At 44.3% G+C, this 71,587-nt stretch overlaps 4 protein-coding genes across 4 annotated transcripts in view; 1 reads left to right on the top strand and 3 right to left on the bottom strand.

Annotated features, from left to right (window-relative positions):
- Positions 1–7,674, bottom strand: part of NDUFA9 (NADH:ubiquinone oxidoreductase subunit A9) — a 20,765-nt gene extending 13,091 nt beyond the window's left edge. The window contains exons 1-5 of the mRNA XM_083365903.1: positions 7,542–7,674; positions 4,385–4,549; positions 3,078–3,175; positions 1,853–1,944; positions 449–590 (exon numbers count right to left, since the gene is read on the bottom strand). Coding sequence (XP_083222029.1) covers positions 449–590; positions 1,853–1,944; positions 3,078–3,175; positions 4,385–4,549; positions 7,542–7,596 — 552 coding nt within the window. The 5' untranslated portion in view covers positions 7,597–7,674. The remainder of the gene's footprint in view (positions 1–448; positions 591–1,852; positions 1,945–3,077; positions 3,176–4,384; positions 4,550–7,541) is intronic.
- Positions 7,675–14,904: 7,230 nt separating this feature from the next.
- On the top strand, positions 14,905–21,476 carry AKAP3 (A-kinase anchoring protein 3; the record flags this gene model as incomplete). Its single annotated transcript, XM_083366192.1, has 3 exons — positions 14,905–15,012; positions 17,805–19,913; positions 21,321–21,476. 3 exons carry the CDS (start codon positions 14,905–14,907, stop codon positions 21,474–21,476), a joined length of 2,373 nt encoding a protein of 790 aa, XP_083222318.1.
- Positions 21,477–23,904: 2,428 nt separating this feature from the next.
- On the bottom strand, positions 23,905–57,703 carry DYRK4 (dual specificity tyrosine phosphorylation regulated kinase 4; the record flags this gene model as incomplete). Its single annotated transcript, XM_083366616.1, has 18 exons — positions 23,905–24,383; positions 26,960–27,123; positions 30,657–30,786; positions 31,687–31,747; positions 32,298–32,470; positions 35,308–35,395; positions 36,612–36,750; positions 37,057–37,197; positions 39,115–39,251; positions 40,651–40,814; positions 44,144–44,267; positions 45,918–46,064; positions 47,446–47,529; positions 50,415–50,537; positions 52,576–52,667; positions 53,966–54,050; positions 54,946–55,048; positions 57,390–57,703. The coding sequence occupies 18 exons, from the start codon at positions 57,701–57,703 to the stop codon at positions 24,130–24,132; spliced, it is 2,523 nt and encodes an 840-aa protein (XP_083222742.1). The 3' UTR covers positions 23,905–24,129.
- Positions 57,704–62,924: 5,221 nt separating this feature from the next.
- On the bottom strand, positions 62,925–70,565 carry RAD51AP1 (RAD51 associated protein 1). Its single transcript, XM_083365096.1, has 7 exons — positions 70,534–70,565; positions 70,389–70,444; positions 70,260–70,308; positions 68,251–68,351; positions 67,370–67,468; positions 66,491–66,607; positions 62,925–64,365 (listed from the first exon to the last, which is right to left on the bottom strand). Exons 1-7 carry the CDS (start codon positions 70,542–70,544, stop codon positions 64,238–64,240), a joined length of 561 nt encoding a protein of 186 aa, XP_083221222.1. The 5' UTR covers positions 70,545–70,565; the 3' UTR covers positions 62,925–64,237.
- Positions 70,566–71,587: the final 1,022 nt, after the last annotated feature.

Below are 71,587 nucleotides of genomic sequence, written 5' to 3'. Positions count from 1 at the left end.
TAATAATAATAATAATAATAATAATAATAATAATAATAATAATGATGATGATGATGATGTTGTTGTTGTTGTTGGAAGGGACCTTGATGGTCTTCTAGTCCAATTCTAATTAGAATTCGAATATAGAATAGAATATAGAAAAGTTGGAAGGGACCTTGGAGGTCATCTAGTTTAACCCCCCTGCTCAGGCAGGAAATCCTACACCATTCCAGACAAATCATTGTCCAGTCTCTTCTTAAAAACCTCCAGTGACGGAGCACCCACAACTTCTGGAGGCAAGGAGTTCCACTGGTTAATTTTTCTCACTGTCAGGAAGTCTCTCCTTAATTCCAGGCTGCTGCTTCTCCTGCCTTCAGGTGCTTTGGAGAAGAGCTTGACTCCCTCTTATAATACAATTACAAAGCAGCCGGATCTCAAGATAAAAGGGAAACATCGCTGAATGGCTCACCTTAGTCCTGAGGTATTTTGAAGGGCTTTTGCTGTCTGAGTTTAAATGAGAAAAATGGATCAATTTTTCCACTCCAGCCTGTTTTGAGAGGCGAGCGATATCTCTGGGGAAGGAAACAAATACGTCTTCGAAGTTGAAGTTCCTAAAACGAGACCGAAACCAAGAATTAGTATCACTCGTGTTCATGGGGAAAGTGTTGTTGTTTCCCCCCCCCCCACGCACAATAACCAGGACAGTGTTGCACAGAACAACATTGATTTATGTATTATGGGTAGTCCTCAGCGTACAACAGCTCATTTAGTGACTGTTAGAAGTTACAACGGTACCGGGGGGAAAAAAGAGACAAAGGGCCGTTTTTTCACACTTACGGTCCCCCCGGGGTCACGTGATTTGCATTTGGACCCTTGGCAACGGGTTCGTGTTTATGACGGTCGCGGCGTGCCGGGGTCCCCTTTTGCGACCTTCTGACAAGCAAAGGGAAGGGGGAAGCCGGATTTGCTTAATGACCGGGTTACTGGCTTAACAACTGCAGGGACTCACTTAACAGCCATGCCAAGTTGTATGTAGCATGTTTTAAATGTGTGTTATATATGTGTACACTTTGAGAGGAAGCAACTAAGTTTCATTTTTAATGTGTGCCATTGTGCCCACAGGGAAAAAAAATGACAATAAAGATTATCTATCTATCTATCTATCTATCTATCTATCTATCTATCTATCTATCTATCTATCTATCTATGCTATTGCTATATCATCTATCTTCTATCTATCAACTATCATCTATCAACTATCAAGTATCTCCATCTCTATTACCTATCTATATCTATCTACCGGTATATGTATTTATTTATCTCTATCATTTATCTATTATCTATCAATCATTTATCTATTATCTATCATCTATCTCATCTATATCAATCATTTATCTATTATCTATCAATCATTTATCTATTATCTATCACATCTATCTCAATCATCTATTATCTATCATCTATCTATCTCATCTCTATCATTTATCTATTATCTATCATCTATCATCTATCTCATATCTATCTATCTATCTATCTATCTATCTATCTATCTATCTATCTATCTATCTATCTATCATCTATCTATCTAAGAAAGGTCATAAATCGGGGGGAAATTCACTTAAGAGGCGTCTGGCTTAGCAACAGAGATTTCAGGCTGAGTTGTGTCATAAATGGAGGACCACCTGCGTTAAGATTTATTTCTCTCCTTCATTTTGTCCAACTCGTGGCAGGACAGGCACATAAGCTCTTGCCTTTTTTCCCCACAACAACCCTGTGAGGTGGGCTGAGCTGGAAGAGACTACCAATAAGGTCTCCCTGGCACCATGATGGCCCATCCTCAATTTATTTCAGCCCGGGGGGGGGGGAAATTCACCTGGTCTCCCAGTCTCTTCCGACCAGGTTGATTACCACATGGCTATTTTCCACAGCTCTCCAGGTGGAATCTTTGTCGCGGGCATCCCATTCCTGGAGACCACAAAAACACCAAGTAAATTCAATGATGTCCGCGCACCTTTCACAGAGTAGGCCCAGTAGTTTGCGGCCCATGTAATAGCAGTAACACTTACAGCAACTGCACTTAGACTTATATACCGCTTCACAGTGGTTCACAACCCTCTCTAAGCCGTTTACAGAGTCAGTCTGTTGCCCCTCCAAGAATCCGGGTCCTCATTTTACCGACACCAGAATATGGAAGGCTAAGTCAACCTTGAGCTGGACAGGATCGAACTCCCGGCAGTGGGCAGAGTTTGCCTGCAATGCTGCATTCTAACCACTGAGCGGCCAGAGACAGCAATAGCAATACCGCTTAGACTTATATACCGCTTCACGGCCCTCTCTAAGCAGGTTACACAATCAGCCTGTTGCCCGCAACAATCTGGGTCCTCATTTTACCGACCCTGGAAGTATGGAAGGCTGAGTCAACCTTGAGCTGGACAGGATCGAACTCCCGGCAGTGGGCAGAGTTTGCCTGCAATGCTGCATTCTAACCACTGAGCGGCCACAGAGAGCAATAGCAATACCGCTTAGACTTATATACCGCTTCACGGCCCTCTCTAAGCGGGTTACACAGTCAGCCTCTTGCCCCCAACAATCTGGGTCCTCATTTTACCGACCCTGGAAGTATGGAAGGCTGAGTCAACCTTGAGCCAGTCAGGATCGAACTTCCGGCAAAGGGCAGTAAGTTAGCCTGCAATAGCTGCATTCTAAGCACTAAGCCACCAGGGCTCTTAACGCTTTTGTCTAACAGGAGAACATACAGGTAGTCCTCGATTTACAATTAGTTCATTTAGTGACCATTCAAAGTTACAACATCACCGCAACTGCCAGACGCCCTTACCAACCTTGTTACCAACTCAACAACGGCAGTGATTCGGTTAACTGCGGTTAAGAAAGGTCGTAAAACAGGGCAAAACTCACTGAACAAATTTTGGGCTCAATTGTGGTCGTAGGTCGAGGACTGCCTGTTATAACCCTCTTCCTGGCACCAACCAAGCTGTTAAGATTAAGAATCCCAGGAAAGGCAACGTCTAGGGTTAAAATACTTTCGCTTGTATTTTTCCGCCTTCGTCAGGATTTGAGGCTGACTCACACTCCCCTACCAGAAAGATAAGTTGTCCCAGGTCCCCCATGGGCCGAAGGTAGAGGAGATCGTACTCGTCACAGCGATACGGGATGACGACTTGGGAACCGATACGGCCTAGAAGAAGAAGAAGAAGAAGAAGAAGAAGAAGAAGAAGAAGAAGAAAGTTTCTTTGGAATGGGTTAATTGCAGGATATGAAACATTAGCGTTGAGCCGTAAACGCTTTTTGCATGTCAGATTGCAAAAGTGGTTTTGCATCCAGGCATTATCTTCCTCTGGGTTTCCAGAAGCCCCGTGGTGCAGAGAGAGTTTGATCTACAGGGAAGGCGCCAGGCTAGAAAGTGGGAGAGCGTGAGTTCTAGTCCCACCTTAGGCATGAAGGACAGCTGGCTGACCTAGAGCTAGTCACACACTCTCAGGATTGTTGTTTGGGGGGGGAGAAGGAGGAGGGAGAAGCGTTGTGTATGTCCGCTGCCTTATTTGTTAAAATAACAAGCAATAGCGCTTAGACTTATATGCCGCTTCACAGTGCTTTACAGCCCTCTCTAAGCAGGTTACAAAGTCAGCCTGTTGCCCCCAACAATCCAGGTCCTCATTTTACCGGCCTTGGAAGGATGGAAGGCTGATTCAACCTTGAGCCGGTCAGGATCGAACTGCTGGCAGTGGGCAGTGAGTTAGTCTGCAATGCTACATTCTAGCCACTGCACCATCATGGCGCCCTCTCTCTCTCTCTCCATCTATCCCTCCCTCTTTCTCTCTTCTTTCTTTCTTTTCTTTCATCTATCACAAAAGCAATAGCACTTAAACTTGTATACCGCTTTTAGGGTAGGTAGCATCTGGCTTGTGTCAAGGAAGAGAGCAATAAACATAAAAGGTCCTAAGTTCCTTTTTCCCACGAGAGGGATGATACGAGGTAAATGATGGGGGACTGACCAAATGGGGTTAAGGGGGGGTTGAACCGGGAACTCTTTATAAGGGTTTAGTTTGCAGAACAATATTAAGTCCTGTCTTGTATTCCTACAACCAAGCATGTCATAGTAAAGATTCCTTTTGGACTAAGATTTGGCTCCAAGAGTTTTGTCTTCCTAAGACGTGGTTTGGGGTGGGTCCTGACACACACACATACACACACACACACATATGTAAATTTTATGAAAAGCCCTTCTGATTGCTCATTTACAAAGGAATTTCATGATACTGCCAGAGGATAAACTTGTAGCATTTACCTTCATGATTGAACGGTGTATTGGATTGGTAAATCAGATAAGCATTAATAAACAACAACATTAATTTATTAAATGAAATCTGTCCTTGTCATATATTACCTAGGTAATTAACAATATATCGGCCCAAAAATCCTGTGGCCCCAAAGACTGTGGCAACGATACCACTGACTGACGAACGTCCGCTGCGTCCATGAGGCATCACCGAATAGTGGATTGAGCGATCTTGTTGAAGAAGCGACAACACGCCTGCAGAAATGCCATAGCCTAAAACACAAGGACATTGAGCACACATATGAATATTTACTCATCTCCCAAGATTTCAACTCAACTCAAAATTTCCATCGCTCAGCGAGACAGTGGTTGGGTTTTGCCCTGTTTTACGACCTTGCCACGGTTCTTAAGTGAGTCTCTGCAGCTGTTAAGCTAATAACACGGTTGTGAAAGGAACCTGGCTTCCCCCGTTGACTATGTTTGTCGCAAAAGGCGATCACATGACGCCGGGGCATTGCAGCCGTCATAAATATGAGTCAGTTGCTAAGTGTCTTGAATTTTGGTCACGTGGCTTGCTGTGAAGACTATCGTGTTTTCCCCAAAATAAGGCCCAACCAGAAAATAAACCTTAGCATGAATTTTCAGGATGCTCGTAAAATCAGCCCCACCCCAAAAATAAACCCCAGTTAAGATTGTCAGTCGTGCCGTATTTCCCCGAATATAAGCCCTAACCGGAAAATAAGACACAACGCGTCTTTTGGAGCAAAAATGAATATAACATCCGGTCTTATTTTTGTGGGGAAACACGGTACCTGTAATAACTCATTGCTATACGAGTTGCATGGCAGAGAAAGGAGAATAAATTTTCCCTAACGTATTTCCCCCCAAAATAAGCCCTAACTGGGAAGTAAGGCTTAATGCGTCTTTTGGAGCAAAAATTAATATAAGACCTGAGAGTTCTCTGGACTGCAGTGAAATCAAAACAACTACACAGGGTTCAAAGAAAAAAATCAATATAGAAAACAATTTCCTCCCGATACAGCTACCCAACAAGAAAAAATAAAATCTGCTTATGGTTTTAAGAGAAGAAAGGGATGACAGAGATTGAGGTGGCTGGATGGAGTCACCGAAGCGGTAGGCGTGAGCTTAAATGGACTCCAGACGATGGTAGAGGACAGGAAGGCCTGGAGGAATGTTGTCCATGGGGTCACAAGGGGTCGGACACAACTTCGCAACTAACAACATGGTTTTAAGAATATTGGCTCAACACTATTCTGGACTGTCAAAACCAACAGGACAGGGGTCTTCAAACTTGGCCCTTTTATGACTTGTGGACTTCAGCGTGTGCCTGGCTGAGGAATTCTGGGAGTTGAAGTCCACAAGTCATAAAAGGGCCAAGTTTGAAGACCCCTGAACTAGGATAATAAAAGAAAACCATTATGCAATTCAACCATTTCTTGCCTATTGACCCCCGGCTCCTGTCGCTACAGAAAGAGATTGACACAAAATAGTCACTTCAGGCAGGAAATTGCATTTTGTCCTTGCACCTAATCTGGGTTATATATAGCTAGTCCTCAACATACAACAGCTCATTTAGTGACCGTTCAAAGTTACAACGGTACCGGGAAAAGCGACTTATGCCCATTTTTCACACTTGCAGCATCCCCCACGATCACCTGATCAAAATTCAGATGTTTGGCAACTAGCTCATATTTATGGCGGTCGTGGCGTCCCCGCCCGGGCTGACGTGATCCCCTTTTGCGACCTTCTGACAAGGAAAGTCAATGGGGGAAGCCAGATTCACTTAACCACCGTGTTACTAACCGAACAACTGCAGCGATTCACTTAACCACTGCGGCAAGGAAGGTCGCAAAACGAGGCAATATTCACTTAACACCTGTCTTACTTAACCACGGAAGTTTTGGACTGAATTCTGGTTGTAAGGACAGGTTGTCCTCCACTTACCAGTTCGTCTAGTGCAGGGGTCGGCAACCTTGGCTCTTTTATGACTCGCGGACTTCAACTCCCAGAATTCCCGAGCCAGCATAGCTGGCTCGGGAATTCTGGGAGTTGAAGTCCGCGAGTCATAAAAGAGCCAAGGTTGCCGACCCCTGGTCTAGTGATTGCTCGAACTTACAACGGCCCTGAAAAAAGGGACTTACGACCGTTTTCCCCACACTTAACGACCGTTGCCGCCTCCCTGAGGTCACATGATCAAAATTCCCACGCTTGGCCACTGACTGACTCGTATTTACGACGGTTTCCCCCCCACCCCGGGGAGGGGGGGGTCACATGATCCCCCTTTGCGACCTTCTGACAAGCATAGTCAATGGGGGGGGGAAGCCAGATCCGCTTAACGACCGTTGTTCCTTAACGAACAACTGCGGCGATTCACTTCACAGCTACGGCGAGAAAAGTCGTAAAATGGATCGTGGCGCTTAACAACAGAAATGTTTTTTTTTTGGGGGGGGGGAAGCTAAGCTTGTAAGCCGCCCTGAGTCTTCGGAGAAGGGCGGGATATAAATGGAATAAATAAAATAAAATAAAATAAAATAAAATAAAATAAAATAATAAAATAAAATAATAAAATAAAATAAATAAAATAAAATAAAATAAATAAAATAAAATAAAATAAAAAAAATAAAATAATAAAATAAAATAAAATAAAATAAAATAAAAAAATAAAAAAATAAAATAAAATAATAAAATAAAATAAATAAAATAAAAAAAATAAATAAAATAAAAAAAATAAAATAAAATAATAAAATAAAATAAAATAAATAAAATAAAATAAAATAAATAAAATAAATAAAATAATAAAATAAAATAAATAAAATAAAATAAATAAAATAAAATAAAAAAATAAAATAAAATAAATAAAATAATAAAATAAAATAAAATAAAATAAAATAAATAAAATAAATAAAATAAAATAAAATAAAAAATAAATAAATAAATCGGCTGGGGTCGTAAGTCGAGGACTAGCTGGTCCCGGGCCCTCCCGGCGGCTTTTCGGCCCGACAGGGAAGGAGAAGGGGCGGCTTCCGAGCGCCTCCCTCCCGAGGAGGCCACGCGCGGCTCTGGGAGCCCACGGAGAGCCGCCTTCTCGCGTGAAAAATAAACCCCCCCCTCCCGGCGTCCTCCCGGTGACCTTCCCAGCCGGCGTCGCCGGGCCTGCGGCGAATCCCCGCCGCTCCCTTGCCCGGGCTGAGCTCCAGGAGGGGCGGCCGGACGCCCCTCGGACGCCGCCCCGGCCCGGACTTACGCTTCCCGGGGACGAAAAGCGCCGCGCGAGGAAGGACGCGCACGAAAGCCGCCATCTTGCCCGGCTTTTGTGGCCAGCCCCGCCCCCCGCGCTACGGCGGCCTCCGAAGACCAAACGGCGGGCGGCGACGTCCCTCCGCAGAGCGCGCTCCGGGGGGGGGCGAAAGGGGGTGGGCGGGGCCTAGGAGTTCAAGGGATGCGACTGACAGCTCAGTTCCCACCTAAAATAGGATACGAGGATAGAATAGAATAGAAAAGAATAGAACGGAACGGAACAGATCAGAACAGAACAGAACAGAATAGAAATACAGGATAGGATAGGATAGGATAGGATAGGATAGGATAGGATAGGATAGGATAGGATAGGATAGGATAGGATAGGATAGGATAGGAAAATGGAATGGAATGGAATAGGATAAAATAGAATAGAATAGAATGGAATGGAACGGAACGGAACGGAACAGATCAGAACAGAACAGAACAGAATAGAAATACAGGATAGGATAGGATAGGATAGGATAGGATAGGATAGGATAGGATAGGATAGGATAGGATAATAGAATAGAATAGAATAGAATAGAATAGAATAGAATAGAATAGAATAGAATAGAATAGAATAGAATAGAATAGAATGGAACGGAACGGAACGGAACGGAACGGAACAGAACAGAACAGAACAGAATAGAAATACAGGATAGGATAGGATAGGATAGGATAGGATAGGATAGGATAGGATAGGAAAATGGAATGGAATGGAATAGGATAGAATAGAATAGAATGGAATGGAACGGAACGGAACAGATCAGAACAGAACAGAACAGAACAGAATAGAAATACAGGATAGGATAGGATAGGATAGGATAATAGAATAGAATAGAATAGAATAGAATAGAATAGAATAGAATAGAATAGAATAGAATAGAATAGAATAGAATAGAATAGAATAGAATAGAATGGAACGGAACGGAACGGAACGGAACGGAACAGAACAGAACAGAATAGAAATACAGGATAGGATAGGATAGGATAGGATAGGATAGGATAGGATACGATAGGATACGATAGGATAGGATAGGAAAATGGAATGCAATGGAATAGGATAGAATAGAATAGAATGGAATGGAATGGAACGGAACAGAACGGAACAGATCAGAACAGAACAGAATAGAAATACAGAATAAGATAGGATAGGATAGGATAGGATAGGATAGGATAGGATAGGATAGGATAGGATAGGATAGGATAATAGAATAGAATAGAATAGAATAGAATAGAATAGAATAGAATAGAATAGAATAGAATAGAATATAGGAATGAAGAATAGAATAGAATAGAATAGAATAGAATAGAATAGAATAGAATAGAATAGAATATATGGAATGGAATGGAACAGAACAGAACAGAATAGAAATACAGAATAGGATAGGATAGGATAGGATAGGAAAGGAAAGGAAAGGAAAATTGAATGGATTGGATTGGAATGGAATGGAATGGAATGGAATAGAATAACAAGAGTTGGAAGGGACCTTGGAGGTCTTTTAGTCCATCCTCCTGCTCAGGCAGGAAACTCTAGACCATTTCAGACAAAAAGATGCGGGAGTGGAGGCCAAGTTCGAAAGGCAATCAAAAAGTGACTTACAACTCTTCGGTTTTTAAGTGAATCACTGCAGTCCTTAAGTGACTCATGCAATTGTGTAGCGCGTCTGGCTTCTCCCATTGGTTTTATTGATCAATAACCTACTGGGAAAGTCACAAAAGTGGTGATAGGGCAGGGCAACCGTCATCAATACATGCCAGTTGCCAACCGCCAGAATTTTGCTCATGTGACTGTGGGAATGCTGCAAAAGTCATAAGTGTGAAAAATCATCCTATTACTTTGTTTTTCAGTGCCATTGTAACTTCAAATGGTCACTAAATGAAGAATTGTAATTCAAGGACTTACCTGTATTAAGAAAGATGCAAATTCTGCTGGGAAGGAGATGATAAATGGATAAATTTGCTCCTTGTGGAATGTCATTTAGAATCAGTGTCATTTAGGATTTGAATGATTTAATGTTTACATCTAATTCATGTCTTGGTGTTTGATTTGTTGTATTCTGACACATCGCATATACCAAATGTATGTATCATTTGTTTCTGTACCATGTAAAAAGATTTAATCTTCTCTTTAATAAATGGTTTTTGCTTTGCCTAAATTATTTTGTAATTCATATTTTGCAACTGGCAATAAAGCTCCTTTGGAAAGGTAAAATTGTTTTCTCTCCCAGATTTATCAATTAGTTCTTCAACTCTATGCAAATTTGGGGTCCCTGTGTTTGAAGATTGATAAAACATACTTAATTGTCCTTATTAGAATCTTGGACATGAGAAAAGAGCGTTGATTCTTTTTTGACAGGTTAAAACCAAAATGTTCCATTTTAATGAGATGAATTGGAAGGCATGATTTTTACTTTCAAACAGTTTTGACTGACAGGATAGCAGTGTTCCAATATCTCAGGGGCTGCCCCAAAGAAGAGGGAGTCAAGCTCTTCTCCAAAGCACCTGAAGGCAGGACAAGAAGCAACGGATGGAAACTCATCAAGGAGAGAAGCAACCTGGAACTAAGGAGAAACTTCCTGACAGTTAGAACAACTAACCAGTGGAACAACCTGCCTCCAGAAGTGGTGAATGCTCCAACCCTGGAAGTCTTTAAGAAGAGACTGGGCAGCCATTTGTCTGAAATGGTATAGGGTTTCCTGTTTGAGCAGGGGGTTGGACTAGATGACCTCCAAGGTCCCTTCCAACTACTACTTCTTCTTCTTCTTCTTCTTCTTCTTCTTCTTCTTCTTCTTCTTCTTCTTCTTCTTCTTCTTCTTCTTCTTCTTATTATTATTATTATTATTATTATTATTATTATTATTATTATTATTATTATTATTATTATTATTATTATTATTATTATTCTTGCCCAGAAGGTGATGAATTTTCTACAAAAATTTAAAGAAGAATTGGAGGGGTTTTAAATGGAGGTGTCGGGCTGAGATTACACAAAACTCCCAACAAATTTAGGACAGGAAATTTAAAGGGATGATACTGAAAGATGTAAAGATTTGGCTAAAATGTAAGATGGAGGAATGATTTATGAAGATAAATTGACTTCTTTAATTAGAGGGCGGAAAATCTATGTTTAATGCCAACTGGAAACCCCTTAAGGACTTTTTGAGGAAAACAGAAAAAAATGAACTTATGACTTATGTTCTTGGTGACTAGAAGGGATATATTACAGAAAGAAAAGTGACATAAGTTTAGAGAAAGAGGTAAATTTATAATTGTAGTGTCCACAATTATCAAATTTATAACTGCTGTGAAGGAGTCACTCCTAAGAGTGGACAGACTAATACTATCTAGTCTACATTGAGTACGGAAATCATTCAATAGCTTGTACAATCAGCAAGACCTTTAATCTATGAAAAGCACTGCTATAAAAGCATTATTCAAGGATGCTGGAAAATATTTTTTTTTTAAAAAAACCCATTAAAAACTTCCAACAATATAGGAGCAAAAAGTCATCTACTGTACGTCTACGAATCAATAAAATAGTCATCCGTACTGGGAATTTTCTCTGTTTCCATAGATTTAATAATACGGTATCCGTAGTATTTGGAGACAGCAGAATAGAAGAATTTTTGAAAGTCACAAAAGACAAAAACCCACAAATAGAAATAGAATAACTACGCTAAACGAAAGCAAAGTTAGTACCAGTAAGAATAGGCATCTTGGATGCAATCCCAAAATATCTGGAACACACTTGAACACCGTCGGCGTTGACAAAATCCCCATCGGTCAATTGCAAAGGGCAAACTTTATTCAGAACAGCTTACATTCTGCCCACAATACTTTTAACAATTATCACACATCCATATCTGCCCTTGTCAGGTCCTCGGGAAGGACTTGACAGGTGGATAAAAATGCCAAATCCAGTTTACAAAAATCTTTAGAAGATCTGATAGCTGACAAAATTTCCATCTGTCAAATACCGTAGTTATTCAATTTCTATTTGCAGGTTTTTGTCTTTTGTGACTTTCTAAAGTTCTTGGATCTACATATGTACTGTGTTGATGCATAACAACATCCTGGGTCCTAGGGAAGAACTTGATGTGAATGAGAGTCAACACCAGCTAAAGAAAAAAAAAGAAAAAAGAAAAGAAAAACTGTGATTTAGGTTGTATATATAATAATAAATAGAATTACAGTAAATTTCAATTTTTTTATTATTTTTTAAAATTCCATTTATATCCCGCCCTTCTCCGAAGACTCAGGGTGGCTTACAAGCTTAGCAGTAGCCTTCATGTATATGTATATGCCTGCTTATCAGGGCTTTCACACACACACACCAAGCGGCATTATTACAAAGTCAGCTTAATTGCACCCAACAATCTGGGTCCTCATTTTACCTACCTGGGAAGGATGGAAGGCTGAGTCAACCTTGAGCCTGGTGGGACTCGAACCTGCACTAATGGCAGGCAGCTGGTGTTACTTAAGGAGGCATTAGCCCACTGCTCCACCAATTTTGCAAGGATAAATCTTTAGCTCTATCTTTCATCTATCAATCATATAGCTATTTATCATTTTTTGTCATCATCTATCTCTATATCTCTCCATCTATCACTCCATCTATCATCTATTATCTATCTTTATATCTCTCCATCTATCTTCTATAATCTCTCTCTAGCTCTCCATCTATCATTTATCTATTATTATCTGTATCAGTTGTCTATCTATCTATCTATCTATCTATCTATCTATCTATCTATCTATATCATCTCTTTATTGTCTATCTTTTATCTGTCTAATCTCTGTCTCTCCATCTATCTCTCTATCATGTCTATCTAATATCTATTATATATCTCTATATCTCACAATTTACTGTCTCTCCATCCATCTCTGTATCATCTATCATCTATTATCTGTCTGTCTATCTGATCTCACTGTCTTTTATCTGTCTGTCTGTCTGTCTGTCTGACTCTGTCATCTATATTGTCCATTATTTGACTATCTAATATCTATCTATCTATAATACATATATATCAGAAAGTCTTCAAAAAGTCTACTGCCCACCATTTGTAAAATAATTGATGAAGGAGCCATATCCATCGTGGATCTATTGCACAGTTCAGCCTTTGGGGTCATTAACTTGTACCAAAGGGGTGGGGAAAAAAATTGGAGAAGAGGAGGAATTAACAGTCAGGCCTGTTTTACAGGAAGAAATATCCAGTGTAGCTGGGGATTCATCTTCAAAGAAAGAAAGGAAAAACATCGCTGTCCCTAGTTTAAATCCTTGTAAAACCCAACCGTAAATGCACCCGGGGATGATCCTTAGCGCGTGTGTCGTTTCCCCCAGTCTCCTCCCAAGCCTTGGCTAACTGCTGACCCTCCTTCTGATGGTGTTGATGATTGCCATGGAAACAGCAGAGTGACCTGGGCATTGTGACACCCAGGTCCATTCTGACCAGGGGAGGATGAGAGAGGAGGCCACAGTGTGGGGAGCCTTTGAAGAACATCCTGGAAGCTTGGCCTAAAAGCCGGCTTTTGGGCAACTCTTTGTGAATCCTCACGTTGACGTTCTAAAGGTAGGCCACGTTTCTCCGTTCTGTGCTCCGCACTGGCCAACCAGACCTGTAAGCTCCAGAGATCGAACCGTCTCTACCTTAAAGAGATGGGCCAGCGAGAAAGTCTAAATCCTGAGAACTGTTCTGATCCGATGGGGGCTTTCATTGTCCTGTTATTGTAGAGGCTCTCGGTTTTAATACGTTCTTGTTTTTGGTACGCAGGGAAGGAAGGACCGTAGGCCTTCCTTACCGGCCTCCTCACCAGTAGGAAGTCATGGATATTGTTGCAGGTGAGCACATCTGTCTGACCATCAGTGAAGAGTCAGTCACAGCTGGCTCCCCACTTCCAGATTGTTTCTCCAAGTACTCTTTTTTCCTTCCCCAAGCCACCTTGTTTAATTAATTAGCTATTAATTCTTGGAGGGTCTACTGTACAGTAGTAGCAGCAGTGCTTTTTTTGGTAAAATAAAAAGGTGCCGGAACTCACAGACATCATACAACCTGCCTTGCCTACCCTACAAGGTTCCATCCCAAAAAGGTGCCAGAACTCCGTTCTGAGTGTTCTATGAGAAAAAAAAGCCCTGAGTAGCAGTATAGTAGTAGAGCAGAGTAAAATTGCACTAAATGTACACATTGAAGCAGCTAGGATTCGCTTATTTTGCTAAGCCTTAAATGGCCTTTCCTTAAATTTTTCTTGACGATGATGTTATCCATTCCATCACGTCTGACTCTTGGAGATCCTATGAACCGGTTTCTCCGCGTCTTCTGATCCTACACCGGGGGGGGGGATGTCTTCAAACTTGGCCCTTTTATGACTTGTGGACTTCAACCCCCTGAACGTGTCCAGGTTGAGAAAACCACAAAAGGCAGCTTAGTTACCTCGCATTTTGTGGCAACAGGAAAGGGAACATACCAGGAAAAGATCCTCTGTGTTAGGCAAGCTTGCCAAAAAAAATTTGAATTTCTCTGTTAATTCTGTGTCACCTTCTTTGCTCCTGCAGAAGCAGAAGATAATGTAGGAAGCCCCACTCGTGGCCGTAAAAAGCTGGTAAGTGCTTTCCCCCCCCCTTTGATATATATATATATATATATATATATATATATATATATATATATATATATATATATATATATATATATATATATATATATATTTGTGTAAATTACTAACAAAGAATTAAAGGGAAACTGAGATGCATTTCTGACTCTTTAGTCGTCCTCAAATATATATATATTTGTTGTTGTTGTTAGCTGCGAAGTCGTGTCCAACCCATCGTGACCCTATGGACAACGTTCCTCCAGGCCTTCCTGTCCTCTACCATCTTCTGGAGTCCATTTAAGCTCACGCCTTCTGCTTCAGTGACTCCATCCAGCCACCTCCTTCTCTGTCGTCCCCTTCTTCTCTTGCCCTCAATCTTTCCCAGCATGAGGCTCTTCTCCAGTGAGTCCTTCCTTCTCGTTAGGTGGCCAAAGGATTTGAGTTTCAGCTTCAGGATCTGGCCTTCTAAAGAGCAGTCAGGGTTGATCTCCTCTAGGACTGACCGGTTGGATCGCCTTGCAGTCCAAGGGACTCGCAGGAGTCTTCTCCAGCACCACAGGTCAAAGGCCTCCATTCTTTGGCGCTCGGCCTTTTTTATGGTCCAACTTGAGTTTCCCCTTCCATATTTTTTTGAGTTTGAAAAAAGAAACCTATCCAGCAGGGGGAAAAGAAGGTGTTTGATGTAATACGATCAAGGTGAAACGGCCAACCTTCACGTTAATTCCTGCTCCCCTCAGATGTCCGAGAACATTGACTGGTTACAGAGTCAGAGTGGATTGTGTAAAGTTGAGCGTTACGCACCCGGCGAGGAGAAGGAGGAGGAGAAGGAGCAACAGAACTGGACGGTAAGGAGAACTGCTGTTCTGCCAGCAGGCTTGGTGCAGTGGTGGGATTCAAATAGGTGAACAACCGGTTTCTCTGCATGGATGCCGCTTCCGGAAGTCCATTCTGAGCCTGGGCAACAAAAAATTAGCTACCAGTTCTGCCGAAGTGGGGCAAACTGGCTGAATCCCACAACTAACTGTCTGTCTGTCTGTCTGTCTGTCTGTTTGTCTGTCTGTCTGTCTGTCTGTCTGTCTGTCTGTCTGTCTGTCTGTCTGTCTGTCTATCTATCTATCTATCTATCTATCTATCTATCTATCTATCTATCTATCTATCTATCTATCTACACTGGTGGGATTCAAATAGGTGAACAACCGGTTTCTCTGCGTGGATGCTGCTTCCGGAAGTCCATTCTGGACCTGGGCAACAAAAAATTAGCTACCGGTTCTGCTGAAGTGGTGCGAACCAGCTGAATCCCAGCATTGTCAGTCTGTCTGTCTGTCTGTCTGTGTGGATGCCACTTTCTGGGCCTGGGCAACAAAAAATTAGCTACCGGTTCTGCCGAAGTGGCGCGAACCAGCTGAATCCCACCACTGTCTGTCTGTCTGTCTGTCTGTCTGTCTGTCTGTCTATCTATCTATCTACTGCTAAGCTTGTAAGCCGCCCTGAGTCTTCGGAGAAGGGCGGGATATAAATGTAATAATAATAATAATAATAATCTATCTATCTATCTATCTACAGTGGTGGGATTCAAATAGGTGAACAAGCGGTTCTCTGTGTGGATGCCGCTTCCGGAAGTTCGTTCTGGGCCTGGGCAACAAAAAATTAGCTACCAGTTCTGCCGAAGTGGTGCAAACTGGCTGAATCCCACCACTGTCTTGCTGGCACAACAAATATGGATGTCCATGAAGCCATACAAGTTTGTTCCGCTGGGTACAAATAGATTCCTCACTCATCAGGGTCTAGAGTGGATGAGACTAGATTTTTAATATCTACGGGGTCAGCCACAGTTTGCATGTTTGGGATTTGACAAGGTATCTTGGCATGTGGCATAGCACGGCAGTTTTTCTGTGCAGAAATATTTTCCTGCCTCACCAGTGGCTCTTGTTTTCCAGTGAAGACCAGAGACCTCTTTCGTGGTCCTCGGGGTGGGATGAGGAGCCTTGTGGATGATCAAAAGTCAGTCTTGCACACAAAGCCTTTAGTCCCATCAGGAATGTCCCTGCAGCCTTCAGCATGAAACTGTCCAACATTCATAATGGCGATACAGAGAGGAGACTTGAGGAAAGGTGTAGTTTTGACCCGTTAATCAACCTGCAATCTCATTTTCCTGAGCGTGGCAAAGGAAGGTGTGAGACTGCGCACTGACTCCACAAATCTAACCATCGTTTATTGGGTGGCCTTTGGAAGACAGCAAACGGTGGCCAGGGGCATGACTTGCACAAGCCAAGGCAGGACGCTGCTTTGCTCTCTCCCAAAATCCATTGTTACAGCTTGAGTCTTTCAAAACTCATCCTCTTCAAGCCTGCGGCATATAATGGACGCCATCCGGGACGTGTTGCAGGTTTTTCAGGGGAAGAGAAAACAGAATGGCAGCGGGGCGGAGAGTGCTTGAGGATTGGGGAGTTGGGGCTGGTGTAAGAGGAGACATGTTTGCATCTGTCTAAAGGAACCAGTAAACACCAAAACATCTGCCATCCTCACATTTTGAAATAAGAAAGAGCATTACAGAAACATGACCAAAAAAGTATCTAGGACATAGCCGCCTCCTCCTCCTCCTCCTCCTCCTCCTCCTCCTCCTCCTCCTCCTCCTCCTTCTTCTCCTCCTCCTCTTCTTTCTTCTTCTCCTTCTTCTCCTCCTCCTTCTCCTCCTCCCTTTCTCCTTCTCCTCTTCCTCCTCCTTCTTCTCCTTCTTCTCTTCCTCTTCCTCCTCCTCCTCCTCTTCCTCCTCTTTCTCCTCCTTCTTCTCTTTCTCCTCCTCTTCCTTCTCCTCCTCCTCCTCCTCCTCCTCCTCCTCCTCCTCCTCCTCCTCCTCCGCCTCCTTAGGGTTAGTGTTCTTAATATTCTCAGAGCATTAGAGAGTCAGCAAAGGAATAATGAGCAGTGCTTGCATGGCCTCATCTTCACCTTCTCATTCTGCTTCATTATTCCATTCTGTTGGGTAGGAGAAACTTTTTTAGGCAGACTGTAAAGAATTGATTCAATTCCTTGTTTTCACCTAAGAGTTTGTTCGGTTCTCGATCTCGAGTTATCAAGATCTGAAGCTTCAAGTCTTGATAGCTGATTCATCTTGGGTTTAATTTCTTCTTCTCCTTTCTCCCAAACAATTGTTGATAGGAGGTATTCAAGAAGCCATTCCTTGCTCACTGCCCAAAGTACAGGAATAGTTGTGATTCCCCAATATCGCTGGTTGTACAGTATATTCAGTTTTATGTCTACTTAGGGCAGCAGTTTAAGATAGCTGCTAATTTTCCTGAGCAAAGTAACATCCATTGAGACTTTATTCAGTATAGACCAGAGGTCCCCCCAACCTTTGGGGCACCAGGGACCAGTTCCTTGGACAGAGGTTGTTCCACAGACTGCAGGGTGCGTGGTTTTGTGTGCTGCCTGCATCCCACGAATGGGGCTTTGCTTTTTTGTGAGGACCAGTTGCTGGCATGCCACGGACCAGTACCGGTCCACAGACCGGGGGTTGGGGACCCCTGGTATAGACAGTGAATGACTTCCCATCCCTCAAAGACTGGGTACCGGTTCCATAGGATGAGATGATGGGGAATAATTTGTGATGAAAAACGTCCTTTCTTCCCTTTCTGAGACTGACTCTGCTAAGCTTTTCCAGCAAAATTCCTCTGATCCTCTGAAGGTCCTGAGCAGGCTCCGGCAAGATCTGGAGAAGTCTGACCTTGGTGTGCAAGATGTGTTGAATGCCAGTAACAATGCGAGAAGGGCGAGGCAAAGAGACCCGTCTGACGGACGTCAAACCATGCCCCAGCGCAACGTCCGTTCTCCAGGACCCTACAACGCCTGTGACGAAGAGTTCAGCCTGAACGTCAGCTCCAACAGGATGTCTCCCAACTTCCACCTGAGCATGAAGGCCGGGTGTCAGAAGGAAGCCAAGGATGAAGAGAGCGATGGTTCCTCTTCCCCAAACCCAAATCCCGACCCAGATGAAGTCTCTTTTTATTGCAACAGGCTTTCCAACCTTGCCATCGCCATGGCGCGCAAGGAGATGAACGACCGATCTGAAAGTAACCCCACCTGTATACACAACACACTGTTTGCCGCCGCCGGTGACCACGGCCACAGATCCATTGGGGTGGGGACTGAGGACAGCAAGCACGTCCCCACCAGGATGTGTGAGTGCAAATATGAAGAAAGCCCCACCACCAAGAAGAAAACCACTATTTACTACAAGGAGGAAAACACAGAGGTGCCCAACAAAAGCGAGCCTCAAAGGGACGAGGGACGAGGATTCCATCATCGGAAGCGCTTTGGACCTGACGAATACAACAACTCGCTGAGCAAAGGGATCCTGGTGTACGCCAACAACGTGGTGTCAGACATGATGGTCTCTGTGATGAAGACGATGAAGGTGAAGGTCAACGATTCCAACATCGCTTGCGCCGTGTTGAAGAAGGTTTTGCTGAAGCATTCCAAGGAGGTGGTATCTGACCTGATTGACTCCTGCATGAAGAACTTGCATGATGTCACCGGGACCCTCATGACTGACTCCGACTTTGTTTCCGCCGTGAAGCGTAGCCTCTTCACGCAAGGCAGTCAAAAGGCCTCCGAGATTGTGCAAGCCATGCTGAATCGCTTGCACAACGCTCTGATTGTGCAAAAACAGGTCAGTGAGAAAGCCAAGTCCCAGAGCATGGCCTTTGCGACCATCAAAACTGCCCGGGGCACCGATACCAAGACTCAGAACATGAGGTTCTCGGCGGCAAAAACGGAAACCGCGAAAGATAAAGAAATGACATGTGCAGAAACGGTCGGCAATCACATCATCAAAGAGGGTCTCAACATGTGGCATCAGAAGCAACATCAGGATGATACAGGGTCAACCCCAATGCCTGCCAAGCCTTTGCCAACCCAAGAAATTCCAGACCTTTCTAATCTTACCACTGATTCTTGGGCAAGAGACCTGATTGTGACAGCATTGTTGCTGATACAATATCACCTGGCGCAGCAGGAGAATGGCATGAAGGATGCAGTAGAAGGGGGCCGATCCAGCAAGGCTACCGGCAGCCTGGGCTTTATGGCCCAGGATAAAGGCCTCGGCTCTTTAAAACTGTCCGACGCTTTGAAGCCGTGTGAGGATGAGCAGTTTGGAATGAACGCGGAGAACGATATGTCAAGCGTGGTCGTAATGCTGATCCAGAAGCTCATCAACGAGACCGTCAACAAATTAGGAGGAAATTCAGGGACGCTGATGGCCGATGAAGCAACCCGGTGTGCTTTCAAGGCTCCCGAAGGCCAAGGCCCAGGTGCTTCGGGACATTGCGACATAGACCGTTCTTATGAAGACGCTATAGCCGGACTGACCAAAATGATTCTGGACCAGTGCGATGTCAACAAGAAAGAAGGAGGGAACGGACCGTTCTTTGAAAAACTGATCGATACAGTGACCAAGCTGTGCCTGATGATCGCCAAATACAGCAATCCTGAGTCAGGCCTTGGAGAATTCGGAGATGGAGAGGACGTGAGCGGAGGCTTCTTTTCAAAGTGCTTGGGAAATGCGGAAAGCAGAGCAGAGTCTGGAGAAAACACGCCGACTGGGCGCAAGGTGGTTGTAACTAACCAGAGCGCTCCGGAAAACGTTCACAACAAGCAACTCCAAGCCATTCTCCAGTGGGTGGCAGCCTCTCAGCTGAACGTCCCAATGTTGTACTTCATGGATGATGATGAGGAAACCCTGAACAAGGTATAACTGGAAGCGCCGGGAAGGCGTGGGGAAATAACGTGCGATGAGAAGGCAAACTAGGATAGCATTGGGGTTCTGCTCATGTTTGAAGGAGCAGAAACACTTTTTCTGTTCCTTATTATAATTATAGATGGGTAGTCCTGGAAAGCACGCAAAGGCGAGTAGATAAATAGGTACCACTCTGGTGGGACGTTGACAGCATTCCCTGCGCCTTTGGCATATGGTCATGCCAACCACATGCCCATAGAAATGTCTTCGGAGAATGCTAACTCCTTTGGCCAAGCAATGGAGATGAGCACCATGCCCCCTGCCCTAGAGTCAGACACGACTGGACAGGGGAAAGCTTTACCGTTTTAATCCTCGACTTAGACCACAATGAGCACAAAATTTCCATTGCTAAGCACGACAGGTAGATAAATAGGTACCACTCTGGTGGGACGTTGACAGCCTTTGGCATATGGTCATGCCAACCACATGCCCATAGAAATGTCTTCGGAGAATGCTAACTCCTTTGGCCAAGCAATGGAGATGAGCACCATGCCCTAGAGCAGGGGTAGGCAACCTTGGCTCTTTTTATCACTCGTGGACTTCAACTCCCAGAATTCCTGAGCCGGCCACACTGAGGGAAAAGGGAGAGGTTTCCATGCTGAGCCATGCTGGCTCAGGAATTCTGGGAGTTGAAGTCCACCAGTCATTAAAGAAGCCAAGGTTGCTTACCCCCTGCCCTAGAGTCAGACACGACTGGACAGGGGAAAGCTTTACCGTTTTAATCCTCGACTTACGACCACAATGAGCACAAAATTTCCACTGCTAAGCACGACAGGTAAAGTGAGTTCTGCCCCCATTTTGTGACCTTTTCTGCCACAATTGTGAAAAACGGATCCCTGCCGTTGTTAAAGAGAGCGGGAGAGGAGAAAGAGAATTTCAGGAAAAAGGAAGGATGGGTCTTAGTGAGAGAAAGTACAGGCGGTCTGTACTTGACTTACAACAGCTTGTTTGGTGACCGTTCAAAGTTACAACGGCACTGGGAAAAGTGACTTACGGCCGTTTCCCAGAGTTACAACTTTTGCCGCGTCCCCCGATCGCCTGATCCAAATCTGCTGCTTGGGAACTGGTTCCTATTTATGACTGTTTGCAGCATCCCAAGGCCACGCAATCCCCTTTTGCGACTTTCTGACGAGCAAAGTCAATGGGGGAAGCCATTTAGCAACCGTGTTACTAACTGACCCGCTGCAGGGATTCACTTAAGAACGGAGCAAACGTGTGGGGTGGGGCAAAACTCACTTAGCAAGCGTCTCACCGAACAACAGAAATTTTGGGCTCAGCTGTGGTCGTAGGTTCGAGGACCGCCTCTTTGCCCGCATGACGGCTTCCCTTCTCCTTTAACCCTCTTGTCTTCTCCTGCAGCTCCAGCAACTCTCCACGGTGGCGGTGGAGAGAAACTACAGCGTGGGAGATGTCATGCAAGCAGTGCTGAAATACGAGAAGGAAAGGCAGCTGGGAGAAGCTCTGGGCAATTTTGTGCGGTTGCCAGTCCTGGATTGGCTGCTTCAGAACCTGTAAGGCCAGCCTCACTTTGGGACCGCTGGCCTCTCCTTGCCCTGTTAGTTTTCCTTGGTACAGAACTCATTGGTCAAAGATGATATGAGTTTTACTGATTCCCCCAACCCCTGCTGAGCAGTGAAATGAATAAAAGAAGGAAATACTTACATGTTGGTGGGCAGTGTTATTTCCAGGCCTTTGGGCCAAGCCCTATTGCTGCTGTTGTCGTTGTTTCTTTTATTCCTTAAACATGAACCTCAGTCAACTGAACATTCAGATTGACTAGTTGACACGGGTTGCTGCCAGCATCCTAGGTATCAACCAGGTACCTCCTTAAAATGTAAGACGTTCCGAGTAGCGCAGGTTTTTTTTTGCAGCATTGCTGGAGTTATTGCAGGAAGCTGCACTTTCTTGATGTGTTTTGCAAAGTTTTGGGACATCGTTCCCAGTGCCCCGATGACAATGGGTGTCACTGTAACACGTTTTATCCATAATTGCGCAGTTTCAATGGCCAGGTCACGATTATGGATGAAACGTGTAACAGTGATGATGATGATGATGGTGATGATGATGATGATGATAATAATAATAATAATAATAATAATAATAATAATAATAATAATAATAATAATAATAATTTAATTTGTATACTGCCCTTCTCCCGAAGGACTCAGGGCAGTGAACAGGGCAATACATAATAAAAAACAGGATACAAAAATTAAAAATTGATTAAACAACTATGCCTGTAATTAATTTTATTTATTTTATTTTTATTTTAATTCCATTTATATCCCGCCCTTCTCCGAAGACTCAGGGCGGCTTACAAACTTAGCAGTAGCCTTCATTCTATGTATATGCCTGCTTATTAGGGCTTTCACACACACCCCAAGCGGCATTATTACAAAGTCAGCTTAATTGCCCCCAACAATCTGGGTCCTCATTTTACCTACCTCGGAAGGATGGAAGGCTGAGTCAACCTTGAGCCTGGTGGGACTCGAACCTGCACTAATTGCAGGCAGCTGGTGTTACTTAAGGAGGCATTAGCCCACTGCTCCACCAAGGCCCTTACATATTAAAAATTAAAACTAATTATAAAAAACCCAACCCCATCCCGTCAGACCAGTCCAGCTTGTTCAAAAAATAAGGTTTTGAGATCGCGCCGGAAGGAGCGAAGGTCGGGGGCCATCCGGAGCTCGACCGGTAAGCGGTTCCATAGCTCCGGGGCGCTCACAGAGAAGGCTCTCCCCCTGGGGGCCACCAATCGGCATTCTTTGATCAGAGGCACCCTGAGGAGGCCCTCTCTGTGGGAGCGCACTGGACGGAGGGAATGATATTATTATTATTATTATTATTATTATTATTATTATTATTATTATTATTATTATTATTATTATTATTAAACTTTTATTCATTAAACATGAACCTCAGTCAACTGAATAAAATAATAATAATAATAATAATAATAATAATAATAATAATAATAATAATAATGATGATGATAATGATAATGATGTCACTGACCCCTAATAAAAGTTTCCTTTTGAGACGATGCCCGTTTCAAGAGCTCTGCTTTCTTGGGCGGTTAGCTGAGGTGGGTCCTCACACCGTCATCCCTATAGCAGCTCGTGTTTCTTCTTTTGGATTTGTGGCAGAAGCACCAAAAGGATTAGCCAGTGACATCACTGTTGCCTGGGGGTGGGGGATGCCCAGTTGCGGGCTCCTTCCGTGTGCCTGGCAGGAGGTGGAGTGAAGGACGGGAACTCAACCCTTCCCCTCCGCACCCTTGGGTCTCAAACACGGGCTTGTTAACCTCCTGGATGCAGACTTGCTAGCCTCCAGCCCAACATCCCGGCCACTTGAGCCACTGTGCTCTTTTCCCCGTTTCTTCTGAATGTTCATCAATCAATTAGCCTCTTTTGATAAGTCTTTTTCTGGTGTCACCACAAATTTAGTATCCATCCAACATTTTATTCTCAAGCTCTAACCCTTAACCCTAAGCTAAAATGGTCTGCTGTTGCTTTTGGGACACCCTTGTTACAGAATAACAGAGTTGGAAGGGACCTTGTAGTAGGTCATCTAGTCCAATCCCTCGCTGGAGCGAGGAGAACCTAACCCTACACCATTTCGGACAAGTGGCTGTCCAGTCCCGATCTTTTTTCTTAGCTATGTCGTAATCCTTAGCTTTATACGGGACTCTTCTTTCTGCAAGTCTCTCCTTTGCAAAATGAAACAGAAACAGCCAGGGATGTTATTTTGCTTGAAATTTGGTATAAAATAATTTGATATTATTTATCTTGAATTTGTAACATTATTTTTATTAAAACGTATTCCATTAAATCTCACAGATCTGTTAATGCGTGTGAATAGGTGAATCCAGCTCCCTGATAAATGTCCAGCTTGCTTTAATGAACGAACCACCATTCATGGCTTGAACACCCAAATTCCTCTATTTCACAGCATTTTTCATACGATCTTTTTTGGGGGTGGGGTGGGGGTGGTGATCACGATCAGTTCCTCGGGAGTCCACGATTCGACCCCGTGAGACCGTGAGGTTTACTTCCACCACGCCTTAGCAATAAAAGCGCAGAGACCACGGGGAAAGAGAGAAGCATTAAATTTCTGTTCTGGGACACGTTACAGCAAATTCTAGAGACTGTGCGGAAAGAGAATCAAATCACGGCTTGTACTTAATGGGTGGCAACGTGCTTGTATTTTTCCGCAAGCCATTCCCAGTCCTGTGGTCTCTTTTAGCGGTCTTATCCATCGGTGGTTCTGCTTCTTTTGCTGGAGTATCCCCTGACCTCTGCTTTTCTTCTTTATTGATCTCTGGGGACAAGGCGAGGGCTGAACGTTTTTGAGACGAAACAGGTAACACTTCAGGCTGATCAGATTTTGCTTCTGTGCTGGGCCGTTGCCGAACGATGTCATCTGCAGAGCGGGAAGGGGTACAACGTTATCGCCAAGCTGGAACGCGAAAACCAGGGCGCAGCAAATGTACGCGCTTCTTCGCCGCTATCCAAGCTTTCAGATCCCAGGGGAATCCCCGACTTACGACTAGAATTTGGGACCGCAACTTCTATTGCTAAGCAAGGCAGTTATTAAGGCAGCAGTGCTTAATTTTATGACTTCAGGGCTGTTAAGGGAATCATCCTGAGTATTAAAACCACCGGGTTTTTAAGCCCACGCGGCTTCCCCCATGGACCCTGCTTTCAAATCTAATAAAAATACAAACACCTCCTATGCTAGTGAATACGTGCCGGAAAGACCACATGTTGACGAGGTGGCCGTAGTGACGCTGCGGCTGTTGTGTGAGCACCACTCATAACTTTTTCCACTGCCCTCTTAACTTTGAACGGCCACTAAAATGAAGGTTTGTAAGTTGAACAATCTGTAATCCTGCTAACAAACTCATCCACGCTTACTTCGCTTCCCCAAAACGAACTTGGGGATGCCTTGCCCCAGTTATGGGCGAAAGAGAAAGGATTATTATTATTATTATTGTTGTTGTTGTTGTTGTTGCTGTTATCTGTCCAGAGTTAACTTGGATAAGATGGGTGGCCAATAAATTTTACAAATAAAGACATAAATAAATTTTCCTACTTCCGTCAGGTCACTGTAGGAATGAGGAGGGGGGAGGAGGGGAAATAGTGCATTGAAACTTGAGGTTCATATTTGCACAACTGTAAAAGAAACAGGACTTGACATAAAAGTGGCTGTATTTTATTTATTCTTTTAATAAGTTTTATTGATTTTTTTTTTGCAATAACAATCCTTAGGGCCTGGTGTACAGCGTGTTGCCTTGGTTCAAAAGATTTTTGGAAAAAAACATACAATCAATAATAGCTAATTAACCATCCATAATAATTTATTTTTGCATTTCCAGAACTAGTATATCAATTGATAATACATTTCTTTGATCTTCTCTTCTCCCAATAGTATTCTCCTAAAAGTGGCTGTATTTTATAACTTCCAGCAACCTTTGCCATAACTCACAAGCCCCTTGGAACGTTTTATTTTATTATGGTTTGTGACACATTCGGGTGGAGGTTAAGAGTGGATCTGGCATTTTTATTCCCCTATCAAGTTCTTTCCAAAGGACCTGGGACAGGCAGATGTGGATATTTCATGGGGCTAGAAGATTCGTTGCGTTATTATGTATTATTATTATTCATTAAAATAGCGTCATTTTACTGGCCCAAGCAGGCCCAAGCTAAGATCTTGACAGCAGCCAACAGAAAATAATTGTGACAAATTCCAGCCTACAGCCACCCTCTGAAAACTGTTTTTTTTTAAAAAAAATATTTTCTTTTCTCACTTTGAGTTTCTTGAGAATGTTGCCCCTTTGGATTGTTTTTTTTTTTAAAAATCTAATGAAGACTACCTGCTCTGCTTCCTGCCACCCAGCTTGACAAGAGAAGTCATAGAATCATAGAACTGTGGAGCTGGAGGGAACCAAAGGGATCATCTAGTCTAGCCCTCTGCAATGTGCAAAAACAACAACAATTAAACTACACCCCAAAGGCAGCTATCCAGCTGCTTCTTAAAAACTTTTAAAAAAACAGATTGCTGTACACGTCTTCAGGAAAAAAATTTCTGATGAAATGAGTGCTGACCAAGCTCATGTGAGGTGTAGTTTGCAAAGGGTGTGGTCCTCAGCTAACGACAATTGGGGGCAGAACTTCCATTGCTAAGCAATAGCATTTAGACTTATATAGCGCTTTGCAGTGCTTTACAGCCCTCTCTAAGCGGTTTGTAGACTCACCGTATTGCCCCCAACAATCTGGGCACTTATTTGCTGGATCTTGGATCGATGGAAGGCTGAGTCAACTTTGAGCCGGTCAGGATCGAACTCTTGACATTGGGCAGAGTTTGCCTGCAATACTGCACTTTAACCACTGCGCCGCCATGGCTTAGATAGCAATAGCACTTAGACTTATATACCATTTTACAGTGCTTTACAGCCCTGTCTAAGTGGTTTACAGAGTCAGCCAATTGCCCCCCAACAATCTGGATCCTCATTTTACTGACCTCGGAAGGACGGAAGGCCGAGTCAACCTTGAGCCCCATCAGGATCAAACTCCTGGCAGTGGGCAGAGTTAGCCTGCAATGCTGCATTCTAACCACGGCGCCACTGGGGCTCCTAAGCAAGTCACGGCAGATTTTATGACTTTGGCCACAAGTCGTTCAGCGGATCCCACACTCCTTGAGTGAATCCCGCTTCCCCTGTTGATTTTGCTGATCCCCCCCCCCCGGGAAGTGGGCAATCGTGGTATCCCGGGATGTTGTAAATGTTGTGCTAATGTTGTGTTAATTAAATTAAATTAAATTAAATTTTGAGCAGACGACTGTGGGGGCGGTTATAAGTGGGAAGAGTGGTCCTCGGTGTCCGCCCCCCCTTTTTTTAAAGCACTGTCCTAACTTCATACGGCCTAACTTCATATGGCTATAAGTTGAGGACTGCACGTAGAGCTTGAAAAAGGAAATAAGAATTAAAACTGAACAACCTCCTTTGTCTATCTGGGTATTTTGATGAGCGTATTCCTTTTTCTTCTCTTCGCTCTGCTTTGCGGCCGTCTTGGGCTTCTGCCTCAGTCTGGGCGGCCACGGTTCCTCCATCCACGCGTGGTGGATTGCTTCTTCCGGGATCATGCGCAAAGAAGGCTTCCATCTTGGCACAAAGACAGGATAAAAAGATTAATTTTAGACAAATCGCTCACAACATCCTACCTGTAGCCAAGGACGGGCATGGACGCTACATAGTTAATGCTCGACTTACGTTCACTTAGACCAGGGGTCTTCAAACTTGGCCCTTTTATGACTTGTGGACTTCAACTCCCAGAATTCCTCAGCCAGCGTGCCAAGTTTGAAGACCCCTGACTTAGACTTAGTGACTGTTCGAAGTGACCACAGCAGCAAAGGAAGGATTTAGGACCGTTTTTATCACTTATGACCATTACAGCACCTGATTGACAGTCAGATGCTCGGCTACTGACTCACATTTATGACGGTTGCAGTGTCATGTGGGCGGGGGTCCCACGATCCCTTTTTGTGACCTTCCGACAAGCAAAGTCGACAGGGGGGGGAGCCATATTCATTTAACAACCTTGTTACTGGCTTAGGATTTGCAGTGATCCACTTAACAACAGTGGCAAGCAAGGTCACATGCTTATTGGACCCGTGCCCTTCTTGGCTGGTTTACGCAGCTAGGGAGAGGACACGAGGCTGGCTCCAGGCGGTTATATCTGCTTCTTTGAGTGAGGGTTATTTCCCCACCGTCTTGAAGGAGGCGGTGGTGAGACCTCTCCTCAAGAAGCCTGCCTTGGACCCAGCTGTATTGAACAACTTCCGTCCAGTCTCCAACCTTCGCTTTCTTGCGAAGGTTGTTGAGAGTGTGGTGGCGCATCAGCTCCCTCTGGTCCTGGATGAAGCGGATTATCTGGACCCTTACCAATCGGGTTTCAGGCCCGGGCACAGCACGGAGACGGCATTGGTCGCTCTGGTGAATGATCTCTGGAGGGCTCGGGATAGGGGGTATTCCTCTGTCCTAGTCCTATTAGACCTCTCGGCGGCTTTTGATACCATCGACCATGGTATCTTGCTGCAGCGTCTCAGGGGATTGGGAGTGGGAGGCACGGTTTTTCAGTGGTTCTCCTCCTATCTCCTGGGACGCTCGCAGTCGGTGTTGGCAGGGGGGCAGAGGTCGTCCCCTAGGACTCTCGCTTGTGGAGTTCCTCAGGGGTCGGTCCTCTCGCCTCTCCTGTTCAACATCTATATGAAGCCGCTGGGTGAGATCATTCGTGGTTTTGGAGCTGGGTATCATCAATATGCTGATGATACCCAACTTTTTATTTCGACCCCAAACCACCCCAGTGATGCCCTCGCTGTGATGTCCCGTTGCCTGGAGGCGGTTCGGGTCTGGATGGGGAGGAACAGACTTCAACTCAACCCTGACAAGACTGAGTGGCTGTACATTCCGGCTTCCCGAGACACCTGGGATGTTCCACCTCTTTCTATGGGGGGTGAGCTTTTACCCCCTGTGGATAGGGCTCGCAACTTGGGAGTCCTCCTAGATTCACGACTCACTTTGGAGGATCACATAGTGGCCGTGACTAGGGGGGCTTTTGCCCAGGTTCGCCTGGTGCGCCAGTTGCGGCCCTATCTGGATCGGGAGGCCTTGTGTACGGTCACTCATGCGCTCGTGACCTCTCGCCTAGACTACTGTAACGCTCTCTACATGGGACTTCCCTTGAAGACTACTCGGAGGCTCCAACTGGTACAGAATGCGGCCGCGAGAGTTGTCTTGGGAGTTTCCCGGTACTCCCATGTTACACCTTTGCTCCGTGAGCTGCATTGGTTGCCAGTTGTCTTCCGGGTAAGGTTCAAGGTTTTGGTTATGATCTTTAAGTCCCTACATGGCATGGGTCCGCGATACCTCGAGGACCACCTGCTGCCGGCGTCGACTCCCCTCCGCCCTGTGCGCGCCCACAGAGAGGGCCTCCTCAGGGTGCCTCCTGTCAAGGAATGTCGACTGGTGGCCCCCAGGGGGAGGGCCTTCTCTGTGGGTGCTCCGGCGTTATGGAATCAACTGCCGGTCGAGCTCCGGATGGCATCAGACCTCCGATCCTTCCGTCGCGGGTTGAAGACCCATTTATTTGAACTAGCGGGTCTGGCCTGATGGGGGTACTTGGGTTTTTTATTGGTTTGTTTTAGTATTCTGGTTTTAACTTGGGCATTAATTTAATTATTTTTTAATGTTTGTATTGGTGTTTATATTTATGCCCTGTGAACCGCCCTGAGTCCCTTTGGGAGAAGGGCGGTATAAAAATCTCAATAAATTAAATTAAATTAAATTAATTAACCTGGGGCAAAATTCGCTTCACCAATGTTTCGCTTAGCCACATGCATTTTCGGCTCCAGTACGGCGGTAACTTGAGGACTAGCTGCATGGAGGGGAGCAGTTTGTAATCTGTGTCAATAAGAGGCTATTATTAAACCAGCCGGTTTAATAATAATAATAATAATTCTGACAGCCTCTTCCTTATTCGGCCTTATTATAATGTAAGACCTCAGGAAAAAGCTTCTTTGATGAGAAGCGAAACATTCTCAAGGAGAAAAATGAAGGAAATCCAGTTGCCATTTCTGAGTAAATACAAATGTATTTTTCAAGTGGACAGTTATTTGAAGTTACAACTCCCAAAACATCTTAGGGAGATATTTACGAGAGCGAGATTCGAACAGCTTGATACAATGGTCAAATATGGGAGATTTTTTTTAAAAATTCCATTTATATCCCGCCCTTCTCCGAAGACTCAGGGCGGCTTACAAGCTTAGCAGTAGCCTTCATTCTATGTATATGCCTGCTTATTAGGGCTTTCACACACACACCCCAAGCGGCATTATTACAAAGTCAGCTTAATTGCCCCCAACAATCTGGGTCCTCGTGCTATACCATACAATGAGCGTCTCTGCATCTGCGGAGCGGCAGAGGTAGAGGACCTGGCTCACATCCTATTTGACTGTTGTCTGTATAAGAGGGTGAGAGACAGGTATCTTGGTCTATATACCAAAGGAATGACCCATTGGGATCCCCATATCAAAATAACTTATCTTATGTCCGGCCAGAACTTGAAAATAACATTTAACGTAGCACAGTACTTAAACAAAATGATCCGGTTAAGATCTGCATATGTGGGACTGATTGGGGTAGATTGCAAGGGCGACTCTGAGATATAATGTTATCATATTTTATCTATATCTTAAATTATTGTACATTATTACAATTTCATTTTAGATTGTATTTTATTTTAATTCCATTTTAAATTGTATTTTATCAAATTCCATTTTGGATTGCTTTTATCAAGTTTTGGTGACGGTTTGTTGCTGGAACTTTGCAGTTTGATATGGCCCAAAGGGCTAATCAATAAAGTTGTTGTTGTTATATGACAGTTGCTATTTGAAAAAAAAAATTATCTTTGTGGCAACCATGACTTGGATGACTGAGAATCTCCATAGACCCATAGACGTACCATTTTCCTAACAAACCACAGATAATTGACAAAATACGGAATTAAGGTATCCAAAAATGACTTCCTTACAGTTGTCCATTTCTCTTCAATTACTTTAAAAAGAAAAAAAAGCATAGGAAAATAAAGCAGGGTTCAGCAAAACAATTTTAAAAATACAAATTCAAAAAAATCTCACACGAGGCACTTGTTGAGGAAATCCAGAAAGCTGCTGTCGTGTGTTTTCAACACGGTGGTTAGATTTTTGGAATTCGGATTCCTTATTTTCCCTCTGCTGTTTGTGATGGTTTTCGGAACGCCGCTGGAATCTATAAAAGAGGAAAACAGGGTGTGTGTTTTTAACAACCGGGGGGTACATTTCCGCCTTGGCAGAGAGTGTGAAATTGAGAGACATTTGCAAAAGTGGTCAGTCCACAAAGAAGAAAGTACACATATCCGGAGAGAACAAATCTGGCACCCTTCAGCATTATTTCTTTGCTTGGAAATGTTTCTAGAGCTGGAAGTTTAATCTGAGGGCCAGGCACCCAAATAGGAATTCTTAATTAAAAAATTTATTTGCTACAGGCAAAGGAATGGGTGCCCATTTTTACTCAGTGCATGACACATTCAAAAGGGGTATCAGAATTTCCTAAAGGGCATACACACACACACACACACACGCACACACACACACACACACACACACACACACACAATCCCAGCTGGCAACATCCACCCATCTTTTTCTGCCTTTCTGACTGTTGCCAGCTCAAGCAATGTTGTTCCAGCACATCTGTTGCACTTCACTGCGTGGCAGTGTTGCATAAATGGGTGGGGATCCAAGGTTGCCCATTTGTGTAAAATAGTAGTAGCACTTAGACTTATATACTGGGGGCTTTACAATGTCGGCATCTCGCCCCTAACCATCTGGGCCCTCATTTTACTGACCTCAGAAGGAATCAGAAGGCTGAGTCAACCATGACCAGGTCAGAATCGAACTCCATGCTGTGGGCAGAGTTTGCCTGCAATACTCATTCTAACCACTGCGCCACCAGGGCTCTTGGCAAGATGAAGGGGGAGGAGTGTATTTCACACCCCTATTAAATATGACCCGATAAATACCCAAATCAGAGCCCCATTCTCTCTGCATAAAGCAGTCTTCAGAATAGAGACTGTTTCATCATAATTATAGCCACTAAGTGAATCACTCAGTAATGATCAATGCTTACCAAAGAATGTTCGTTTTCTTGGTGCTGTTTGAATGAAATCAGATGGTGGAAGTCCTAAGATCTTTAACATGAAAGAAAAACCAGAGGGATTGTATTGTATTCCTTCCCTTCCCTTCCCTTCCCTTCCCTTCCCTTCCCTTCCCTTCCCTTCCCTTCCCTTTCCATTCCATCCCATTCCATTCCATTCCATTCCTTTCCATTCTTATTCTATTCTTCCATTCCATATTCCATATTCCATTCCATTCCATATTCCATTCCATATTCCATCCCATCCCATCCCATCCTATCCTATCCTTCCATTCCATTTTCCATTTTCCATTCCATTCCATTCCATGTTCCATCCCATCCCATCCCATCTCATCTCATCCTATCCTATCCTATCCTTCCATTCCATTTTCCATTCCATTCCATTCCATATCCCATTCCATATTCCATCTCATCCCATCCTATCCTATTCTTCCATTCCATATTCCATTCTATTCCATTCCATTCCATATTCCATATTCCATTCCGTTCCGTTCGCAAAACTGGACATCTCAGTTTAGATGAGGGCTGGTTAAAATGGAACAAATTCCCAAAACTGCTTTCATTAGCGACCTAACGGGAGGTACCTCCATGATGCAGGCAAGCTGTTCCACTTCATTTTCCCCTGGGAACAGCGGGTACCCTGTGTAGAGCTCAACCATGATGCAGCCCAAGCTCCACATATCAATGGAGGTCGTGTACGGGTGGCCCAGAATGACTTCTGGAGAACGATAAAACCGACTTTGGATGTAAGTGTACACTAAAGCGAACGAGAAAGGGGGAACGGACATGGAAGGAAAAAACTGTGAGGGAGTCAACACCAAAAATGACTTCCTCCCCCCATCCCAGCCTTTCTCTGATTTGCTCAGCCACCTGATAGTCTTTACTTAGTAAGTCACCCTCCCGTTGTGCCAGTAAATCTAATGTTGTTCTACTTGTTGTTTCAAAGTAATATGACCCTATGCCCCAGCCCTCTTCTACTTGAGTCTGTTCCTCCATCTGGACTGGTTCCCAGTCCTCTTCCTTTGCTTTGGAGAACGCTTGCCAAAGATCTCTGATCTCGTTAGAAGTAGCCAATCCTTCCTATGAGCCCCAAATTGGGGTTCTAAGCCAGGGAGCCGCGGCCCACCTCTGGGCCTTGAGCCGCAGAAGTCGTAGCTTGTATAAGGTAAGATGAACGATACAATGCTAGTAATGACTCAGCAGGTTTGTGTGTATCCCTTTAAGAGCCTGAGTATAAAAAGGAAGGCTTTGCTGCTGTGTTTTCTCTCTCCTCCGTTCCCTGCTGTAATTGCTGTGTCTTGGAGTTTGCTGTTTCACCCCCTGAATCTATCTTGTTTCTAGTGTATATCTGTAGGTAGTGTGTAATAGAAACCACATTTAAATACAAACCACTGTGTACTGTATTTACTCCTGGGTTACCTCAGTGCAATAAGACTGTGCATGCGCTGACATGAGTGCATGCACTGGCATGCGTCCCCACTTGTACAAACAGCAGGCGAGCGGATGCGTGCACGTGCCATTTGTGTGAACAGCAGGCAGGGGTATCCATTGCTCACACAAATGGAGCTGTGTGCGTGCTTACCCACATTTGCCGGAAGCATCCCCTCTCCTTCCCCACCCCCACTGATCTGCAAAGCTGAAAAGATTGGGAACTCTAATCTAAGCCACAGCCTATGAACCCCGTATCTGTAGGAGGCAGAGCTGGGGATGGAGTTAAGTGGGTAATCAACTTAGAATCTTTACGTTGCTGCAAATGGTCTTGAATTCCATTGACCCTCATCTGGCAACAATTTAGCAGTGAACTTTAGTTGACCAGATTCTTGTGTGTAGGCTTGAGCAATACGTCTTCTGAACTACAACTATCTAAATTTAATGTCTGGCACAAAGGATCAGGACCATGTGTTAAGTTGCAGTTCAGAGGATTTATTGCTCAAGCCGATCCACAAGAATGTCGTCAACTAAATTGGTGCTAGGTAAGAGTTAACAGAATTCAAAAGGCGATGGGCTTGGACCATTTGTGGCAACGTAATGACTCTAGGCTAATGATGCACTTAACTCTGCCCCCTACTTCTGCCTGCTTTTCTCTTGCATTGTCTTTCTGGGTGAAAGAACTGAAGGGAGCTTTCAAATACCCCACCAGTACTAAATCCAATTGGGTTTCAGAAGTCCTGTCCTGCAGAAACAGCCTGATAAGGAGAAGGTCCATGTGAATGGAGATCCTTGTCCAAGCTCCATCCCAGGACACACCTGTCTTCCCCCAAACACACATCTGAATAGGGACAACTCAGAAACTGATCACAAGAGTCCTTTGATTAAGGATCCACAAGCGCTCAGTCCCAAAGGATCTGTTCTGTCCCAGCCTACGTGAGTCCTTGTTACGCTCACAAGGAGAAACTCCTCTTCCAACAATCAGGCAGGAGCCACAAGAAAAAACCAACCCCTTTTATTATTCACAGACCTGAGTCAATGTCCAAGGCAAACACACACAGTCCACAGAAACTCGATCCTCAACACGAATGGTTGCCTTTGGCAACCAACACCTCCCACACCTTCCCTTTTATAATTCAGCCAAGGCGTGGCTTCCTAATGCCTTCTCCTTTGCCTTTGGAGGCACCCCACTGCATTCCTCTGCCTTACTCGCTTCTCTTGCCGGTGCTTCGTGCATCCGGGATATTTCCCAGCTGTGCTTCATCGCTGTCCAACTCAGGGTCCCAGCACAGCTGTGTCTCAGCCTAAGCGCAAGTAGAGGGGCCTGGCTCCTCGTCCAACTGTAAGCCTTGGAGCTCCTCAGAGCCTTCCTCTGATTCTAATGTCACTCCAGGCCCCTCCTCCTCCTCCTCCTCCTCCTCCTCCTCCTCCTCTGGTTCCTCAGACTCAGCTGCCAGATCCACTGGCTAGCGAGGAATCACAGCAGTATCTATCTGAATGGAGCTTTACTCTGAGAAGATCTGCTATCATTTAGGTAGGACCTAAGATGCAGATTCTGAGATACTGAAAGAAAACAGGACAAGACTTTTTTTCCTTCATCAGTATACAAGTAGTCCTTGAGTTAACAACCATTCCTTTAGTGACCATTCAGTGTTACAATAACCCTCAAAAAAGTGACTTATGACTGATTTTCACACTGACGGCCATTGCAGTATCCCCATGGTCACGTGATCAAAATTCGGAGGCTTGGCACCTGGTTCATATGTATGACGGTTGCGGTGTCCTGGTGTTACGTGATCCCCTTTTGCAACATTCTGACAAGCAAAGTCAATGGGGAAGCCAGATTGAGTGAACAACCATGTTATTATGATTCAGACTCGTCAAATGGGACAAAACCCACTTAGCAAATGTTTCACTTAATGACAAACTTTGGGCTCGATGGCGGTCATAAGTCAAGGACTACTTGTATTCATGAGAAAAATAGCTACTCGGGTGCAGACTCGCTTACATGAGCTCCAAGACATTGACCCAGGGAGGGAAATGCTATAGGATTGCTCTGCCCACAGTTTGCGAGACGACATCTCATTGACATCTATAGAATAATGAAATTCAATTCAAAGGACACCAAATCAAGACAGAGAATCGTATCTACTTCACCCTGCAGACCTCTTTGATGCTCGTAGCAGCTCGATCCAAAATCAATCACTTTGAATGAAATTTGTCCAGCGGAAGATTGACTTATTAATACGTTCTCCTAAGGAATTTAAAAAAAAATAAGTTCAAGGGAGAAAAATGTCAATGCATTTCATCTATCAGGTGAACGAGCTGTTGACATCTTCATTTTTTTTTCCTACTCAGGTCACTAAACTGTAATTGGGAGCAGGATCCATACAACAGTCGGAGACCCACACAGTATTAACCTTGTGAACTCTAAAGCTTCCTCCTTCTGTTGTGTATTCAAGGTGGACAGTAATTAATATTTATATCTTACTTTTATGCAGGGCTTTTTTTCTCATAGAACGCTCAGAACGGAGTTCCAGCACCTTTTTTGGATGGAACCTTGTAGGGTAGGCAAGGCGGGCTGTATGACATGTGTGAGTTCCGGCACCTTTTTCTTTTACAAAAAAAGCACTGCTTTTATGTAAGGGTGTATACACCATATGTTGTATAGAAAATGTTTAAATGTGTGTTATGTATGTGTACACTTTGAGAGCAAGCAACTAAATTTCATCTTTAATGTGCACCGTTGTGCCCACCCACCCACCCACATCTGGGTACTGGAGCCCCCAGCCCCCTTCTTGGTTGTTGGTCTGATGTTAATCTCAGTGTCAATCTATGCTCATTGGGGTGTTGATTGCAGGTGGGGAAGTGTTTTAGTGTTTTTGTTTCCTTTTGGCTTGTTGATTATCCTTTGAACAGTATGTAGACATTGTTTACATCTGTGTGTTTGTTGATGGCCAATTCGTCAGTGTGCTGGGCTTCCAGGAATTCCCTGGCATTTTAAACTAAAATGCTTAGGTACTAAATATTAAATACCTAAGCAGTTGTGTGTATGCACACTGCCTTTCTGGGGTCAAAGGCTGATAAGCTACAATAGAAAAATCTAGGGCGTAGGACTACATAAAGGATATTTTAAAAAGAAAAAAAATGAACTGCGCAGCATATTAGTTAAGGGAGCTATTTCTTGTGTAAAGCAATGGAGATTCAGACAATTTTGTAAATTGTGGGGTCCTTGGTGCTCTCTGAGCTGAATACAGGCAACATCAATGCATTTTGTAAACTCTACAGCACAACGGAAATAACACATACGTAGGATCAGCACTAGAAAAGAGCTTTAAGTTCATTGTGCAAATCCAGAGCGCTGACAATGTCTAACAAAATTAGAGGAGTACTTACACCAAAACGTTTTAAATTTCCAAACATAGTAAAATGATTGAAAACTTCGTCAGTACTGAAAGGATGGTACTTACGGGCTTCAGATCGCAGTGAATAATTTTTTCTGTATATAAAAGTTGCAAACACCTTAAGATGCAATGGGTGAAACGACGAATCAAACCCAAGGTAAAACCTTGGAAATTATTTTTCTTGATTAATTCATATAAATTTAAACTGCGAGAGGAGAAAACAGCATTTTAGCAACGCAAACACAACTGGACTAAAGCAGCTGAAATGCAACTCTTTGACATTTTTAAAGCTGATGTTTAAAGCTGATTCAACTGATTTTAGATTTAGACTCAGATTTATTTATGTCATTTATGCTATTGACCAACATTTGCATTCAGAACGAAAACCAATTGCTCAGGCAATCCTACTTGTTAGGATTTAAGGACGGCTAAGATTGAGAGAATAATATCCAGCAAATTCACATTTAATCACTATATAAAGTATTACTGGAGATGCAGAAGAGTGCCTTACCCTAGTAATTCAAAGGAGATGCAGAAATGATTACGGAAGCAAAAATACTCTTTCATGTGGACGACATTATATGTATTATCCTGGTCCTTTTGCCGCAGGGAATTTAAGATGCCAACTTCAACCACAGCCTGATTGTGGAATCTGGATAATAAAGGAAAATTGGACAAACTGTGATTTTGATCTGGGCCACGGTCCCTAATGACACTCATAACCTAGCTAACATACAGGCAGTCCTTGACTTTAGTCCTTGACTAAACCAGGGGTCTTCAAGCTTGGCCCTTTTATGACTTGCAGACTTCAACTCCCAGAATTCCTCAGCCAGCGTGCCTGGCTGAGGAATTCTGGGAGGGGTCTTCAAACTTGGCCCTTTTATGACTTGTGGACTTCAACTCCCAGAATTCCTCAGCCAGCGTGCCTGGCTGAGGAATTCTGGGAGGGGTCTTCAAACTTGGCCCTTTTATGACTTGTGGACTTCAACTCCCAGAATTCCTCAGCCAGCCATGTTTGTTTAGTGGCCGTTTGAAATTACAGCTGCCTTGAAAGGAATGACTTACAACTGGTTCTCATGCTTACAATTGTCACAGCATCTCCATAGTCACGCAATCAAAATTTCGGCATTGGGCAACTGGCATGTATTAGCATCCTGGGGTCAAGGGGTCATCATTTGTGACCTTCCCAGCCCTCTTCTGACATGCAAAGTCAATTGGGAAAGCTGGCATAGCTTAACAGCTGTACGATTCATTCAATCAATCAACCAATCAATCAGAACAGAGCTGGAAGGGAACTTGGAGGTCTTCTAGTCCAACCCCCTCCTCAAGCAGGAGACCCCATACCATTCCAGACAAATGGAGGCCCAATGTCTTCTTAAAAAACTCCAGTGATGGAGCACCCACAACTTCTGAAGGTAAAGCTGTTCCACTGGGTAATTGTCCTCACTGTTAGGAAGTTTCTCCTTGATTCCAGGTTGCTTCTCTCTTTGGTCAGTTTCCATCCATTGCTTCTTGTCTTGCCTTCTGGTACTTTGGAAAATAAGTTGAGGCCCCCTCCTCCTTGTGGCAGCCCCTCAAATACTGGAAGACTGCTATCATGTCGTCCCCCTACCCCCGGACCTTCTGTTTTCTAGATTAGCAAACCCAAATCCTGCAACTGTTCTTCATATGTTTTAATCTCCTGGCCTTTGATCATCTTACTTGCTCTTCTTTGCAAAGCCTCAACATCTTTTCTGTATTGTGGTGACCAAAGCTGGATGCCGTATTCCGGGTGCGGCCTTACTAAGGCTTTATAAAGTGGTACTAAGACTTTGCGGGATTTTGATTCCGTGCTTCTGTTTATACAACCAAGGATTGCATTAGCTTTTTTGGCGGCTGCTGCACACGGCTGGCTCACGTTTAAACGATCGTCCACTAGCTAGGACTCCGAGGTCCATTTCGCAGTTACGTATCCACTTAACAACTGCAATGATTCCCTTGACATGCCCCCCCAAAAGTTGTAAAATCGTGCGTGACTCATTTAATAACAGCCTTGCTTAGCAATGAAAAGTCCCAGTTGTGTTTATAAGCTGAGGACTACTCAGCACTAATGTGAGCAGATCTACCTAAGCTGGCCTTTTTAATCAAAGGCTAGTTGCCACTTGCGTCCTTAATTGCCTTTTCTTTCTGTTCTATAATCTTCTCTTTTTAAGATTAACATTTTCCTCTGTAATCTACAAGCTAAAGCTGAAAGCATTTATCAGGATTTAAACACACACACACACACACACACACACACACCTACGTTTGGCAGAAACCTATAGCAACAAATTGCATAACTGGTTTTTCTCAGTTTGTTTGCTGCTGATTATTTTTTTAAAAAAACATTCTGGTTATAAATTAACACCCACACCAAAGATAATAAATCGTAATGAAACATTCGGAAACCAACCCATGAGCTCGGAGAACAAACCTTCACCCTCATAATAAACCATAATAAATCGAAAACAAATTAGGAATCGATCCTCTGTCCAACTAGTTTCCAGCAGGTTATTCTTATTCATAAAACGTAAAACTCAGACAATAGTACCTCTTTTTGTTCCTTATTATTTTCACTGCTACTTTTTCACCGGTTTTGTGGTCCAAACACTTCACAACGTGGCCAAAGGATCCTTTCCCAATTACAGCCAGGATTTCGTATCTATATGCAATATGGTCACTTAGTACCTACGCAGAGTGACAACAATGTACAAAGTAAAAATAGCACACGTTCTGCTCCTTCTTAGGTCCTATTCACAGAACAAGCACAAAGCAAATACACACACACACACACACACACACACACACAGAGAGAGAGAGAGAGAGAGAGAGAGAGAGAGAGAGAGAGAGAGAGAGTCATTCTATATCCCATGGATGGAGCACCCTCAACTTCTAGAGGCAAGCCATTCCACGGGTTAATCTTTCTCATTCTCAGGAAATCCCTCGTGAGTTTATTTATTTTTTATTTATTTTATTTTATTACATTTATATACCGCCCTTTCCCGGAGGACTCAGGGCGCTTCCAGGTTGCTTCTCTCCTTGGTTAGTTTCCATCCGTTGCTTCTTGTCTTGCCTTCTGGTGCTTTGGAGAAGAGATTGACCCTTCTCTTTGTGACAGCCCCTCAAACAGAGTGTGGTACCTTGGTACTCAACTGTTTTGAAACTCATTGAATTTGGTACTCAACGCATTTGACGCGAAAAAAACCTCATCGTTTGTTCGGTACTCAACACACAAGCTAGAACTCATTGTTGTCGGCTGCCTTCTGACTCAGTACGTTATTTCTTGTGGGAAAAATTTGTTTGGTACTCATGATACTCATCCTGCTCCCGGAGTCAACTACTGTTGAGTAACGAGATATCACTGTATTGGAAGACAGCTATCACGTCACCCCTAGTTCTTTTCCTGGTTAGACTAGACCAGGGGTAGGCAACCTGGGCTCTTTTATGACTCGTGGACTTCAACTCCCAGAATTCCTGAGCCAGCATGGCTCAGCTTGGAAACCTCTTCCTTTCCCCTCAGCGTGGCTGACTCAGGAATTCTGGGAGTTAAAGTCCACGAGTCATGAAGGGGCTATAATTCCCCATGCTGGCTCAGGAATTCTGGGAGTTGAAGTCTATTACCCTAATTCAGGGGTAGGCAACCTGGGCTCTTTTATGCCTGGTGGACTTCAACTCCCAGAATTCCTGAGCCAGCATGGCTCAGCTTGGGAAACTCTCCCTTTCCCCTCAGCGTGGCTGGCTCAGGAATTCTGGGAGCTGAAGTCCACAAATCTTACTAAACCAGGGGTAGGCAACCTTGGCTCTTTTATGACTTGTGGACTTCAACTCCCAGAATTCCTGAGCCAGCATGGCTCAGCTTGGAAACCTCTCCCTTTCCCCTCAGCGTGGCTGGCTCAGGAATTCTGGGAGTTGAAGTCCACGAGTCATAAAAGAACCCAGGTTGCCTACCCCTGGACTAGACATACCCTGTTCCTGTGAGACGTAAGGCCACACAGGCCATCTTGGGCATCTCCTGCAGAGATTTTGCCCTGTGCTTGTTCTGACATGATCTGGATGCCAAGATCTGCCGCCATTTTCAGTCTCTTACCTTTTTATAGGAACCATGGTCGTCATCGTAGGCGTTGCTGTTCTCTCCATCAATGTAGCCCTCAATCTTTTTTGCGCCCAGGCCAAGAAACCACAGCTCTTTATAGTCCTTGATTTCTCGTTGTTCATGCTGGGTGAGCTGGTTCTTAAAGTGTTTCAAGGCTTCTGGTTTGGGAAGGAAGTCAAAGGGATATTTAAAAAGCGGAAGTTATGAAAGTACTTTAGAAGGGGCTGTTGGCAGAGTAGTTTTGAATCACTCTAGGTTTGGGAGGCTTCATCCTGCCTGCCGAGGTTGCCGAGCCATTGGTTGAAGATTCCAACATTTATCTTGGCAACCCTGGACTTCCCCAATTAATCCTTCTCCCCAGAGGTGCATAAGAACACATTCTACTAATTTGGTCCTCCTTGTTCTCTCCCAACCTATGTGAGTCCTTGTTAACACACAAGGACAAACCTCTCTTCCAACAAGTAGGCTGGAAATGCAGGAAAAACAAACCCCTTTTAATATTATTTACAGACCTGCAAAATGTCCTCCGCCCTTGAAGCTGCCCCATTGCCTCCCTCTGTCCTACTCTTGTTGCCTGTCAGCATTTGCAAGCGTCTATGATGTCTTCCAGCTGTGAGTCCTCAGAGTCTGACTCATCTTCCCAGCACAGCTGGGTCTCAGCCTGAGCACGAGTAGAGGGGCCAGGCTCTTCATCAGATTGTAAGTCCGGGAGCAATTCAGAGCCTTCCTCTGACTCTGATGGCTCTCCAGGCCCCTCCTCCTCCTCCTCCTCTGATTCCCTGGACTCAGCTGCTGGGTCCACTGGCTGGCACAGAATCACAACACTCTGCTCGAATAAAATGAGTGTGCTGAGAGCGTAGGAGCCATGGTCGTCCACCTTCATAGAGCATCTGCTCAGTTTTAGACTGATGCTGCTTGACCTTCGCAGAGGTTTAAAGCTGTTGGTTCCAAGCTTCAGGATTTAAAGTTTTTGGTTCTAGGTCCTACGTAAGCAATCAAAAATTTCTGTTTCTCAGCTTAGTTTTCTAAACATTAAAATCTTTATTTGAGTGTCTATGGTGGTTCTCAAGTCATCCAGGTCCTGGTGCTTTTTTTTAGGAGGCAACTGTACTTCCTTGTTTTTCCTTTGAAGACCTGTCGCTTCTCGTCCAAGAAGCTTCTTTGGATTAAGTCCAGATTAAGTTCAATGCACGAACTTCACACTCAACTTTTCTTCAGAGTTGAAGAAGCTTCTTGGATGAGAAGCAAAACGTCTTCAAAGAAAGAACCGGTTGCCTCTTGAAAAAAGCACCTTCGGGACATGTAAAGAAACACACACACACACACACACACACACACACACACACACACATATATATATATATACACATACATATATACACATACATATATATATATATGTTTTCTGAGGTTTTCGCGGGTGTTTGTATGTGGATCTTTGGTTATTCGGGTTTTTCCCCCGCGTAGAACTAAAGGTGTAGGGGCGACGTTTCGAGGGAATCCCATCCGTCATCAGGCTGGTGGCTTCTGCTTCCTTCTTCTGGGAGAAGCATGTTATATTTTGTGGCTTGGGCATCAATAATACTATAATGTATGACCAAGTGAAAAAGTCCTGGGCAAAGCAATCTGTGGCTCTTGATGTGCTGTCTTATCATGCAACGTGTTCAAAGGCAGAACTTGACAAATTTAAGGAGGAACAAACAGCCACATGCTTCTCCCAGAAGAAGAAAGCAGAAGCCACCAGCCTGATGATGACGGATGGGATTCCGTCGAAACGTCGCCCCTATACCTTTAGTTCTACGCGGGAAAAAACCCAAATAACCAAAGATCCATATATATATATATATACATATATATATATATATATATATATATATATATATATATATATATATATATATATATATATATATATATATATACCAATTTCTACAATTAATCAATATGTTGGTTGGTAATATATTTCCCGATTCTCTTTTCTTCCAATAATATTCTCCTTTTGTCTACCTTAAACAAATACAATTCTTAATATTTTCAGTACACACCAAGTTGAATGTAAACATTTTTTTGTATTTATGCATACAACAGTAACATCAACATATAACATGTTTTCTAATCAACTTATGTTTCCATTATGTTTATAAAAGTCATCTTATTAAGTCATTGTATGTCCTGTTTTCAAGATTCTTACTGACGCTTAGTTTCCCCGCAGTATTCAGATTACTCTTTATCAGTCATACTTTTCTTAAAATTCGTTACCTTTAAATATCCAAACTTTTCATTTAAATACACCCTCTCAAATGTTTTAACGTTTCGTATATTCTAAAAAATATTATACTACTTATGTATCTTATTCCTCTTACTATGGGGCCTCTTTAGAAGCTTTTTCTATTCTTTTGGCCATATTCCAACAATCTTATAATACATTAACTAATCATCTTGCTCTAGAGGTCCTAAAGGAACTTAAAGAAGCTTGAAAGATGCTTCTGTAGGAGAAGTCAAAGAAACATTCAACTAGCCAAGGGTAGGCAACCTTGGCCCTTTTATGACTCGTGGACTTCAACTCCCAGAATTCCTGAGCCGGCGTGGCTCAGCTTAGAAACCTCTCCCTTTCCTCTCAGTGTGGCTGGCTCAGGAATTCTGGGAGTTGAAGTCCACAAGTCATAAAGCGGCCTAGGCCTAGGCCAGAGATAGGCTACCTTGGCTCTTTTATGACTCATGGACTTCAACTCCCAGAATTCCTGAGCCGGCGTGGCTCAGCATGGAAACCCTTCCCTTTTCCCTCAGCGTGGCTGGCTGAGGACTTCTGGGAGTTGAAGTCCACGAGTCATAAAAGAGCCAAGGTTTGTCTACCCCTGGACTAGGTTTTTTTTGGAAAGGAGACATACGGTAATTCCCCTCTTCAGCCAGATGCTTTTAAATGATCATTTTAAATGATATTTTGTTTTCCATGACATTATCATCACGTTTGGAGGGAAAGTTGGTACTTGTCAGAATCCATTTATATCATATTCATAAATGGAATGTTTCAAACATTATTCCATGGATTCTGCCATCTCCCGAAGAGAAGAGAATGGATGTGTATTGAACCGGTATTAGGCATTTCAAAGGAAAGGAGAAGCCTTTTGAACTGGGGAAACAAAAGGGGGGGCTAGCATCTGGCTTGTGTCACGGAAGAGAGCAATAAACATGAAAGGTCCTAAGTTCCTTTTTCCCACGAGAGGGATGATACGAGATAAAGGATGGGGGACTGACCAAATGGGGTTAAGGGGGGTTAAACCGGGAACTCTTTATAAGGGTTTACTTCGTGGAATAATATTAAGTCCTGTCTCGTATTCCTACAACCAAGCATGTCATAGTAAAGATTCTTTTTGGAATAGATTTGACTCCAAGAATTTTGTCTTCCTAAGACATGGTTTGGGGTGGGTCCTGACATTTACTATATAGAAGCTGGATAGTTTGTTTAGCATTTATGCTAGGATTGTACCTGCTGAAGTTAGTGGGAACTTGAGGTTGGGACTCTTCTCGAGGTCTCCAGATTTACTGCTCAGCCCTCTGGGGAGGCTTTCAGAGAGGGTGGGTGGCAACGGCTGGACGTGAGATCGGTTGTCCTGCAAAGTTGCAAGAGTTTCGTTTCATTTTTCTTAAAGCAACTTTATTGTTTCCGTGATTTGTTAATTCCTCTGCCAGGCTCAAAAGCCAACTTTCACAGGATTTACACGGTAAAAAAAATATCACCAGGATAAAAAAAAAATAGAGCCTCAAAATAAATAAGGGCGAGTTGCTGGTTTTTTGGTTTGTTTTTCTTTTTGCAAAATTAATGTTGTACCAGAATCAGGAATTAAAAATGCACTTTTGCAGTTTTAGTGTTTACCCCGTTTCTCCTTCACCCTCCCTCCCAATGGCACTTTCTTAGGCCTTCTAAATCAGGGGTCTCCAACCCCTGGTCTGTGGATCGCCGCTGGTCTGCAGCATGCCAGCAAGCGGGCCGCACAAACAAGCAAAGCTCCATCCTCAGGATGCAGGCAGTATTCAAAACCACACCCCCTCTGGTCCATGGGAAAACCTTTGTCCATGGCAACGGTCCCTGGTGCCCAAAAGGTTGGGGAGCTCTGTTCTATGTGGCCCGGAAGGGTTTCTAAAGCCTGCCAATGCAGCCCTTTTCACCCGCTGGGCCAGGTTGTTCTCTGTAACAAAGCCAACCAAGAATCAGGTTCATTATTAGAAATACAAATGGAGGGCTGGCGTGTGTGTGTGTGTGTGTGTGTGTGTGTGTGTGTACAGGCTTTCATGCTGGAAATCAGGTTGGCTCAACTTCCGTTCTCATACCACAACTTGTCCTTTGGATGACGGTGGCGGTGTTATCCATTCAGTTGTGTCCGACTGTTGGCGAGTCTATGGGCCAGATTGTGCTACGTCTTCCAGTCTTTCACTACTTCTCTGAGTTGTTCTATGCTCTGGCTGTCAGCTTTGATGGTGTCAGCCACCATGTTTTTTGACGGCCTGTTTTGCTTTTACCACTAACTCTTCCAAACACAATAGCTTTTTCCACATGACCTGGTCAAACTATTGTCCCTTTGGAAGTTGTCCCTTTAGACAATTTCCTCTCACTATATCATCAATCACAAGTCCCTTAGACAAGATCTCTCTCTTGAATTCTGTTGACTCTTATCTACCACCAATTTGGTTTGGCCGTTAGTAGGTCAGATTCTTGTAAAGAAGGGGTTTCAAACCTGTAGGCCGTGGCCTACTGGCCAGTGAGCCACACAACAGGCTGGCCAGGGCGTGCACGTCTGTCTGTGTGCACAGCCCAATCTACACTAGTGCTGCTGCCATAGTGAAAACGGAGCACCGCGTGGTGAAAATGAAGCACCGCTGTCATGGCAAAAATGGAGTGGTGTGGCAAAAACAGGTTGCTGCTGCCGTGGCGAAATTGGGGCACTGCACAGCAAAAATGGAGCGCTGTGGCTGTAGCAAAAGCGGGGCTCCGCGCAGCAAAAACGGGGTGGTGCTAAGTGTCACGCAGGCACTAGCACCGCCCCGTTTGCGTCACGTGTGCTCGTGGCCCCGTTTGTGTGCACGCACGTGCGTGTGCATAAAATGCTTCCCCCTCTCTTTCCCTCCGGCCGGCCAACCGAGAAAGGTTGGAGACCGCTGCTATAGAGAGGGTTAGCACAGAATAAATCTGTATCCCTTTTAACCACCTGGACTCCTGATGTCCTGCTCTTGACATTTCTATTTCCCCCGTGGAGGAAACTTACCGGATGCAGAGTCGTCACAGGCTGCAAGTTCTTAGTAGCTATTTGGGGTAAAAGAGAATCTAGCTGGGGAGGCTTCAAAGCAGTGGTCACCAAACTTGGTTTTGGGCAGTCCAGGTGAGGGAGGGCCTTGATGTTCCTGTTTAATTTCTGAGGAGGAAACAGAGTTCAGTCAGCTTTCCTAGTGTATATGCACGTTTTTGTAGGATAATCATTAGAAAACCAAGGACACCAGCCCCTTTTCTACAGTCCCAGCAGCTGGCCATCTCTTTGGACTCCTACATAGATAGTCCTTGACTTACAACCATTTGTTCAGTGACTGTTCGAAGTTACAATGGCACTGGAAAAAGTGACATGACCGTTTCTCACACTTACAACTGTTGCCGCACGATCAGAATTAGGACGCTTGGCAACTGACTCATATTGATGACCCTTGCTGTGTCCTGGGGTCACGTGATCCCCCTTTGGCGACCTTTTGACAAGCAAAGTCAATGAAGGAAGCCAGATCCACTTCACAACCGTGTTAGTAAACAACTGCGGTGTTTCACTTAGCAGCCAGGGCAAGAAAGGTCATAAAGCGGGGCAAAATTCAGTTAACGAATGTTTAACTTAACAACGGAAATTTTGGGCTCCATTGAGGCTCTAAGTCGAGGGCTACCTGGAAATGGCCACTTAAGGCTGGAGGTGGAAGCCAAGCGAGGGACGCCTTTCCCACACACCCAAACGGCCCTTGGTCTCCTTTGGATTTCCCACAAGGTTGAGAACATCCATCCCACTTTATCGGTGTGACGGGCAGCGTGGGAATTCTGGGAGTTGAAGTCCACGCAGCTGAAAGTTGCCGAGGTTGAGAAACCTCTGCTTTAAAGCAGGGGGTCTCCAAACCTGGCCCCATGTTGGCTGGGGAATTCTGGGAGTTGAAGTCCACAAGTCTTAAAGTGGCCAATTTTGGAGATTTCTGCTTTTAACAGTCAATTCAGATGGTCTTCATTGGAATTGGGTAGGTCTAGTTTAACGAAGAGAAGCACGAGGGGGGACATGACAGCAGTGTTCCAGTATCTCAGGGGCTGCCCCAAAGAAGAGGGAGTCAAGCTCTTCTCCAAAGCACCTGAAAGCAGGACAAGAAGCAACGGATGGAAACTCATCAAGGAGAGAAGCAACCTAGAACTAAGGAGAAACTTCCTGACAGTGAAGACAATTAACCAGAGGAACAACCTGCCTCCAAATGGACAGCCATCTGCCTGAAATGGTATAGGGCAGGGGTAGGCAACCTTGGCTCTTTTATGACTTCTGGACTTCAATTCCCAGAATTCCTGAGCCAGCTGTGCTGGCTCAGGAATTCTGGGAGTTGAAGTCCATGAGTCATAAAAGAGCCAAGGTTGCCTACCCCTGGTATAGGGTTTCCTGCCTGAGCAGGGGGCTGAACTAGAAGACCTCCAAGGTCCCTTCTAACTTTACTATTATTATTATTATTATTATTATTATCATCAACCATCACGGGTGTCTTCTGTTACCAACATTCCTGGGCAAATACCTGTCGGAAAACCTTGTTGGCTCCACGGCGTCCATTCTCTTGGGATGGCAGCTGAGGCCGAGATAGCACTTTTATCTGGGAAGACTGGAGAAGAATAGCAAAATAAGCGTGGAAAGCGACGCCCTCGTGACTTTGATGCTCAGTACAGTTATGCTAATTAGATGTACCTATGTTAGCAACAGGGTATTTTGTGCTTAAGCATTCCTTATTATTCCCAATAAGTCCAGTTCAAAGTTTCTAGAACTAGGGCCTCGACGTAGGCACGAACAGAGGCATGGGAATTAATATCCCAACGGTAGGTTGGATGGTTGCGGCTTGAAAGCATCAAACGGAAGGAACCAATGAACGATGTCGCATCAAAATTTGCCGAACAAGAAAAAGAAAACAGGGAAGGTTATCTCGGGCCCAAAATTATTCGTGACGAGGCTCGCCGGGAGGTTTTCTGGATTCCACCTGCAAATAGCGGAATTGTACCCCAGATCTATTCCTGGACTTACAACGTTCATTTAAGGACTGTCCGAAATTACAACGGGACTGAAAAACGTAATCTATGACTATTTTTCACACTCAAGAGCCGTTGCGGCATTCCCCCAGGGTCACATGATCAAAATTCGGCCGCTTGGCAACTGACTCGTATTTATGACGGTCGTAGCGTTCCCCCCTGGGATCACGTGATTCCCCTTTTGCGACCTTCTGACAAGCAAAGTCAAAGGGGAATCCAGAATCACTTAACAATCGTGTTGCAAAGTTACCAACTGCAGTGATTCACTTAACAACTGTGGCAAGAAATGGGGGCAAAACTCAGTTTAAAAAATCTCTCACTTAGCAACACAAATTTGGGGGTCAATTGTGGCGGTATGGTGAGGACTGCCTGTGTAGAGAATTGATTAGTCTTTGGTTTTATAATAGGGAAATCTTCTTTATCCATTATCTATCTATCTATCTATCTATCTATCTATCTATCTATCTATCTATCTATCTATCTATCTATCTCTATCTATCTCTATCTATCTATCTATCTATCTATCATCTATATTTATCATCTATCTATCTATCTATCTATCTATCATCTATCTATCATCTATATTTATCATCTCTCTGTCTATCTATCTATCTATCTATCTATCTATCTTCTATATTTATCATCTGTCTATCTATCTATCTATCTATCTATCTATCTATCTATCTATCTATCTATCTATCATCTATATTTATCCATTATCTCTCTCTCTCTCTCTCTCTCTCTCTCTCTCTCTCTCTCTCTCTCTCTCTCTCTCTCCATCTATCTATCTATCTATCTATCTATCTATCTATCTATCTATCTATCTATCTATCCTTTGTTTATGGATCAGTACCATTTAACGTTGCAAGATTCATATTCACATGAATATCAATTTAGAGATAGACCTTTCTCCCTTTTAGCCATGAAAAATGTATATTACGAGAGAGTCCAAGTGAATTTACTTAGCAGCTATCCCACTTAGCAATATAAATTGTGGGTTCAACTACCTGCACACATTTTCTATGATGGAATAACCTAATTTTAGCCTTAAACGGCAACACATTCTTAAGCCAATATTCCGCGGTTCGCTAAAACACAATATTCAGGCTTATGATCCCCCAAAGGCCTGTCAGATAGATAAAGTGAATTTCAGATGTTTCCTGACAATCCCAAAAGGAAACATGTTTAAACTGAATAAAGTTCCAAGAAGCAGGTAAATGGAATCCTGCCTTCAGTTCTACAAACGAATTAAAAATTGGCAGATCAGGACAATTTATTTATTATATTTATTTATTATATTGTTGATTTAAAGTATTTTTGAGCCCAACCTACCAACAAAGCCAGATTAATCACCTACGTTTCACTTGGATTCTCCCATAATATACATTTTTCATGGCTAAAAGGAAGAAAGGGCTACCTCTAAATTTACATTCTCCATATGAATCATGCAACGCTAAATGGTACTGATCCATAAACGAAAAAAGGAGAGAGTCCTTGACTTGATTTTGATGGGTCTCACATAAAAACTTTCAAATTTGAGTCCAGAGAAGATCTGAACTTTCCTAACCCTAACCCATTCCACCACAGTTGACCCCCAAATTTTGGTTACTAAGTGAGACATTTTCAAAGGGAGCTTTGCCCCATTTCTTCTTAACTGGATCACTGCAGTTGTTCACCTCGCAACCTGGTTGTTAAGTCAAGCTGTCTCTCCCCCCCCCCGCTTGACTTTGCTTGTCAGAAGGCAGCAAAAAAAAAAAAGGGGGGGATCACGGGACCTCCGGGGGGGGAACGCTGCAACCGTCATAAGTACGAGTTAGTTGCCAAGCGTCTGAATTCTGATCACATGACCGTGGGGAGGTGGCAACGGTCGTTAAGCGTGAAAAGCGGTCGCGAATCATTCTTTTCCGTGCCACCGTCATTTCAAAGGGTCAGTAAGTGAACGGTTGTAAGTCGTATCTCAGAAAAGCTCATTTTTATAGGCAGAAGAGAGGACCGTTTATTGGCACGGACAGAGATTTCTCTAAACTGAAATTTATTTATTTATTTATTTATTTTTATTCCATTTATATCCCGCCCTTCTCCGAAGACTCAGGGCGGCTTACAAGCTTAGCAGTAGCCTTCATATGCCTGCTTATTAGGGCTTTCACACACACCCCAAGCGGCATTATTACAAAGTCAGCTTAATTGCCCCCAACAATCTGGGTCCTCATTTTACCTACCTCGGAAGGATGGAAGGCTGAGTCAACCTGGAGCCTGGTGGGACTCGAACCTGCACTAATTGCAGGCAGCTGGTGTTACTTAAGGAGGCCTTAGCCCACTGCTCCACCAAGGCTCAAATGTTGCACGTGTGGAGAAAAAGAAAGCCACCACATGAAAACGGCCAGTTTGGTGAACTTTTTTCACTTTAAAGAATGGGGGGGGGAGAGGGAAGGGTGTCGTTTTAATCTGAATTTAGCAGTGATCTCACCTTAGAATGTGACAGTCTTAGCTTTCCTTTCTTGAACTTGTGACTTAGAGGTGTATTTTCTTGGGAAATTAAAGTTGGCATCTCCCTCTGCCTCGGCACCAAGGTTTTAGGCTCTGGTAGAATCTGCAACGATAAACCAAATATTTTTCAATCTATAAACCTGTTTTGACAGACTTTCAGCTTTTGGCTGAAGTGGGACCCTTTAACTTAATGAGCGCTATCACTTCTAACGTGCGTGTTTCAGTTAATACATTCTAAGTCATTCTTCTTAATATTACATTATTTTATTTATTATTTATTTTAATTCCATTTATATCCCGCCCTTCTCCGAAGACTCAGGGCGGCTTACAAGCTTAGCAGTAGCCTTCATTCTATGTATAAGCCTGCTTATTAGGGCTTTCACACACACCCCAAGCGGCATTATTACAAAGTCAGCTTAATTGCCCCCAACAATCTGGGTCCTCATTAACCCTACGGGGTCCTCCAGCTCCAGGTTGTCCCCAAAGGTGTTTTTTTTGACGAGGCAAGTGGGCTTCGTTTTTTCTTTGAGGACGTTTCGCTTCTCACCCTAGAAGCTTCTTCAGCTCTGACTGGATGGTGGGGAGTGGAAGGATTTATACTCCTTGCAGACAGCCATTCGTTTGCATTCTTAATTTAGAGAGTCCTTGGGACCAATTAGAGGCTTACCTGTGTCCACAAGGTCACCTGAGTAGGTGTGCAAATGGGTATGGAGCCTTCTTTGGAACTGCAAAAAGGACCGTGTTGTACACTGGAGATAACGATTGTGTCGTATCCCACACCCTCTGTTTAACCCAGTCTACAACACAGTCCTTTCCGCAGTTCCAAGAAGGCTCCACACCCATTTGCACACCTACTCAGGTGACCCTGAGGAGACAGGTAAACCTCCAAGTGGCCTCAACAACTCTCTAAAAGGATGCAAATGACCAGCTTTTCTTCAAGGAATATAAATCCTTCCATTTCCCCCACCACCACCATCTGGTCAGAGCCAAACGTCCTCAAAGAAAAAAATAAGAAAGCCCAGTTGCCTCCTGAAAAAGCACTTTTGGGGTGACATTAACACATTTACAAATGCACGTTCTTTGAAAGCCGAATTTGGGGGAAAAGCAGCGTGGGCTTGGTTAAATATTTTTTCCCAATTGTTTTCTCTAAAAAAAGGTACAGAATTGTCCAAAAATGATATACTTGGAATGCTGTGTCCAGTTCTGGCCACCACGATGCAAAAAAAGATGTTGAGACTTTAGAAAGAGTGCAGAGAAGAGCAGCAAAGATGATCGGGGGGCTGGAGGCTGAATGGTTGAAGAAATTAGGTATATCTAGCCAAGACAAGGATTGGGGAGAAATGATAACTGTCTTCTAGTACTTGAAGGGCTGTCACAGAGAAGAAGAGGGAGTCAAGCTATTCTCCAAAGCCCCTGAAGGCAAGAGAAGAAGCAACGGATGGAAGCTAATCAAGGAGAAAAGCAACCTAGAACTAAGGAAAAACTTCCTGACAGTGAGAACAATTAATCAGTGGAACTTCCTGCCTCCAGAAGCTGTGAATGCTCCAACACTGGAAGTTTTCAAGAGGAGACCGGACGGTCATTTGTCTGAAATGGTATAGGGTTTCATGCCTGAGCAGGGGGTTGGACTAGAAGACCTCCAAGGTCCCTTCCAACTCCTATTCTATTCTATTCTATTCTATTCTATTCTATTCTATTCTGTTCTGTTCTGTTCTGTTCTGTTCTGTTCTGTTCTGTTCTGTTCTGTATTTCCTATTCTATTCTATTCTATTCTATTCTATTCTATTCATTCCATGTTTTCTATTCTATTCTATTCTGTTCTGTTCTATTCTATTCTGTTCTGTATTTCCTATTCTACTCTACTCTACTCTACTCTACTCTACTCTACTCTACTCTACTCTACTCTACTCTACTCTGTTCTGTTCTGTATTTCCTATTCTATTCTATTCTACTCTACTCTACTCTACTCTACTCTACTCTACTCTATGAAGATATTCATGGTCCCTTCCAACTCTAGTATTTTACGTTCTCTGTAGTTTGCATTATTTTGTACTCGTGAAGATTTGTCGAGCCTATAGCGGAATAGGATAAAAAGCAGTTAAGATCGGCCAGATCTGTAACTGATAAATTTAATTGCTTACCAAATCTATTTGGGTGAACCTTGTCTCACACAATGTTGGCTCTAACTTGGTTTTGCTCGTTGTATAAGACGTATCTCCTTTAGGAGTCTTTCCTGTTTTTGTTTTAAAAATAAGAGAGAAAGATAACAGCTGCTCCATTTAAAACATCAACTTACATGTGTTTGCTTGAAAATAAATTGCGTGCATTTAGACAGGACTGCCACCTTATATAAATATTATATTGTCTCTTCAGTTAGCTGATACATCCATTCAGCAGCTAAGTACTACTGATGTTATGCTAGGTCCACTGGTGAAAGAGAACTGAGGTTTAACTGGCCAAAGAAAAATACAAGGTCAATATTTTTTTTAAAAAAGGTCCATCATAATTTGGACAAAAGCCTTCAATACGAGTCAGGTTCTAGAAACCAGAGTTAGCTTTTATTCTCCAACTTTATAGACCAATCTCTTGCATCTGTACATATTTTGAAACAGAACCCAGTCAGCAGTATGGATTCTACTGGCCTTTTAAATATGTAAGGTAAAGGTAAAGGTTCACCCCGCACATGCGTGCTAGTCGTTTCCGACTCTAGGGGCCGGTGCTCATCTCCGTTTCAAAGCCGAAGAGCCAGCGCTTGTCCGAGGACGTCTCCGTGGTCATGTGGCCGGCATGACTAGACGCCAAAGGCGCACGGAACGCTGTTACCTTCCCACCGTAGCGGTCCCTATTTTTCTACTTGCATTTTTATGTGCTTTCGAACTGCTAGGTTAGCAGAAGCTGGGACGAGTAACAAGCGCTCACTCTGCTACGCGGCACTCGGGATTCGACCCACCAAACTGCCGACCTTCTGATCGACGAGCTCAGCGTCCTAACCCACTGACCCACCGCGTCCCTGTATGCAGCTGCTAATCACAACATATGGTGGATCGTATAAGATAGATAGATAGATAGATAGATAGATAGATAGATAGATAGATAGATAGAAGGTAGGTAGATATAGGTTAGGTAGGTAGGTAGGTAGGTAGGGATAGATAGATAGATAGATAGATAGATAGATAGATAGATAGATAGATAGATAGATAGATATAGAGGATGGATGGATGGACAGATATGATAGATGATGGATAGATATAGATGAGAGAGTGAGAGAAATATATGTACTATAAAACTTATACTGTATAATCTCCTGAGGCATAACCAGGACAAAACAGCTCAGGATACCACACGGTGCCAAAGGCATGCTTGCAAATATCAACTATGCTTGTGGCTGATGCCACCTGTGGGGTCCCTACTTAATTTAATAAAATAATCTGAAACACCACTAAAAACTGGTGGGACCGGAGGCCTTCGATGATTCACCATATTGACGAAACTGCTTAATCGTGAGGCGTTCATTGTTCAAGATCTGCTCACCACAGGGATCAAGGCGTCCTGATCCGATTCTGCTTTTTCCTCCATCTTGCTTCGAATTGCGAACAGTGGCACTTAACTCCCTTTCCTAGAAGAAGGGAAAGTGCAACGCATCAAAATGACCGACCGATAACGTTTTCAAAAGTCTGTTCCGCAGATGCTGTTGGAGGAACTCGTGTCGCGTGGTCCCCTTGCCTCCTTCGAGGTGTCTTTCCATTACAAACCTTCCGTGGGACGAGGCCATTGTGCCTTCCGCCATTTTTCCTACCTGTCACAAGAATGTGCTGCCGTCCTTGGTAGTTTGAGCCAACAACCGGCATCCACACAGAGAACCGGTTGTTCACCTATTTGAATCTCACCACTGGCTGTAACGATGTTAAAATACTACCGTATAGTGCAACATTGAAGTGTGACGTTAGGGGCAGTGCAAGGGTGAATAGAATATGAAGGACGTCTGTATATAATGTATGTTTTTACTTGTGTGTGTAGTGTGCACTTAAATTTCGTTGTGAGTTACACAGTGACAACAAAGATGTTCTGTTCTATATTCTAGGGAGAAAGCTGCTTAAAGCTACTGTCACGTTTCCGACGTACGGGCTTTTCAAGTGACTCTGAGCCATCCTTTACCTTAAAAGTCCTTTATTCAGCCTAATAGACCGGCAAATGCTTGCTCGAAGGAAGCTGGAATCTGAGATCTCCGCTCCCTTGCACAATATATTAAAACACAATTCTCCGCCTTTCTAATTTTTGTCATTAATCATGTTCTCCAATTAATCTAAAGAATCAGTTTCCCTCCCGTTAGAAAACCCACCGAGGTCTTCTCTTCTTTAGTTAGAGATGGCCTTGAAGGTGCAATCCTCCTCGATCCCCCCTCCCAGCCTTAAACTCAATCTCTTGAGTTAAGATATGAAATGGCTACTTCTTCATCTCTTGTCAAGCAAGAACATTCGATGTTAGGAGCGTTGACAGCTACCTTTGCTCACCTTTTGGATGAGAAGGCTGGTTTTTTCACCTGGTTTCAGTATAAGTGGCAGAGCACTTGACCGTCCTTTCCTAATTTTTTCCAACTTGTTACTAATCTTCTTTCTGGAGAAAGACCACAGTAGAAGGGGAAACATAATAAATAGGTGCCACTTCAATGGGAAAGGTAACACCGTCTGGTGCGCCTTGGCGTACAGTCATACTGGCCACATGTCCGCGGAAGTGTCTCCGGACAATGCTGGCTCCCTCGGCTAGGAAGTGGAGATGAGCAGTGCCCCCTAGCGTCCGACATGATGGACAGGGGAGACCTTTGCCTTTTTTCAAAACATGCCTGACATAAATATTAATTGTAAAGGAGTGGCCCACGGAGAGGTTAAAATTATCCTTCAGAATAGAACAGTCAAAGAGAGACTGGTCAAACTAGGGGAAGGAGTCAAACGGGGAATTAGTCTGGAATCCCTACATGGGCATAAGAAGGCAAAGTCTGAGCCCCACCTTGAATGCTGTTGGATCTTATCTAGTCTGACACAGATTCGCCAGAGAAGATTCCTGTGTTATAGGCTTGAGCAATAAAGTAGCTAATTGAACTCTTTCACATGTAGATCCGGTTGTTCGTGCCTGACAATAACTGACGTGCAGTGACTCGAAACACTTTCCCCTGTACAACGCAAAGAGGCTACCTTTTAAGGCCATTTTTTTCGGCCGCATTGCCCTGCTATCCTTAACTGGGGATGACCAAGTTCTCCTTAAAATTCTTGAAGGACTATGACATCCAGGTGATTCTGCTACGAAGATCAAGAATTCCAGAATGTGTCTGAGGTTCTGAAGATGGTGCGCTTTCTAGCAGGATGACGGGCAGAGAGGGCTTCAAGCGGGATAAGTAACAAGTGTCCTGGATCCGTCGTGTGAATTGCTGTGAGCCGCCTTGAGTTTTGCATAATTAAAAAGGACGGATATCAATTATGTAAATAAATACTAAGCTCCGCCACTGACTTTTGACCATAGCTCAGATCTGCCGGTTGCATTCCAACACATTGCAGCACTGATGACGTTACCTATTTGGGTCATGAGACGCCTGCAAGGAAACCAAGAAGCTCAGAGAGCACCAAGGACCCCACAGTCCTCCTGCTCCTCCCCCTCCTCCTCCTCCATTCCCTTCTAGCACTGATGATGTTATCTAGTTGGGTCATGAGACGCCTGCAAGGAAACCACCAAGCTCAGAGAGCACCAAGGACCCCACTACTACTACTACTACTCTTTCTTCTCCTCCTCTTCCTCATTCCACAAAACCTACTTCCTTCTAGCACTGATGTTACCCAATTTGGGTAATGAAATGTCCACAAGAAAACAAGCAAGCTCAGAGAGCAACAAAGACCCCACAGACCTCCCCCTCCTCCCCCTCCTCTTCATTCCACAAAGCCTACTTCCTTCTAGCACTGATGATGTTACCTAATTTGGGTCATGAAACATCTGCAGGAAAACAACCCAGCTCAGACAGCACCCAGGGCCCCTCAAAATGGACCAGACTAACAAAAACCAAAGAGAAATGGTTCCATCAAATTATTTGGAAATGTGATTTCTCTCGTTGCTGCCCGATTGCATTTCCTTTTAGAACACAGAATGATAGGGTTGGGAGGGACCCTGGAGGTCTTCTAGTCCAGCCCCCTGCTCAAGCGGGAGACCCCATACTGTTGCAGACAAATGGCTGTCCAGCCTCTTCTTGAAAGCCTCCAGTGATGCAGCGCCCACAAAAGCCGATTATAATTCACATCTATAATTTCCGCAAACCCATCAAGCTCATAATCAATTTGCACGCTGCTATTTTCCCCTTTTGCCTTTCCAAAATAGCATCACTCAGTCTTATCCAGTAACCGTGCCTTGGTTTTCCAAGAACTGGGTTTTTTTTAAAAAAAACTCTCTTCTGTTCCATTTCAGTCCATTTCTCTAAAGCAGGGGCCTTCAAACTTGGCAACTTTTAAGACTTGTGAAAGTGGAGGGTGAAGTCAAGAGAGGGATCAGCCTAGAGTCCCTGCATAGCAACAAAGAAAGTCCACGCCCTCTTTGAATTTCGTAGATCCTTATCTAATTCCTAGCATTCACTAACCGTCAGTTAAGAACAAGGGTCTTCAAACATGGCCCTTTTATGACTGGTGGACTTCAACTCTGGGAGTTGAAGTCCACCAGTCTTAAAGTTGCCCAAGTTTGAAGAGCCCTCCTCTAAGCTATCCACCCTACTTTGAATTCCACTCCTGCCTTGTCAGGGATCAGCTCTCCTCGCTCCTAAACCTCGCCAGCTGTGGGATGCACCTCATCGCCCTTGAAGAAGGCTAGAACCCGCCACGTGGCCAACCACTGTGGCCTTAAAGCCCACACATTCGTGGCAAAAGGTCCCCTGGGTGGTTCATGTACTTTGGTTGACACTGACGAAGGTGGAAGACTTCCCCACCTGGGCAGGACTGGCTGAGAAGAGATCAACGGCGGCACCATAGAGTTCCTCATGTTTTCCGAGCGTTCTTCCATCGACCTCAGGACAGAGAGAAAAGTCTTCCACGAAACTTCCAGGGGGTCACCAACTTCCAGAGGGGGAGGCCCGGAAGGACTAGGGCAAGCCACGGCAGCCGGCTCCTGGTAGTCCCCCGTCTCCAACTTGTGCTCCATGGCAGATCGCTGGATATTTTGCTCGGCCGGGAGCAACCTCTTTTTTTGTGGCTTTCCCATGGGTATTGGCCGAGACCTCCAGCTCCGTGGGTCAGCTACCATGGACGCCAGTCAAAAAGGCTTGCCTCCCATTGCAGCCTTTTCCTCCTGTGAGCTCCCCCCTCCCCTAATATTTGCAGCATTCTGAGATAACAATGGCAGACAATGGGAGATAGCCAACGGAGCTTTGTAGGTGGCAAGGTCTGTGATGTAACTCTCCCAGGTAGGAATGCCTGGCTGTGGACGATGCGGCTGCCTTCAAAGGCGGTGTTGTCCCAGAGGCCCCGCTGAGCCTTTTGCCACCTGCTAAGCTGCAAGAGCTACAGCTTATCTGGTGGGCCTGAGCTGTGGGCCCTTCCCCCGAGGGTGTTCTGTCCCAGCTCACGGGAGTCCTTGCTACGCTCAGAAGGACAAACTCCTCTTCCAATCAAGCAGCCAGAAACAGCAGGAAAAACCCAAGCCCCTTCTTTAATTCACAATGAATCAAACAGAGTTCACAGAAACTCCATCCTCAACACGAACCGTTATCTTCGGCAACCAGCACCTCCCACACCTTCCCTTTTATGATTCAGCCAAGGCGTGGCTTCCTAACGCCTTCTCCTTTGCCTTTGGAGCCGCCCCATTGCATTCCTCTGTCCTGCTCACTTCTCTTGCCAGGGCTTTCGTGCATCCTGGATATTTCCCAGCTGTGCTTCATCACTGTCCAACTCAGGCTCCCAACACAGCTGTGGCTCAGCCTGAGGGCGAGTAGAGGGGCCACGCTCCTTGTCTGTCAGTCTTGGAGCTCCTCAGAGCATTCTTCTGACTCTCATGTCACTCCAGGTCCCTCCTCCTCTGATTCCTCAGACTCAGCTGCTGGATCCAAAGGCTGTCGAGGAATCGCAACAGAGGGATCCAGCTCCTGTAATGGATGAAGGGACAAAGCTTTGGTGTGATTCGGTGCGTTAGTGTCAACATCACGTGAAGCGTTAGCACCGCTTTATACTGCACGGGTAAGATCACACTTGGAATATTCCATCTAGTTTGGGTCACTACGATACAAACAAAGATGCTGAGATTCTAGAAAGAGTGCAGAGGAGAGCAACTAAAATAAGTCAGGACTCTGGAAAGATAATCCGTATGATGAACGCTGCAAGAACTGGGAATGTCTCATCTAACGAAGAGAAGGACGAGGGTGACATGACAGAAGTCTTCCGATATTTGAGGCACTGTCATATTGAAGACAGGGTGGATCTATTCTCCTCTAAAGCGAGGGTGAGACAAGAAGTAACAGGTGGAAAACTGGAGAGACCCAACCAAGAATTAAGAAGAAATTTCATGCCAGTGAGAAGGATTAACAGGGAGGTAATTGACAGCCGACCTCCAGAAAATGTGGCTGCTCCATCACTGGAGGTTTTTAAGAAGAGATTGTCTGGAATGGCATAGGGTCTCCTGCTTGAGTAGGGGGTTGGACTAGACGACCTCTGAGGTCCCTTCCAACGCTGTTATTCTGTGTTCTTTACACCTGACTAGGAACTTCTTTTTTAGCTTAGTAGCTTGCCTAGCTGGGCAAATCTGTCAATTAAGTTGATGGAAAGAATTGTATTTAGACAGCCTAACGTGTCTGAAGAATTTCCCCTAGGTTTGCTCCCTAAAAAATAAATTTAAAAAATCACCTGATCAGGTAGGCCAGGTTTATAGCAGCCTAAGGAAGGGAGGAAGGGGGGTGGAGCAAAGGCAGCTTGTCTAGCACCCCTTTCTTTATATGTTTGGATTGAAAGACTTGGGAGAACCTTTTTCCCCCCAATGGAAAAAGGAAGCATATGATCTCACAATAGAAAGAAAAGACAGAATTCTCTGGATGAACGCTGCATACCTGGGATGCAGAACCCCAAAGAACCACCAGATGGCAGCAAAGAGAGAAAGAGTAAGGTTTTGCTGCCCTCTGCTGGCGATCTGGATGCTGCAGCCTAATACACCAGCCTTCCTTGAAGTTGGAGGACAGGAATAATTTATGCAAGGAGCTGTAGGGCTTCTGAAGGAAAGGGTTGTGAGGACTTAACTCGCTGAGTTGGAAAGACCTTTGCCACGGATCTTGCATCTCTGACATACCCTTTTCGGGTCAATTATCTTTTCTGGTGCAGAAAGATATTGTAGCAGAAATAAATACGATTGTCTACACCAGGGGTGTCAAGTTGCCGGCCTGCGGACCGGATGTGTCATGCTGAAACCGCGCCCACTCCATTGCCGGCGACGGAAAAAAAAGTTGTGATAACATGTCATGTGACATTGCGAGTTTTGACAACCCTGCTCTACACCAAAAGCTTAACCTCCCTCCATCCCACAATTTCACCATCTTGAGGGTTTTTTTTGGCTGTGTGTGTGTGTGTCTTTTGTCTGTTGCGAAAAATGAATCAAACAGGACGAATTGCAGTTTTGGTCTGATGGGAGGCAGGGAAGCGCTGCGAACAGCTGGCTTTTTATTATTGTTATGGATCGCCACACAGTCAGCCAGATGTTTAGACTGGGCTTGGCATTTTGATCCCCCTGCAGAGTCCTTCCCTAGGGCCTTGGAGAGGCAGATGTGGATTTTTTTTTTGATGGTCAGATTCAAGGTGCTGGTGATGACCTATAAAGCCCTAAATGGCTTGGGTCCGGGATATCTGAGGGAACACCTGCTGCCGGCATCTGGTTCCCTTCGTCCAGTGCGCTCCCACAGGGAGGGTCTTCTCAGGGTGCCGCCGGTAAAAGACTGCCGGCGGATAACACCCAGGGGGAGGGCCTTCTCAGTGGGTGCGCCTGCCCTGTGGAACCAGCTGCCCGTGGAGCTTAGGACTACCTCCGACCTTCGGTCATTCCACCGGGACCTGAAGACCTGGCTCTTTGAGCTTTCCGGCCCAGGCTGAGAGTTTTTAACTGGGGTTTTATATTTTTCAGGGATCAAATTTAATTGTTTTTAATTGTTTTTAACTTTTGTATTGTATTGACGTTTTTAAATTCCTTGTAAACCGCCCTGAGTCCCACGGGAAAAGGGCAGTATATAAATTCAATAAACTTAAAGGTACCATCTCAAGATGTAAGCAGTTCTGACTAAGGCTGCCTTTTGCAACTGACTGCTGGTGAACGTGTCAATGCCGAAGGTGTTCAAGGGATGCTCCAGACGTTTGGGGAGGTGCCTATTACCATGGCTACTACCTTATCATAAAATGTACTCGCCACCCATCTCGCAGTTCAAGTCGATTCTGAGCAGTGTACATGCATAGTAGTGCCTAAATTTGATTCCTCGCTTTCTCTGTCTCAGGAGATTGGTCCCAGGACATTACCCCAGGCCAGGCCAAGCCTGGGAAGAGGGCAAAACAAAGGCAGGGCAAACCTCACTCCAAAACAAGGAGTAGGAAGCTGTTGTATCTAAGGAGGAAAGGTAGTGGGGCTTTCTGTGAATTCCCCCACCAAGGACCTTGCTTGAGAAAGTCGGGGTGTTCCTAAGAAAAAGGCGTTGTTTTATTCAGGATTTTGCCTTTAAGCAGGAGCCGTTTTTCTCACTATTTGTTATGTTCTTTACTAGGTTTCTAGTCCTCTTTAATACAGGAGCTTGAGAAGCATCCACATGCCTGGGAGGTGGGCCAGGCTGAGAGTGAGGGTCCAACCCAAAGCCTCTAGAGTGCTTCTACTCCCGGACCAGCATTTTCACCATGTGCACATCACACGCAGCACACAACTGTACGCACTACACATATTGTCTCATGAAGCCTTACCGCCTGTAGCCTTCGTTCTCTGCCCACACAGTCTATTTGCCAAAGATCCTCTCTCTTCAAATTAATTTCTGGAGTCCAATTTGTAAAGCCTACTAATTACAGTATAGCAGAGCACTACCGCCACCCTGTGGTCTTCTGGGAACACTGCATTTTTTTTGCAACTTGGGTTTTATAGTTACGTATATTTCTCTCAAGGGACGCGGTGGCTCAGTGGGTTAGGACGCTGAGCTTGTCGATCAGAAGGTCGGCAGTTTGGCGGGTTGAATCCCGAGTGCCGCGTAGCAGAGTGAGCGCCTGTTACTCGTCCCAGCTTCTGCCAACCTAGCAGTTCGAAAGCACGTAAAAATGCAAGTAGAAAAATAGGAACCGCTCTGGTGGGAAGGTAATAGCGTTCCGTGCGCCTTTGGCCACATGACCACGGAGACGTCCTCGGACACGCGCTGGCTCTTTGGCTTTGAAACGGAGATGAGCACCGGCCCCTAGAGTCGGAAACGACTAGCACGCGTGTGCGGGGGAACCTTTACCTTTACTATATTTCTCTCATCTTTATCTACCCATCATCTGTCATATCTATCCATCATCTATCTATCCATCCATCCATCTTTTAGCTAGCTAGCTACCATGTATCTATCACCTGTCTGTCTAAACTATTTATCTTCTATCCTGCATCACCTATCTGTCTTATCATCTATCTATCTATCTATCTATCTATCTATCTATCTATCTATCTATCTATCTATCTAATCTTATAGCTATCATGTATCTATCACCTATTTACCACCTATCTATAATCTATCACCTGTCTTATTCATCCATCCATCCATCCATCCATCCATCCATCCATCCATCCATCCATCCATCCATCTTCTAGCTTGCCATCATCTATAGATACATGTACCTATCATGTATCTATCACACCTCTCTCTCTCTTTCCCTCCCTCCCGATCTATCTATCTGATTAGCACTGATGACGTTACCTAGCTGGGTAATGAAACGTCTGCAAGAAAACCAAGCTCAGAGAGCACCAAGGGCCCCTCCTTTTACCTCTGAGCTGCAGATACTCCCCTTTATTGGTGTCTGTCATCATCTTTATTATTTGATAAACAACTCAAGATGTCAAACATATTTAACACAACTTCCTCCTCCTCCTCCTCTCCCCACAACAACCCTGTGAGGGGAGTTGGGCTGAGAGTGACTCAAGACGGAAATTGGGTAGGTCTAGTTTAATGAAAGAGATGCGGTGGCTCAGTGGGTTAGGACGCTGAGCTTGTCGATCAGATGGTCGGCAGTTTGGAGGGTCGAATCCCGAGTGCCGCGTAGCAGAGTGAGCGCCTGTTACTTGTCCCAGCTTCTGCCAACCTAGCAATTCGAAAGCGCGTAAAAATGCAAGTAGAAGAATAGGGACCACTCCGGTGGGAAGGTAACAGCGTTCCGTGCGCCTTTGGCGTCTAGTCATGCCGGCCACATGACCACGGAGACGTCCTCGGACAAGCTCTGGCTCTTCGGCTTTGAAACGGAGATGAGCACCGGCCCCTAGAGTCGGAAACGACTAGCACGCGTGTGCGGGGGGAACCTTTACCTTTACCTTAGAAATTGCTATAGAATTTGATGACTGAATCTGATACGATAATAGAAACGTGTGTGTATTTTTATTCTTGCTATTAGATAGGTACACTGTATATTCTTTTATGTTTCTTTAAACAGAAAGAGGTCACTTTGTTATATAACTGTTATTCCGACTGATCAAAAAAATATTCAAGTGTATTTTTATGTTTGGTTCGATTTTAAGAGGCCACTTGACTATGGATTTTAAAAAGATTTTAAAAATCTTTTTCCCCCTGTCACTTTTTAACGTTTCCCCATTTTTGCGTCCCTCCCCTCAATTTTTATTTTTCTATTATTTTGTGTTCGCTCTCTTTATAATAAAGTTGTACTAGGGGGAAAAATGGATAGAAAACACCTAGCACAAGCAGCTTGTTTTTTTTCTAAAATTTTTTTATTTCACTGTTTAAAAAGTTACGACAATAAATGTATTTTAGCACTACATCCAGTATCTCATTCAAACAGAGAGTAATGCTTGCAAGGACTAGAACAAGTGTCTTCAAACTTGGCCCTTTTAGGACTTGTGGACTTCAACTCTCAGAATTCCTCAGCCAGTGCGAGGAATTCTGGGAGTTGAAGTCCACACGTGTATTAATGGATCAGGAAAACAACAGTTGTAAACTGATAGCAATGACTGCTTTTTCTATTATCAAATCAAGGAGTAACACCTTGCCTCCTGGTACGCCATCTTCAGAGTGATTTTAAAACACATTTTCTAGAGCAGCGTGTCTCAACTTTTGCAACTTTGAAGATGTGTGGGCTTCAGCTCCCAGAATCCCCCCGCAGGGTGGGCTGGGGAATTCTGGGACGGAAGCCCACACATCTTAAAAAGTTGCCAAGGTTGGAAAAACACTGCACTAGATGGACAACGTAGGACCGGATTGTCGTAGGTCAATGATGCTCCGAACCCTTGTGGCCGGTTACGCAATCCTCATTAAGCCAGAATTGGCCAAAACAGGGATAAAACAGGAAGACTTGAGCTGTGCTGGTCAAATCTCTTGAGCATTTCAGGGCAAGAAGATGGAACCATGGCGTTGTGACTGGATTATTTTAAGGGACAGTAAATAAAACCCATGGCGTTGTGACTGGATTATTTTAAGGGACAATAGTCCCATTTTACAAAACTCAAGTTTTAGAAGGCAAAGCTTTTTCCAGGTTGGGATGCCTTTGTTGCTTGGGCCAGGTCCCATATTTTAAAAAAGAGTTATCTCCTCCGGTTCCCACCTCAATCTGCAGCCTTCTCCTGCCAGCCCAAACGCTCTTAAGGACCAGCAGAATGTGGGTGCAAGGGTTTCACTTTGGCAAGTCTGGACAGGCCGAGCCGGAGACCGTGAAGTGGTGATTTAACCGGAGCTCTTCCCAACGGGCTGGTCTTGCTTCCAGAGGCACCTGAAACAAATGCAAAAACACGACATCACCACAGATTCTGGGGTACTTTTTTATTATTTTAATTCCATTTATATCCCGCCCTTCTCCGAAGACTCAGGGCAGTTTACAAGCTTAGCAGTAGCCTTCCTTCTATGTATATGCCTGCTTATTAGGGCTTTCACACACACCCCAAGCGGCATTATTACAAAGTCAGCTTAATTGCCCCCAACAATCTGGGTCCTCATTTTACCTACCTGGGAAGGATGGAAGGCTGAGTCAACCTTGAGCCTGGTGGGACTCGAACCTGCACTAATTACAGGCAGCTGGTGTTACTTAAGGAGGCATTAGCCCACTGCTCCACCAAGGCTCTTTCACAGACCGCCAGATCCTGGGTGGTAGTCCTTGACTCGCAACCGAAATTGCACCTGGAATTGCGGTTATTAAGCAGGGGGGGGGTCATCACGTGACCGCACCCAATTTTAGCAACCATTTTTTGCAGCAGCCGTTCGTCAAATGTGAGAATCATAAAGCGCGCACCAGGGTTGTTAGGCAAGTTTGCTGGCTGCAGTGGATGCCTTTTGGCCAGAAACCACAAGCAAACGGCAGTTTCTGGAAACAAAACCATGGTCCATCGTGGTCACTGGGATGCTGCAAACAGCACACCCAAAATGCGATCACACGACCGGGTGTGTGGGCGCGCACACACACCCAAAGCTGTCAGAAATGTCACATCTGGGTTGTATTTTTTTGCAGGGGGGGAAAGCACCGTAACTTCTTTTCTTAAAAAAAATATTGTTTTTTTGAAATGTTTACAGTTCACAAGTGCTTAATAAACGGCGTGTTGTCTGGGTCTTGGCTTAATAACATGTATTAAAATCCTAAACCTCTACCCCATTTTTCCAGTCATTGGTAAAGTACATCCCATGTTTGAAAATATTCCGTCTCCTCTTTGGACTTCAACTCCCAGAATTCCTGAGTCAGCTATGCTGACTCAGGAATTCTGGGAGTTGAAGTCCATGAGTCATAAAAGAGCCGAGGTTGCCTACCCCTTCTGCACAATCCAGTATTTTAATATATACATTTTTCTTTCTCATATTTTCATGAAATTATGCCCAGCAGAAATAGTTCCGGCTTAAAGTCTATATGTTTTCTTAACATTTTTTTTCCCCTAACCAGGTGTGAATTTTTTTTTTTTGCCTTGGGGCACGTCCCAGCACAGATGATAATACGTGCCTGGTTTTTGCCTGCATTTCCAACAGCAGTGTAACTTCAAACTGTCACTGAGTGACTGTTCATAAATTGAGGACTACCTGCGCTTTGACTATGGGCTCTGCGTATAAATTAAATGCCAGCATGAAGCCAACGTCTCCATGAAGTCAAGCTTCAATCTGGTGCCTCCATGGACAAAATACAAAGGCGTGTGTGTGTTTGTGTGTGTGTGTGTGTGTTGTATTGGGCCAGGAGGAAGGTATGTTGCATATGTTTGCTGCTTAAATTATTTGTAAAAAAAATAAAAGCAGGATACAAAGAAACAATAAAAAATAAAGCTCATTTTCAGGATTAATCCCCCAAAGGGCTTGGGTTTGGCTAGTCTAAAGAAAAGAAATAGGGGTGACATGATAGCAGTATTCCAGTGTTTAAGGGGCTGCCCACCAAGAAGAGGGGGCCAAATTATTCTCCAAAGCGCCTGAAGGCAGGACAGGAAACAACGGTTGGAAAGTGACCAGAGAGAGAAGCAACCTGGAAGTAAGGAGAAACTTCCTAACAGTGAAGACAATTAACCGGTGGAACAGCTTTGCCTTCGTGGGCGCTGGAGGTTTTTAAGAATAGACAGTCACTTGTCTGAAATGGTTCTCCTGCGTGAGCAGGGGGCTGGACTAGAAGACCTCCAAGGTCCCTTCCAGCTCTATTCTATTCAAAGCCAACACTGTTTACTTATTTTTTTTGCTCCCCCAAATACCCCAGGTTCCCACAGCTATATCTGATCCGGAGGCAACAGTCTTGGTTTCTGGTCGAGCTGTACTCCAACCTCTGGGATGAAAAATGCCCCCTACAAACTCGTTTCTGTATCCCAGGATGCTCTCTTTCTGAACTGAGATGCCCAGGCAGACAGAGCCTGGGTCATCCCAAACCAGTGTGAACATACCTGGGGGTGTCCAGCTGGGCTTCTGGGACACTGAAGGGCTTGAGGTCTTCAAAGGCTTCCCAACTGATTCCAAAGAACCGAATTCAATTTCCAAATGGGGCGGAGAACTTTCCTGATCTAATCATGGGAAAAGACAGAAAAGTAACGAGTGGACGGACGGCTACCAAATAAATCCTCCCTTTAGGAAATTTTTTTTTTAATTTTAATTCCATTTATATCCCGCCCTTCTCCGAAGACTGAGGGCAGTCTACAAGCTTAGCAGTAGCCTTCATTCTATGTATATGCCTGCTTATTAGGGCTTTCACACACATATCAAGCGGCATTATTACAAAGTCAGCTTATTGCCCCCAACAAGTTGGGTCCTCATTTTACCTACCTCGGAAGGATGGAAGGCTGAGACAACCTTGAGCCTGGTGGGACTTGAACCTGCACTAATTGTAGGCAGCTGGTGTTACTTAAGGAGGCATTAGCCCACTGCTGCACCAAGGCTCTTTTAATGCAGATTAATTGCATGCCGCGCTCGCCCAGACTGCATGACTGTATTGATGGTAGGAGACTTCGGAGAGCTGATTTTAACGGAAAGCTTCACAGCAACGTAGTAAATATTTTAATACCCTGCTCATTTTATTCTGGCTGGAGGCCCTTCCTGGCGCCACGCAGAATGAACGAATTAAAGGATGACAGGACCGTCAAAAAGGGCGCGTATGCTCGTTTCATTCTGCTCTGCAGAAAAATCTTCTAGAATAGAATTCTATTCGCTGTGCTTAGCTCACAATTATTAAGAGAAGAGACGGGGGCGGACCCAAAAGACAAATTTAGGGCATGATATTACAGAAAGAATGCTGCATGTTTCCCCCAACCCCCTCAGGTCAATCTTACCAGCACAGTGGTTTTCATCGTTGTCCGTTTCCAGCGTGGATATCACAGCTTCTTGTTTGAAATCCTGATTGGTGGCTGCCTTTGGTTCAGCCAGGTTATCTGGAATTGAAATCAAACAGTGGGGACAATGCTTCAGAAGAAAAAAAGAGAATCAGAAGCTATGTTCTCTCGTAAGGAAGACTCTTAGTGGCTTCTGCTAGGCTCTTCTTGCATTCTGAAGTGGGCACCTACACCCCATAGGTAAAGGTAAAGGTTCCCCCGCACATGCGTGCTAGTCGTTTCCGACTCTAGGGGCCGGTGCTCATCTCCGTTTCAAAGCCGAAGAGCCGGCGCTTGTCCGAGGATGTCTCTGTGGTCATGTGGCCGGCATGACTAGACGCCAAAGGCGCACGGAACGCTGTTACCTTCCCACCGGAGAGGTCCCTATTTTTCTACTTACATTTTTACGTGCTTTCGAACTGCTAGGTTGGCAGAAGCTGGGACGAGTAACAGGCGCTCACTCTGCTACGCGGCACTCGGGATTCGACCCACCAAACTGCCGACCTTCTGATCGACAAGCTCAGCGTCTTAACCCACTGAGCCACCCCATACAAGGGCTCAAAGTGTCACACCCACTTTCCGTTCACTGACAAACCACTATCACTCTGACAGTTGAGCATTACCTGTGACCGAGTTCCTGGCACCTTCACTTCAAGGGATGCTGCCAAAGACAGCCCCTGACTGGCAAATGTAGCAGTAAGGAAACATGCTACATTTTGTGTAACTGGACTATCCTATCAACTCAAAGGCAAGAAAATAAACAATTTCAAGAAATGACGCACGGCTACTCCCCGAAAGGTAGATTAAAAACGGCATTTTTAGCTTGAGATTTTAAGAACCACCTTTTTCCTGTATTTTATCTTTGTTTCCCACGTGTTCGTTCAGTGACAGGGCTAAGGTAACTTCCAAGTCTCTCTGGAAAAGTTTCTCATCCAAGGGAACTCTGAAACAAAAAACAAACAAACTTGGGCATATAAATCTCCATCGTTCAGCCACCGGCCATCCCAAAATTCTACAGACAAGACAAATGGAAACAACAGATGTCAGTCAAGTTCAGGCACAACAACAGAGTTACTTTTACTAAAGCATCTGGTCCAATAAAGTAAACAGCAAATCTTCGGCATCCTAAATCTTTTGTTAACAGAGTGAGTAATCTTTTAGCAGCTGTTAATAAAAGGGGGGGGGGCTGCTACAAATGGAATTTTTGCAGTATTTTTTTCACACTTTGGGAGGGCAGACAAGCTAACAACTCTGTTGAGGTATCCTAAAACTGCAACTCCTTTACAACTGGTGTTTGCTGTTCACGGCAAATTTGCAATCAACTTCACCAGTAACCTTATCATAAACAATGTAGTTTGGGGATATGAATGCATACATGTATAATATTTACATATATCCAATAAAAAAATGTATGTATATATGTGTGTGTGTAAATGTATATAAATATACATATACACATACACACACACACACACATATACACACCTACACACACACACACACACACATATATATGCCTGTTCTATGGTATATCTGTCTGTCTGTCTTAATATCCAATATAGAAATATGTGTTTTTTCACACACACATACAAGAAAACACACATACATATTTCTGTATTGGATATTAAGATAGATAGTTAGATAGATAGATAGATAGATAGATAGATAGATAGATAGATAGATAGATAGATAGATAGATAGATAGGATGGATAGATAGATAGATAGATAGATAGATAGATAGATAGATAGATATACAGACAGATAGATTGAATGGATGGATGAATAGACAGACAGATAGATAGATAGATATGGATGGATAGATAAATAGGTGGGTGTATGTATGTGGATAGATAGATAGATAGATAGATAGATAGATAGATATGGATAGATAGATAGATATGGATAGATAGATATGGATAGATAGATAGAATGGATTGATAGATAGATAGATAGATAGATAGATAATATAGATATAGAGATAGATGATAGATAATAGATGAGAGATATAGACAGACAGACATAGATGATAGATAATAGAGATATATAGATAGATGATACAGATATAGACAGATGCTAGATATATAATATATGATATAGATATATGATATAGATAAATGATATAGATAGAGATAGATGATATAGATAGATGATACAGATATAGACAGATGTTACGAGATATGATAGATAGATAGATAGATAGATAGATAGATAGATAGATAGAAAGCAGCCACGCCTCCACCCAGTCGGAACACAGCCCCACTGGCAGTTGGAAGAAAAGGAACAGCCAGACCACGCATTGCTCCTGGAAGCAGCAGGAGGAACACTCCGGCCTGATGATGACGGATGGGATTTTGTCGAAACGTCGCCACAACTTTCTGAAGATGAAAGGAACGCGGGAAGAAACCCGAGACTCTAGACCTACACATAGATAGATAGATAGATAGATAATATAGATAGAGATAGATAGCTAGATAGATAGATACAGATATAGATAGATAGATAGATAGATAGATAGATAGATAGATAGATAGATATTAGATAGATATACAGATATAAATACAGAGGGAGAGAGAGAGAGACATAGATATACAGATATAAAGAGATACATAGATGATAGACAGATAGACAGACAGATGACTGAATGGATAACCATCATACAACACACAACATATATTTATATCTAAAGCATACATACATACATACATACGTATTTGTATACGTTCATTGATATACAGACATTCACCTACAACATGCACACAGACATACATGTGTGCACATTCACACACACTCACACACACACACCCGTATATCCAGAGGCAACAGCCCCACCCGCCCAGTCCTGCCCCTCACCTCCTCCCGGCGGGGCGGGCCCTCTTCGGCGGCGCGGCGAAGTCCTGGTCTGCGGAGGGGGAGAGAGCTTGAGGGGGGGGTCCCGTCAGGCCGCCCCCCGCCCGCCCCCCCCGAAGCCCCCCGACTCACCCTCGTCGCCCTCCGGGAACGGGCCCGCCGGGGCCGCCCTCCCGCTCCGGCCGCTCCTGCCGAGGAAGCGCAGCGGTCAGGGGAGGCCTCGGCCGGCCGCTTCCCCCACCCCCGACCTCCCTCCCTCCCTTTTCCCGGAGCAAACCTTCGCGCCATCGCCAGCACCGGCGGAAGCGGAAGCGGAAGTGAGGACTTCGCGAGTACTTCCGGCTACGGAGAGCGGGAGGGGGAAATCCAGCAGGCGCTGGATTGTCTGGTTGCGTCACTCTCTTCGGCCCCGCCCCTTCCCCCTCCCCCGCACGCTTGATTTCCCCTCGGCCCCGCCCCCTCTCTCAGTTTGAGGATAAGGATGATAATAATAACAATAGCAATAACAATGATAACAATGATAACAATGATAACAATGATAACAATAACAATAACAATAACAATAACAATAACAATAATAATAATAATAATAATAATGGAAGGGACCTTGGGAGGTCACCTAGCCCAACCCCCTGCTCGGCCAGGAAACCCTATACCATTTCAGACAAATGGCTGTTTAGTCTCTTCTTTAAAACTTCCAGTGTTGGAGCATTCACCGCTTCTGGAGGCAGGTTGTTCCACCGATTAATTGTCCTCACTGTCAGGAAGTTTCTCCTTAGTTCTAGGTTGCTTCTCTGCTTGGTGAGTTTCCATCCATTGCTTCTTGTCCTGCCTTCAGGAGCTTTGGAGAAGAGCTTGACTGCCTCTTCTTTGGGGCAGCCCCTGAGATACTGGAACGCTGCTATCATGTCTCCCCCTGGTCCTTCTGTTCATTAAACTACACATACCCAATTCCAGCAACCGTTCCTTGTATGTTTTAGCCTCCAGTCTCCTGATCATGTTGGTTGCTCTTCTCTGCCCTCTTTCCAGAGTCTCAACATCTTTTTTACATCGTGGTGACCAAAACTGGATGCCCTATTCCAAGTATGGTGTTACCACGGCGTTTCTTCTTGTCCTGCCTTCAGGTACTTTGGAGAATAGCTTGACTCCCTCTTCTTTGGGGCAGCCCCTGAGATACTAGAACACGGCTATCGTGTCACCCCTTATCCTTCTCGTCATTAAACTAGACATCCCCAATTCCAGCAACCATTCCTTATATGTTTTAGCCTCCAGCACCCTGATCATCTTTGTTGCCCTTCTCTGCACTCTTTCCAGAGTCTCAACATCTTTTT

The sequence above is a fragment of the Vipera ursinii genome (assembly GCF_947247035.1).
Source record: "Vipera ursinii genome assembly, chromosome: 6".
Lineage (NCBI taxonomy): Eukaryota > Metazoa > Chordata > Lepidosauria > Squamata > Viperidae > Vipera > Vipera ursinii.
Note: the sequence above shows the minus strand (reverse complement) of the source record. Positions and strands in the feature narration are given on the sequence as shown.

Coding starts and splice junctions, on each gene's coding strand:
- RAD51AP1 (XM_083365096.1), bottom strand. Junction 68,352..70,259: donor GCCCGCCCCGCCGGGAGGAG/GTGAGGGGCAGG, acceptor TTTTTGTTTCAG/AGTTCCCTTGGATGAGAAAC. Junction 66,608..67,369: donor CGATGAAAACCACTGTGCTG/GTAAGATTGACC, acceptor TCCCATGATTAG/ATCAGGAAAGTTCTCCGCCC.